Here is a 71476-nt window from a genome sequence, read left to right as displayed (position 1 = left end):
AAAATGATCATGAGAACGGTGAGCAAAAATCCCAGAACTACATGGAGGGACCTGATGAATGACCTGCAGAGAGCTGGGACCAAAGTAACAAAGGCTACCGTCAGTAACACACTACGCCGAGAGGGACTCAAATCCTGCAGTGCCAGGCGTGTCCCCCTGCTTAAGCCAGTACCTGTCCCGGCCCGTCTGAAGTTTGCCAGAGAGCATATGGATGATCCAGAAGAGGATTAGGAGAATATCATGTGGTCAGATGAAACCAAAATAGAACTCTTTGATAAAAACTCAACTCATCGTTTTTGAAGGGAAGAAGAATGCTGAGTTGCATCCCAAGAACACCAAACCTGCTGTGAAGCATGGGGGTGCAAACATCATGCTTTGGAGCTGTTTTTCTGCAAAGGGGACAGGACGACTGATCCGTGTTAAGGGAAGAATGAACGGGGCTGATTTTGGGTTTGCCAACTGATTTTGGATTTGCCCTTAATAAATCTCACTTATCTCTGCATGTGCATCCGCCTCCTCGCTCCTCGTTACATAGATAAATGTAATTAGGTGTTTTGGAGGAGGTAAATCATCAAACTGTGCTGGACACCAGCCCTTCAGGACCAGAGTTGTGCACCCCCAATTTAGTATGTCTACTTCAAAGTAAATAATAATAATAATAATAATAATAATAATACATCAGTGTTAATAAAGAAGTAATGAAAATAATGTCAGCAAAGTTAAAGGAAACACAGGGGAAGTTCCACAAAAGTGAAATATCAACGCAGTCCAAATTTTCAGTAAATGACAAGACAGGCTGCCATGCATTAGAGACCTTAAGACCATAATCAGGCATAGCGTAGCACGGTTTTTTCAGGGGTCACATGATGCTTTAGATCTCTCTTTCAGTGTTTAAAGGTAGGTAAGAATTCATCTGTCCATTGGTAATATGAGTCTCTCGGCTAAGAGGATAGCAAGCAGTAACCCTTTTATCTGTGCAAAGCTCCCGTGGAATTACTCCAAATGTTGCTACAGTAGATGACAGAATTGATCTCTTCAACATCTGAGAGAATGAGAGAAAAGCAAGTACTGATGACCAAAACATGGTTCATTTTGAGCATACATGTGTGAGAGAGTGGCGAGATCTGATATACTTCGATCATGCATATGGCCAACACTTGGAGTGAATTTAGCCAGTCTAACCTGGATATATGCATGATTTTTGTGGTATTTTAGTTAAAAATACAGTTACAGTTATAAAGTATTATAATTATGTACACTGCTCAAAAAAATAAAGGGAACACTTAAACAACACAATATAACTCCAAGTAAATCAAACTTCTGTGAAATCAAACTGTCCACTTAGGAAGCAACACTGATTGACAATCAATTTCACAGCTGTTGTGCAAATGGAATAGACAACAGGTGGAAATTATTGGCAATTAGCAAGACACACTCAATAAAGGAGTGGTTCTGCAGGTGGGGACCACAGACCACTTCTCAGTACTGATGCTTTCTGGCTGATGTTTTGGTCACTTTTGAATGTTGGTGGTGCTTTCACACTCGTGGTAGCATGAGACGGACTCTACAACCCACACAAGTGGCTCAGGTAGTGCAGCTCATCCAGGATGGCACATCAATGCAAGCTGTGGGAAGAAGGTTTGCTGTGTCTGTCAGCGTAGTGTCCAGAGGCTGGAGGCACTACCAGGAGACAGGCCAGTACACCAGGAGACGCGGAGGAGGCCGTAGGAGGGCAACAACCCAACAGCAGGACCGCTACCTCTGCCTTTGTGCAAGGAGGAACAGGAGGAGCACTGCCAGAGCCCTGCAAAATGACCTCCAGCAGGCCACAAATGCGCATGCGTCTGCACAAACTGTTAGAAACCGATTCCATGAGGATGGTATGAGGGCCCGACGTTCACAGATGGGGGTTGTGCTCACAGCCCAACACTGTGCAGGACGCTTGGCATTTGCCAGAGAACACCAGGATTGCCAACTTCGCCACTGGCGCCCTGTGCTCTTCACAGATGAAAGCAGGTTCACACTGAGCACATGTGACAGACGTGACAGAGTCTGGAGACACCGTGGAGAGCGATCTGCTGCCTGCAACATCCTTCAGCATGACCGGTTTGGCAGTGGGTCAGTAATGGTGTGGGGTGGCATTTCTTTGGACGGCCGCACAGCCCTCCATGTGCTCGCCAGAGGTAGCCTGACTGCCATTAGGTACCGAGATGAGATCCTCAGACCCCTTGTGAGACCATATGCTGCTGCTTTTGGCCCTGGGTTCCTCCTAATGCAGGACAATGCTAGACCTCATGTGGCTGGAGTGTGTCAGCAGTTCATGCAAGATGAAGGCATTGAAGCTATGGACTGGCCCACCCGTTCCCCAGACCTGAATCCGATTGAGCACATCTGGGACATCCTGTCTCGCTCCATCCACCAACGCCACGTTGCACCACAGACTGTCCAGGAGTTGGCGGATGCTTTAGTCCAGGTCTGGGAGGAGATCCCTCAGGAGACCATCCGCCACCTCATCAGGAGCATGCCCAGGCATTGTAGAGAGGTCATACAGGCACGTGGAGGCCACACACAATACTGAGCCTCATTTTGACTTGTTTTAAGGACATTACATCAAAGTTGGATCAGCCTGTCATTTGTTTTTCGACTTTAATTTTGTGTGTGACTCCAAATCCAGGCCTCCATTGGTTAATAAATTTGATTTCCATTGATGATTTTGTTGTCAGCACATTCAATTTTGTACAGAACAAAGTATTCAATGAGAATATTTCATTCATTCAGATCTAGGATGTGTTATTTGAGTGTTCCCTTTATTTTTTTGAGCAGTGTATTATAATATACAATTTTAAAGACCCTGGGCTACTCAAATATCCCATTATTTGACATATAAATGCTATCAGAATTTTGATATATGAATTTGGTAATTTGCTAATTTTTATCAAAAATGTACCAACCACCTGCAAAATTTTGAAAATTTTTGCATTCACTAATCTTGAAAGTAAATCACCATGGGTGCCTTTTCAGAAAGTGTTAATCTAGAGTGTCTGTGCGCTGAAAATTTTAAAGTTTTGATGGTGGTTCATGTTATTGCTTATAACATGATAAAAAAAAAAAAAAAACAATTATATATATTTTTTAATAGTTTTCTGTCCTCTTAGATTCACACTGAGTGCTAAAACTGATACACCACAAAATGTGCTTTATTTTTTATTTCAAATTGAGTTGCAGGGTTATAATTGACTGTTTTCAGTACTCAAAAACAGTATAAATTGAAAGACAGCCAAGTATTATTAATTTTATAATAGTATTTACTGTTCTTTATCAGTTAACATGCATTTTAGTGCCTGTTTGTTTCATTTTGAGGGAATGATTGAAGTGCACTCAGTCTAGTGAATTAGAACACAGCCCTGCGTCATGGTACCGCTTACACAGTGATGAAGATAATAAGAGTGGGAAAAAATTCTCCAGGGATACATGAAGTGCCCACTTAATGTTGGCTCTCATGACTAACAAAGTTCTTAATGCGTGTCACAGCTCTGCATTACTAAGAGGAGCATTACTCACTGCAGCACTGGGTGCATTTGCGACGGATAGTCATAGCAGCGATTTTCCGTTTCTATCATTGTTCATATGTGAACATGTTTTTTGCACGTTTTGTTGTGTTTTATATATTGAGTTATTGTAGGAAATAATATTATGATTTTTTTGATACATCTCTACAGATCATTGCATGTGCATATTTAACAGGTGGATCTGACTCAAGCCCTGCCCAGAAGGATCCCTCCTTGGAGCTTGTCTCACTTTGGAAAGCTGTAGGAAACTGGGATATGGAAAGTAAACTTCTTTGTGTGTTCAGCAAGACAGATGAGGAAGTGATGCCTGCGCAGGTCTGTCAGAGCCAATCCAATTGAATACAATTCGATTACAGATTAAGACTGAACTGTTTGTGCTCACTTATTCAACACTCTGATGAAAATCTTCGTTTACATTCTCACAACAAATAATTGGATCCAAAATGATACGCATGCATGGAGAACCACTTACAGCAGATGATACCATAACAGCGAACATCACGTGAGGTCCAGTCAGAGTGAGATGAGCAGCAGTGAGCAGTGCTTGTGTTTTTAATTGCTTTAAAATCTCAGACTTCAGAAAACATCCTTCAAATGTCCTTATTAAATGAGGCCAAGAGGAAGATGTCATGTTCTGAGACACATAAGATGGATGTCTGTCCCAATATCATCCTTTAAAGATCAGAACATAAACCTCGTCTCCTCTGCAGACCAGTTTCTGCTCTGCCATGTTGAACGTTATAAACTTTCATGATGCAGATTGGCAGCATTTCCGATAGGGAATGTAATCAGATACAGGCATTTCCACGGATATTATTCTTCTATTTAAAAGATTATTTACAGGATTACCCACCTCATGCAATGGGATAGAAATTTTATTCCAAATGGCCTAAATCACACTAGACAATTCCGATTGAAGTGTTTACATGGATGTATTCTATTCCGATTTAGCTATTAGTCGGATTATTAATGGAATATTAGGCTGCATGTAAATGTGGCTAATGTCATATTGAGTTATGAAAACATAGCCTTTGTGTGTGATTTCACTTGTCATGTAATATTTGTGTTTATTGATCACGGTTGATGAGTTGAAATGATAAATGTGTTTTGATGGTGGTGTGCAGGTGGACAGTGCAGTGTGGGCCAGTCTTCTTGCTCTGATCTGGCTTCACAGCTTCAGAACGGCTGAACAGGAAAAGTGGAATTTCATCGCCGTGAAGGCCGCATTCTGGATCCATTCTCAGAAAGGTCAGAAAACATCATCAAACATACTATAGAATATTTCAGTCATCGTTCCTGTTAGAATCAAAACTTGAGAAGCAACATTGACTTGTTTAGTCATATTTCATGCCATATGTCTTCATGATAGTTCTATAGAAACAAGTCATCCTCGTACCAGTTTCTTCAGACTAGGCCTCCAATTTCTGTACATAGGATGTCTATTGGCTGGATATTTTTGGTTAGCACACTATTCTCCACCCAGCCGTGATACTGAGTTCCTAGTATAGGTGATTGCCTAGAGCGGCAGCTTTAAATTTTAATTTTCTAAAATATTCTGCATAACCCAGTCGTTCAGATGTAAACCAAGTCATTCAGAGTGGTTTGCTATGAAATGGTTAATTGCAGAGAAACTTACCACCTCAGATTTCTTCACAGGGCTGGTGATAGGAACCAGGAGGTGAAATGTTATATGGGTTATATGTCAGTAATGACAAAATAGTTGTAAAACTACAAAATAAGTCACGCAGACCAGTGGATCCATGGCAAGAAAACACCCCACACCAATACGGAACCAACATCAGTCTGCACAGTGCCTTGTTGACAAGTGAGGGCCATGGCTTCATGGGGTCTATGCCTCACATGAACCCTACCATCAGCCCGAAATAATAGGTACCATGATTTATCGGACCACAGCACACGTTGCCAGTCTTTTAGGGTCTAGGTAGCAACCTCAGAAGCCCTAGTGAGGCATTGTGTCCGGTGGCATGGTATTAACAGAGGCACTCTGGTGGGTCTTCTGCTCCCTTATCACATGGAAGCTGAAGAACGCTGCACGGACCTATGAGATATGCATGTGTAGCTGCCTGCTTTGCATCTAAAAACATGTTTTGCATTATTACAGTGGAGGCACCCTTGCATTCAGCTGTAGAAAGCTGTAGGACACAATGAAGTTTTATTATTGTACAGTATTACAATTCATCTGAACCATCTTAAGATACATGGAACTTTCTCCACCACCCAAATAATGTCCAGTAAGTGGTGGTCATGTGATAGGTCTTTTTGCATTCATGCAAAATGAGTCCAGACTTTATACCTGACTTGTTTTAGTCTCTGCTATCGGTCTTGTCACATTTACTTTCTGACCTTGAGTCCAACTACCTTTTAAAAAAATGTTTTCTTGTGAATGTCATCTAACTTGCACTCAAGTAGCTCAGGGATTAAACTGGACTGGAGTAAATGAGTGCTTTAGCATTTTTGCTAAAGAGAGCTGAGCTCTGGTGCTCTGTTCTGATGGATGTGTAATTCATTACGTGTAAAATATTTGTGAAAACTATTTGATGCACTGAAAGGTGAGAAAGTCGCTAACAAGTTACTCGTTCTATATTCTTTGTAAATGGAATTATACTTAATTAACAGCCTTGCATAACTGTGATTAGTCCAATGTTTAGCTAACTGACTGTTCCTAAATGTACTCACATTTGCACTTTTCTAACTAACTAACTATTGTTTGCTCATTGGATTTAAACTGGTTTGTTTTGTTAGGTAGGAAGGCTGGTTTACAATAGTTTGACAACTAGGTTTCCAAAATCTGATTGGATGGCATTGAAGTTGACAGAAAAAGGGGAACCATTTCACAAGTTATATGGATTAACTATATCGTCTCTACCAGCAGTTTCTTAAAAACGAGGCAGATGAGCTGATCAAGGAAGAGGATTGGACAGGTTCTTGATGTCAGATAGGTGGCACTATTGATATGTTTTGCTAAATGAAATGCTTTATTCATGGTCTTGGATTGTCTTGAGCTCAACAGAGGTGGTCTTGACCACAGCCCTACATCTAGAAGGCGCATCTGAATGGTAGCTGCCCCTGATAAACTAAAACTCATAGTAATGGTTATGATTCGTGTTTCATGTGTTTCATTGGGGAACCTTTCTGAGTGTGTCCAGGCTGCAAATGCTCTGCTTGGGTGTCAGGTGACGGAGGAGAATCTTGGTCTTGGAGTCTCCTGCAGTCTGACCTACATCTGTCCACCACACTCACCTCTCCATTCAGACTCCAGATCACACTCGCGTCCATTCTTGCTGGAACTAGTGCCACACATTTTCCACCACAAGTTGTTTGAGTAAAAAGAGCTACAAGTATGTTTGATGTAAACACCACATTGCAGCATTTTGTTCTGCGTGTGAACCTGTGAAAGCCTGCCAAAGCAAATTTTACACAAAGCGCTCTTGTATTTTGTCTATTTGTCTAATGTGTCTCCATTTTTTTTGTCATTTTTCAGGTTTTGACATCAATCAAAAATATCCACTAAATGGAATGTCCACTAAAATATGTGATTTACTCAATTTGTGTTTTATTTTTTCACAATTACCTCAGAATAAAGCAGGTCACACCAGTGACATCAGCTAAAAGCTTCATCTGAAATCATGAGCTAAATGAAAAAAACTGAGATAACTGAAAGACACTTCATAGATGCTCAGAAATAAATAAAAGGGAGTCAAGTGATGGCATCAGTTTTATTTCAAAATAAGAGATTTTTTGGTACATGGTAACACCAGTGACATGACAGTTATACAGCTGATCACATGTGTTTTGGATGCTGGTATACCTTAGTGGCTGACCAGCTAAACCAGTATCAGACAATCATAAACCAGCATAAACCAGCTTAAGCCAGCTTAGACCACCTTAGTCCGATGTGATATGCATAATGGTCTGTGCTGTTTTCTTCTTATTATTTTCAGCAGAGTCGTTTTTTACAGTGCTTGGTACTTGTTTTGTATAGACCAGCAGCTGTTGCTAAGTCACGGGTGCATAAAGTGGAATGATACAAAAAAAGAACATGCAGTTAAAGACCTCCCAGCCAACCACACTGCAAAGTGTGAACTAACGATGGGATAATTTTGGTGTAATGAGAAACAGAGTTTCTGTTGTCACTGTGGTTTATATACACAATACAGCATGAGCTGTTCTTCACTGCACACGTTTCCTGTTGCTCCACTTGCACTCGACATGTGTTGTAATGCAGGTTTAAGTGCACAGTGAGTGTTGTAACTGTGTCCTCGACAGCATTTCAAACTGATAGCTTTCTACTTGAAAACATTCACGCAGCTTTAACTGTTTGAAGTTGGGGAAATGTGGATGCTCATAGTGCTCTTGTGGCTGCAGTGTTTGTATAAAGTGTCTTTACACATTTTCTGAGTGGATCAGACACAGCAGTGCTGCTGGAGTTTTTAAACACTGTGTCCACGCACTGTCCACTCTATTAGACACTCCTACCTTGTCAGTCCACCTTGTAGCTGTAAAGTCAGAGACGATAGCTCATCTGCTGCTGCACAGTTTGTGTTGGTCATCCTCTAGTCCTTCATCAGTGGTCACAGGATGCTGCCCACAGGACCCTGTTGGCTAGATTTTTGGTTGGTTCTCAGTCCAGCAGTGACATTGAGGTGTTTAAAACTCCAGCAACACTGCTGTGTATGATCCACTAAGACCAGCGCAACACACACTAAGACACTAAGTCAGTGTTACTGCAGTGCTGAGAATGATCCACCACCCAAATAGTACCTGCTCTGTGAGGGTCCATGGGGGTCCTGACCATTGAAGAACAGGGTAAAAGGGGGCTAACAAAGTCTCAGAGAAACAGATGGACTACAGTCTGTAACTGTAAATACATAAAGTGTAAATAAATAAACTGTAACTACAAAGTGCTCCTCTATAGTAAGTGGAGCTGATAAAATGGACAATGAGCGTAGAAACAAGGAGGTTATGTTAGACCTGATCAGTGTGTAATCCATAAGTGACACCTAGAAAATGCTGTGCTAATTATTCTTAAATTTTGCCGAGCCTACTGGGTATCTTTCTGACTCCCAAGTAAGAAAAATCCACTTGAACTTTCATACATGTCATAATTCCCAGTGGAAAATGTGGCTTCCCTGTTACATTTCTGTGACATCACCAATAAGGCAGCACCCACAGAACAATAATAGGGTAGCATCTTTTAAGCTTGTTACACAGAACTCTGAGCTTTGTGTATGATATGCTGTTTTTGTGATGTTGCTAAATACAGAGCTAAATGTGGGAAATTGCAAGCTTAAGTCCTTCTGTACAAGACAAGCTTGATTATTTGTCCTGCCCAATAAATGGTCCTACCACACATGGATCTGTCACTAGTATAATGTATTAACTTGGTAGGACAATTCAGAACATCAGTCCTGGACAGAGGTTTTAGACATAATTTGAAAATACCTGTTGCTCTTTACATTGTATGTAAAAGTCATGATGAATGGACCAAAGAAATGACCCAAAAATTTGGTTCCATTGACTTACATTAAAAGTAAAGTAGGTTTTTTCCTTCTCCGGTAAAGTTGTTGTTTTGGAGATATGAGATTTTCTTCCGACGACAGCGATATGTTGTATTTTGGATGGTGGTGTGTTGGTTAACCAGCATGACCATGGTGGGTGAGCAGCTAAACCAGCAACAAAGCAGCACTAGACTGGCATAAACCAGTTTAGATCACATGTGCTGGTCTGTGCGTCTTTTTTTTAACAGACAGTCAGACTGAAATCTGTTATGTAGCATAAAATATGCAAATCAGCTCATATTCAACTAAAACCATCATTTGTCACAACACTTCCACTAACAGCTCAACGGCTGTTAACATCGCCGTCATGAACCATGTGCGTACAAAAGCGCTGTATTGTGGCAAGACCTCCAAAGACCACCAGCAAAACCAGACAAACATGTATCTCCAAAATTGTAACTTTACAGATTGTTACAGAAAGAAGGAAAAATGCTCTTACCTTTTAATGTTAAAGGTTTTTTTTTCGAGCAATTTTGGAGCTTTTTTTTACGAAATATGTGACCACCGTTGTGCTCAAATGATATAGAGAAATTGTGAAAAAGTGACAAAAATGAAGATACATGGTTTTTTTTTGGATGTTTTTGTCTAGATAGCGACAAAGCATTGTGTTTTGTATGCTGGTATACTGGTCAACCAGCATGACCATGCTGTGTGGCCAGTTACACCAGCACTAGACCAGCATAAACCAGCTTAGTCCTGGTCTTTTGAGCTCTGAATGTCAGTCAGTGATACTGCGCGCTGCGGTGGAACTGTTGCATCATGATGATCACGTATTGAAAGTATATCAAGTATATGTGTGACTAATGTTTCTCAAGTCTAGACTTGTTGTGTCAAAGTGAGGTTACTTGTGACGCAATATGTGTGTGAATGTGTTTGGTTCTCACACTGATGTTCCACAGAATGCGTTCAGCTTCTTGTGCTTCACGTACAGCGTGTGTCAGGCTCCAGACCTTGTGGGCCAAAACAAGCCTCATTAAACACACCTGATTCAGCTCACCAGCTAATTAGCAAAGCCTTCATGAACTGAATTCAGAGCGTATGATGGCTAAACGTTGCTCTCCACAGCACTTTGGCTTGGAAGGTCCCCAGTTTGACATGTCTGGTGTGAAGGAATCACTTCCAAAACCAGGGGGCGTTGGATGCCTGCACTTTGTCAGAACTTCCCAGCTTTTCAGTGACTTTGAGACAAACAAAGCCAGACAAACCTGGCCCTACCGTCCACTCTGACTGGTCTGTCTACCAAAACAGGACAATTTGCATTTGTCAATTGTACACCCAACCCCCACCCCCACCCCATCGTATATATATATATATATATACACAGGTCAGACATAACATTATGAGTACCTCCTTGTTTCTACGCTCATTGTCCATTTTATCAGCTCCACTTACTGTATAGGGTCACTTTGTAGTTCTACAGTTACAGACTGTAGTCCATCTGTTTCTCTGCATACTTGGTTAGACCCCTTTTACCCTGTTCTTCAGTGGTCAGGGCCCCCATGGACCCTCACAGAGCAGATACCATTTGGGTGGTGGATCTTTCTCAGCACTGCAGTAACACTGTTAGTGTGTTAGTGTGTTAATGTGTGTTGTGCCGGTACAAGTGGATCATACACAGCAGGGCTGCTGGAGTTTTTAAACACCTCAGTGTCACTGCTGGACTGAGAACAGCCCATCAACCAAAACCATCCAGCCAACAGTGTCCTGTGGGCAGCATCCTGTGACCACTGATGAAGGACTAGAGGATGACCAACACAAACTGTGCAGCAGCAGATGAGTTATCGTCTCTGACTTTACATCTGCAAGGTGGACTGACAAGGTAGGAGTGTCTAATGGAGTGGACAGTGAGTGGACACAGTGTTTAAAAACTCCAGCTGATCTGTCATTTTCTTCTTTATTCATTTTTTTTATTTCCTTATTACAGATGATATCAGGCTAAACACATCCACCCTGATACTTTAACGTAGATGAAGTTTTAATTATAATTTGAAACTGTGGTTGGGATAGAATGGAAGCAGCACAATGGAAACATATGGAATGAACGAATGACTTCAGCTGCAAACTAAACCTCATCAGCATCAGCCCTGACACCAATGTAGAGGTCGTCTGACCTCAGACACAAAAAAGGGAAATTTACAGAATCTGTTGAATCGACAGAAACATCCAAAATGTTTTGAAGCTGTAAAGAAAAGTACAGCAAGTGTTTATTCCACTATATGTTATATACTATGTTTTACATCTGGCCTAATTAGGTAATTGACATTTTATAAAAAGTAATTTAGAGTGGTTTAATATTCTAGAGAGAGTGTGTAGAGATTGTTCACAGTGGTGGTAATGGGAACCAATTTTTCAATGTTTCAATACAATTAATTGATCAAGATATAATGACTTTAGAGTTCTTTACAGTGGTGGTGATAGGAACACAATGTCGGAAACATTTAAAGGGGAATTCCACCAATTTTTCAAAAGTTCTGTATAATTAAGTCATTAAGATGTTAAATAAGGAATTTAGAGTGTTTTAACGTAAAATAATTCATGGTGAAGAAACTTGCCAATTTAGAGGTTTTTATAGTGGTGGTGGTAGGAACCCAATGTCTGAAAGATGTAAATGGCAATTCAACCCTTTTTTTCCAAAGTTTCTGCATCATTATACAAAGATGTTATAAAAAGTAATAACATAAAGATGTAAAAAAAGTGTGTTTTAATGAGAAATAATTCATGGTAGACAACCTACAGCGGTTTAGCCCCATCGATTCTACCCACAGCGGTTTAGCCCCATCGATTCTACCCAGAGCGGTTTAGCCCCTTCGATTCTACCCACAGCGGTTTAGCCCCGTCTATTCTACCTACAGCGGTTTAGCCCCGTCTATTCTACCCACAGCGGTTTAGCCCCGTCTATTCTACCTACAGCGGCTTTGCCCCGTCTATTCTACCTACAGCGGTTTAGCCCCGTCTATTCTACCTACAGCGGTTTAGCCCCGTCTATTCTACCTACAGCGGTTTAGCCCCATCGATTCTACCCACAGCGGTTTAGCCCCGTCTATTCTACCTACAGCGGCTTTGCCCCGTCTATTCTAAGTACAGCGGTTTAGCCCCGTCTATTCAACCTACAGCGGTTTAGCCCCGTCTATTCTACCCACAGCGGTTTAGCCCCGTCTATTCTACCCACAGCGGTTTAGCCCCGTCTATTCTACCCACAGCGGTTTAGCCCCGTCTATTCTACCCACAGCGGTTTAGCCCCGTCTATTCTACCCACAGCGATTTAGCCCCGTCTATTCTACCCACAGCGGTTTAGCCCCGTCTATTCTACCTACAGCGGCTTTGCCCCGTCTATTCTAAGTACAGCGGTTTAGCCCCGTCTATTCAACCTACAGCGGTTTAGCCCCGTCTATTCTACCCACAGCGGTTTAGCCCCGTCTATTCTACCCACAGCGGTTTAGCCCCGTCTATTCTACCCACAGCGGTTTAGCCCCGTCTATTCTACCCACAGCGGTTTAGCCCCGTCTATTCTACCCACAGCGGTTTAGCCCCGTCGATTCTACCCACAACGGTTTAGCCCCGTCGATTCTACCCACAGCGGTTTAGCCCCGTCGATTCTACCCACAGCGGTTTAGCCCCGTCTATTCTACCTACAGCGGCTTAGCCCCGTCTATTCTACCTACAGCGGTTTAGCCCCGTCTATTCTACCTACAGCGGTTTAGCCCCGTCTTTTCTAACTACAGCGGCTTAGCCCCGTCTATTCTACCTACAGCGGTTTAGCCCCGTCTATTCTAACTACAGCGGCTTAGCCCCGTCTATTCTACCCACAGCGGTTTAGCCCCGTCTATTCTACCCACAGCGGTTTAGCCCCGTCTATTCTACCTACAGCGGTTTAGCCCCGTCTATTCTACCTACAGCGGTTTAGCCCCGTCTATTCTACCCACAGAAATTTAGCCCCGTCTATTCTACCCACAGCGGTTTAGCCCCGTCTATTCTACCCACAGCGGTTTAGCCCCGTCTATTCTACCCACAGCGGTTTAGCCCCGTCTATTCTACCCACAGCGGTTTAGCCCCGTCTATTCTACCCACAGCGGTTTAGCCCCGTCTATTCTACCTACAGCGGTTTAGCCCCGTCTATTCTACCCACAGCGGTTTAGCCCCGTCTATTCTACCCACAGCGGTTTAGCCCCGTCTATTCTACCCACAGCGGTTTAGCCCCGTCTATTCTACCCACAGCGATTTAGCCCCGTCTATTCTACCCACAGCGGTTTAGCCCCGTCTATTCTACCTACAGCGGCTTTGCCCCGTCTATTCTAACTACAGCGGTTTAGCCCCGTCTATTCAACCTACAGCGGTTTAGCCCCGTCTATTCTACCCACAGCGGTTTAGCCCCGTCTATTCTACCCACAGCGGTTTAGCCCCGTCTATTCTACCCACAGCGGTTTAGCCCCGTCGATTCTACCCACAGCGGTTTAGCCCCGTCTATTCTACCTACAGCGGTTTAGCCCCGTCTATTCTACCCACAGCGGTTTAGCCCCGTCTATTCTACCCACAGCGGTTTAGCCCCGTCGATTCTACCCACAGCGGTTTAGCCCCGTCGATTCTACCCACAGCGGTTTAGCCCCGTCGATTCTACCCACAGCGGTTTAGCCCCGTCTATTCTACCTACAGCGGCTTAGCCCCGTCTATTCTACCTACAGCGGTTTAGCCCCGTCTATTCTACCTACAGCGGTTTAGCCCCGTCTATTCTAACTACAGCGGCTTAGCCCCGTCTATTCTACCTGCAGCGGTTTAGCCCCGTCTATTCTAACTACAGCGGTTTAGCCCCGTCTATTCTAACTACAGCGGTTTAGCCTCGTCTATTCTACCCACAGCGATTTAGCCCCGTCTATTCTACCCACAGCGATTTAGCCCCGTCTATTCTACCCACAGCGATTTAGCCCTGCCCATTTACACTGAAGTTCTAAGGAGTGGTTCAGCTCTGAGTGCTTTTGGATTGAGGCGCAACACAGTGCAGCCAGTCATAACAGAGCTCATTTACCTTCCAACAGTCTTACAAGCACAGCAACCAAAACAGTTTAATTCTATGAGATAAAGGGAGGTTGGAAAACAGTCAGTTAAGGCCACTGTTTGTGCAAGAAACCCCACACATGTTAGAAGTTGATCTCAAGGGCATATGTGCATATATTTGAATATATTTGCATATATGTTCGTGTATTGGCGTATATTTAAATATTAAGTAGCACAGCAAAATACAATTTTTTTCTGGAAAGTGTGGGACATTTAACTGAGTGAAGTACAAAGAAAAAGCTTTTAATGTTTTGGCTGACCAACTTGATTGTATTTTGTAAATATTAACAAATGTTACATTTGACTATATTTATAAAGTACAACTGAATTTGTCAGTGAAAAAACAATGGAAATCTTTCCTTTGTCCCAGCTTTTCCAGATTTTGTTTTGTAGGTTTTGTAGCTTTAGCCTGGTTTTTTTAATATCACACATATTAGAAATATTACATATTATATTTTCATATTAGCAGGTGTGTATGATGCACGTGCTGAAACGTGTAAGAGCGCGAGCTGTGGACGTGGGCGTGGCCTCGCCGTTAAAAGCCTACTGATGAGTGGCGTGTACGGAATGCAGTATGGGTCAAATCCTCCGCGCTTGGTTTCAGTGCGCCGTCAGCGCGAGAGGAAGAGCGCGAGTCGGCGGCGGAGAGGAGCGGTCAGAGCGGACTCTGATGAAAACCAAACAGCAGTCCTCCAGACTCCGAGGGTTCCGGCGCGTGGCGGAGAAGAATGTGCTCGGGGGCTGCGGGGAGGTGAACGGTCGGAGAAAGCTGTTCGCGAGGCGGGAAGACACGGACGGTGTGCGCGGTGGCGCCGCCGAGGACGGCCGGGGCTCCGTGGAGGAGCTGCAGAGAGTGGGGAGAGCTCTGAGGCAGGAGGAGCTGGAGCTGCAGAGGGACCATGAGTGGGGCACCTGGGCCATGGAGGGACGTAACGTTAACGGCGCGAGGACGGTGGGCAGGAGCAGCGGCGAGCCGGGCTGCCTTTCAGAGGGAGGTGCGCGGCTGAAGAGCTCCTGGCTGGGGAACAGCCTGAGAGTCCCCGCCGCAGACATGACCAGAAACTCTTCAGAACGCAGACAGGGGAGCCAGGACAGCTGTCCTGAAGAGGAATACAGTTTGGTGGATTATCACAGTTTTCCAGGCACCATTCCTCAGCTCATCGTCACCCGGGACTCGAGCCCCAGCCCCAGCCCCACCCAGGCGCTGCAGGAGCCGCGGCCGGGGGACGAGTCGCCGTGCTCGGACAGCGGCTGCGGAGGCTCCCCGGTGCCTTACTTTTCCCTCCGCAAGCTGTCCAGCTCCTCGTCGGCTGGACTTTCGTCCGCCTCATCGTTCGAAGAGTCCGAAGACGACGTGACCGGAAGTGACGCGGAGTCCGCCGGCCTGTCCCCCTGGAGAAGCGGCCCGTTTGGGAGTCCAGATGAGTTGGCAGGGGTGAGTCAGTTGGGGGCCTTATAACCCAATACAGTACAGAGCAATGAGTATGGAAATTCAAAGACAAATCCACTGGGCCAGTCCACTGGGCCAGTCCACTGGGCCAGCAGTTACAGACTGAAGCTATGCACAATTTCTCAGCCACCCCTATTCATTACTGGTCAGTTTCTGACCAGAGCACTGCTGATTTTGGGCAGTCACACCAGTTTTCCAAACTGTCCTTATAGCTAAGATGTAAACAGTCATTCAGAGTGGGTTGATGAAATGTACCTTTCTAGAGAAACTGAGAATTGTTCACAGAACCTGACGTCCACAGCGTTTAATGTGTCTAAAAGCACTTCACAGAGAACTTTCACACCACAACTGGTATCCATATGCTGCCGGACACTTATAAAGCAGTTTTGCTGTAAGATTTTAGCCAGAAACGTGGTGGAAAATTAGACGCGGGCAAAATTTCACCAGATGAAACTTCTAGATTTACCACTAACTGCTGACAGATGCTGGAAGAATTAAGATGTTCCACTTGGAACTTGAGTAGGAGTTTTAAAAAGGTTCAGAAAAGTTGTTTTGGTTGCTGCTTTTACTTCCACTTGAGTCATTATTTTGCTGAGGAAATCTGACCTCCTGAGTTTGAGAAGCAGAAGTATGGTTAAGTTTTTCCAAATCAGTCAGACACCTTGAACAACGAGGCTTCTCTGTACACAGGCCTGAAACCTTAACACCCTAACAAGGCTTAATGCAATCGAGGCCTTTTTGGTTTTGCTCCTGTGTGAGTCATTTCTCCATCATTAGCCAGGAGTTTCAATGTGCTCCCTCCTGAGCTTCCTCCCCATCCTGCTCCCGTGCTTCTCAGCACATGCTTAATCTCCTGGAGAGTCCCTCGCAGGCTTAAGGAGTTGATGATTAGCTGGGGCAGTCTCCACTGAGAGGCTGATTCATTGCCTAACAATCAGTGATTGTGCATAATTGCTGGCCTTGAGTTTGCCATCCTGTGGGCTTACTGGAATGTTAATTCTTTGGCATTGCTTTCATATTTAGGGATATGGGAATTTTTCCACATGCCCATTGGGGATTGTGCAAGAGTCAGAAATTTAGAAATTGATTTCGTTTCCAGTAAAAATGGCTGTTATGAAAATTGTTTTCAGGGTCAAGAATATATGATTGACTGGAAAATGAGACAGAATCCTCAACAATTACAGCATTTTTTTTTTTTCTTTTCTCCAGGATGTTTTCTTGCAGGAATATTTTTCCACACCTCCAAAGTTTAGTCTTAGAAGTTGGTTGGAGTTTTGGCTTCGCATCTTGTATCCAGTCTCCTGTAAATATCTTTAAAAAAAGCTGAAATGTGGCCACTGTGACTAAGTAAAGGAAAGGTGGTCTCTGATTTTAGGCAGTACTATTTATTTCTGTGCACTCAGCAAAATCTGTTCAGACAGTTGGTAAACAAACAGTTTCTATGACTTGGCAGAACTTTTTGTTTTTCTTTTAATGAACCATATACGGTCAGGTTTCTCATCAAAGAACCATTCAGACAGTTATGGGTCTGTATATAATTTTTTTTTTGCCTTAAAAATCTTAAGCATAGTAGCCCTCAGTTGCTGAAATGTGCTGCTCTTCTACTTCAGTCACTCAGTAACCGTTTAAAATATTGGTCAAATCTAATTGTCGGTCCAGTGCAGTTATATGATGCTGATACCCATATGATTCCAACTGTGTGCCCAGACAGACTGCAAGGATGTGTTATGACGGTCTAATCGGGCTGGCCAAGGAGAAAAAAGTAACCTAATACTAGTTGGTAAACTGCATGTAGAGGAGTTTGCCCAAACACATGTGACAATAGCAGCTAATTGGCAGTTCGTCTCAAGATCTTGTCACGGTTTTGCAATTACAATATTGGTCAGGAAAAATTGCAGTTGGATATTTCCCCAAAACTTTTATCTTGTATAAAACCGTATTTCTTAGAGCTCGGTCACATTTAGCTCTCACAGTGGTTGCAGTTCTGATCATCTGATTTGTCTGATTTAGTTACATTGCTGACCAAACAGGTTTGCTAAAAAGGGAAAAAATGTTTCTAGGTTCTAGGGGCCCTGCGCAGTAGGCAGTGGTTGGTGTAGTGTAGTGAGTAACACCTCTGCCTTTTATGCTGTAGACTGGGGTTCAGTGCCCCGCCTGGGCGGTAGCCTACACTATACCAATAAGAGTCCTTGGGCACGACTTCACTTACCTTCACTTACCGGTGTTAAAATGATCAAATTGTCGCTCTGGATAAGCCAAATGCTCTTGAAAGTCTGAGTTCTTGAGCTCTGTAATCACACTACAAAGAGATTTGCTGTAGTGCTGGTAAATGCAAGGGTGTGTTATGACTGTCTAATCTTGCTGGCCATGAAGCTGCTTGGGGACAGGGCTCTTTTGTTTGCAGAAGTGTCCTTCAGTCGTATCTTCTAGGCGTTCTTTTCCTGGCAAGGCCTTGGTAAAGTACTCTGCACACAAACGGCAAACAGGTCCATTTAAATTAATTTACAAAGCACTTTTTACAACAGACATGGTCACAAAACAGCTTTCTACAAATCCAACTGTAGTGCAGGTTGTTTTTTGTCTCCTGATGATCTCCAAAGGCCTGGAACAGTGTGCATCGGATGAGTGTTACTCATAGCCTGAATGCCAAACCTCTGGGACATTCAGGTTCAGAACCTCTAGGCCCAGTGACAACTGGGAAAATGTCAGCTGACTCTTGAGAAATACGACATTTACGGGCAGGAATTCAGAAAGCATGATAAAGAAGGAACTCTCTGGGAATTACGAGCCACCTTTTGTGACCATGCGCTTCACACTGTGGGCTCAAAGATCAGTGATGATTCAATTCTAGTCTCTCCCAGGGAGATAATGCTGGAGGACGGAGGTGTTTATTCTGTGCTGTGTGATTTGTGGTCACTGCTCACACTTGTATTTTTGTTTGCTGCTTCTCATGGAGTTTGTTTCCCTTTCAATAAACCTTTTAACTGCTTGAGGAACATTTTATTCTGGCCTCAAAGGTTTGACGTTGCACATCTGGTTTGCTTGACACGTGTGGCGAATTAAAGTAAGTGGTTTTCAATAAGTATGTGTCAAAGATATTGTAGTATGGTGCGAGTCACATGTGGCGATTTTATAGGCTTGTATTGTTGATCGTAAAACAGAATTACCACATGACCGTAGAACTGCTCAACCAAAACAGCTGACTTAATTTCTTTATGGCACTTCTGAGTCACTGGGCATGTGATAGTTATTTGAAGGACATGTATAACAAACTTAAATGTCCCTCACTTTTTTCTCATTTTACATATAGAATATGTAGGCCTATATCTGTTGTCAGAAGAGAACCTTGTGTGTCCAAAATGGTAACTTTTAAAGGAGAAGTAAAAACATACTTTATTTCCATGCAAGTGAATGGAAACAGACTGTTTTCTTTTTTTATATATAAATAATACTGAGGGACCGATATCTATATCTCACACACAGGACAGAGGTTATTTGCATACATCTGTCTTACAGGCACAGTAATGAGCACAGCCTGTTCAACTCTAATGGATGAATTGAGGTTGGAAAACGGTCATGTTAAAATGATTTATGGTGGTTTTTGGTAAATAAAACTACATACGTACATTATTGCCATTTATGTTTATCTGGATGCTATTGGTGAACTATAATCATTTTGCCAGTGACTCTTGAACAAAGGTTGACTGACATTAAAATCAGCACTGGTCGTTCGTGCCACGAAGCTAATAAATCTTATTGCCACAATAATAAACGCATGTGACATGACCATGTACCAATGTGGTCGGACCTGTTTTGGGGGAGTAACCTAATAACATAGTTTGTGAACTGCATGTAGAGGAGCTCGACCAATCAGAGGCTAAACAAACTCACATGCTGTATACGTGGCAATTGCAGCTTACTGGTGATTTCTGATTTGGACAATGCCATTTATTTCTCGACACTCTTAGCAAAAAGGGTTTAAAGGAACCATATACTGTCAAGTTTCCCATCAAAGAACCATTCAAACAGTTAGTCATGGGTCGAAATCGGTGTTTTCCTAACAAAAAAAAACAATTTTTACCGTAGTAGCCCTCAGTTGCCAAAACATGCTGCTCTTCTACTGTCCAGCACACCTATTCAGTGCTTCAGTCTCAACATTCAATAAAGTTGAGGTTTTTTGTTTGTAGGGAAAAAACCCAGACCAATATTTGTGCCATTATTGGTCAAAAAATTGCAATTAGATATTTCCTCAATCTTTTATTTTTTATATATATATAAACCATATTTCTTACAGTGATTAGTTCTGGTAATCTGATTTAGTCCTGTGTCTGACCAGACAGGTTTGCTAGAAGGGGAAAAATGTTTCTGGGCCAAAGGCTCTGCGTGTTTAGTGGCCCAGAGTTTCTAGGGTAACTGGGCCATAGGCAATGGCAGCCCCTCCTCTTGAAAGTCTGAGTTCATGAGCTCTGTAATCTCGCTAAAAAGAGATTTGCTGTAGTGTTGGTGAACGTTTGCATGCGACAAGACAAGCGCTTGATATTTTCCTTTGTGGTTGTAGCACAGGAGACGATGGCACGTGGTTTAAACACAGGAAGACGTCTTCGGAAAACGCACACACGCACAGCCGCACACACTCCGTCTACTTTCCTAAGTTTGGTAACGATGCTGTGAAGATGTGGCCGTAATTGGATGCTGTTTATGTAGCTGTGGGTCTCAGTGAATCAGAGTGAATCAGCACAGAGACGATGAACCTCAGGAAGTGTGTCAAACTCAACAATAACATTGTCTCGTGTTTTTGAAGCTCTCTTCACAGCTTCTTCACAGCTTGAGCCATGTAGTCGTGACTGGCATGAGCTGGTTTGGTTACTGCTCTTCAGTCCTACCAGGGTCATTTCACAATACTGATACTGCAAATGTGTGAAATGCAAATGAGTTCTGATTACTAAGAGGCAGCCCAGTGTTCTGTGAGCCTGCTTTGATGTTAAAGAGTACGTTTCGCAACTTACTGTGTACAGTATCTCACAAAAGTAAGTGTGCCCCTCATATTTCTGCAAATATTATCTTTTCATGGGACAACACTATAAATGAAATTTGGATATAACTTAAAGCAGTCGGTGTACACCTTGTATAGCAGTATAGATCTACGGTTATCTGAAAATAGCTGGCAAAACAAGTTCACAGTGAGGCATACTCACATGTCCAAATGGTGTCGTTGACCCTCCCTGGTGTCATGTGACTTGTTAGAGTTAAGGTTCCAGATGTGAATAAGGAGCAGGGCTGTTAAATTTGGTATTTTGTGTACAATTTACTCATACTAGCCATTGGATATTCAACATGGCACCTCATGGCAAAGAACTCTCTGAGGATGTGAGAAATAGAATTGTTGCTCTCCATAAAGATGGTCTAGGCTATAAGAAGATTGCTAACACCCTGAAACTGAGCTATAGCACGGTGGCCAGGGCCATACAGCGTTTTTTCCAGGACAGATTCCACTCAGAACAGGCCTTGCCAGGGTCAACCAAAGAAGTTGAGTCCACATTTTCAGTGTCGTATCCAGAGGTTGGCTTCAAAAAAATTGATGCATGAGTGCGGCCAGCATTGCTGCAGAGGTTGAAGAAGTAGGAGGTCAGCCTGTCAGTGTTCAGACCATATGCCTCACAATACATCAACTCGGTCTGCATGGCCGTCGTCCCAGAAGGCAGCCTCTTCTGAAGCTGATGCACAAAAAAGCCCTGAAACAGTTTGCTGAAGACGAGCAGTCCAAGAACATGGATTGGAATCATGTCCTGTGGTCTGCCGAGACCAATATAAACTTTTGCCTCAGATGGCATGGTGGTGGTAGAATCCTGGTCTGGAGCTGCATGTTCATTGAGGGAAACATGAATTCCAACATGTATTGTGCCATTCTGAAGCAGAGCATGATCCCCTCCCTTCGGAAACTGCGCCTCATGGCAGTTTTCCAACTCTAACGACCCCAAACACACCTCCAAGATGACCATTGTCTTGCTCGAAGTAAAGGTGATGGAATGTCTCCAGGCCTTAAGCCAATTGAGCTCCCCTGGGGCTTTCTCAAAGTGGGGGGTGGTGTTTGGAGGGGTGTTGGGTGGTTTTCTCTCTCTCTCTGTCTGTCTCTGTCTCTCCCAGGCCAACATTCCTTTTGAGGTGTGGGTTTTTTTTTTTTTTTTTTTTTTTTTTTTTTTTCCTTTTTCCACTTGTTATATTACATCGATATCAGTTATGTTAAGTTGCATAAAAGTTTTTAGAAGATTCTGTTAAACTGGCTGCTCCTACCAACACACTGTCTGTAGACCAGTAATGGTGCTGCCTTTTAGTGTATCGGAGTACATTGTATAAGATTAAAAAAAAGATTTTCCCATGTTTGCGGCTTGAACAGTGAGTTGATTTTGCATGTATTTAAGAACTCTGCTTAAAAATTAAAAAATACTGCAGGCCAGTAGTTGACGTGTCTGCTAGTTTAAGGCATGTCTTTTAAGATGTTCTTGCAGTCTCAATATATAGCTGTGGCATTTTCCTTAATTAGGATGTGAAGGACTGACCCAACATGTCCTTCTTACCTCAGCTGTGACGTCTTCAGGCTTGTGTACACGCACGCAAAGATGCCAGATCAGCTGAGGCTGAGAGACTGTGTGTCATGGAAAATTGAGTTGTAGGTGGTTCCTTTTGTCACCAAGCTACACTAAAGCTTTATATGGTGCTACCGCCCCTCCCCCCCATGTCGCTTTCACCCTCTCCCCCTTTCTTTCTTTCTTTCTTTCTTTCTTTCTTTCTTTCTTTCTTTCTTTCTTTCTTTCTTTCTTTCTTTCTTTCTTTCTTTCTTTCTTTCTTTCTGTCTTTCTGTCTTTCTGTCTTTCTGTCTTTCTGTCTTTCTGTCTTTCTGTCTTTCTGTCTTTCTGTCTTTCTGTCTTTCTGTCTTTCTTTCTTTCTTTCTTTCTTTCTTTCTTTCTTTCTTTCTTTCTTTCTTTCTTTCTTTCTTTCTTTCTTTCTTTCTTTCCAGAAATCCCCTCAGCCCTGATTGGGCTGTTGTGTTTCATGTCTGTTAGTGTTGTTCCATGTCTTAGACTTTTTTCTGATATTAAAGAATATTGAGGGGAAAGTTTTGCTCTTCACTCCACTCACACACTCTCGCTCCACATGCACACATGCCTGTGGACGCAGAGTGAGGGCGGCAGGGTGGTTTTGGATATATGTGAATTTGTAGAGCATGATATTTGAGTTGTAATCAATCTACATCACTCTCCCATACAATACTATGCAGTAGTATTTTACATGTTGAGCCATACTGTATATGACAAAATGACTAAATACATCATGCAGCCTGAAATTTAATGCATGTTTGTTTATAAATTCTAAACATAATGTACAGTTGAATATGAATACTCTATATGGCCTGAAATAAAAATTGATTGCATTTCTGCTTCTCCACATTATTATTATTATTATTATTATTATTATTATTATTATTACTACTACTACTACTACTACTACATAATCACTCCCCCCCCTTTCTTTCCTTATGTGTATTTATCTAATCTCCAGATCATGACTTGCACTAATGTATGAAGGGTTGACATGACTTTATATACATACACACACACACACACACACACACACACACACACACACACACACACACACACTGTAAAGACTGAAATCTGTCTCTTGGTCTCTCGCTCGCCTACTCATTCTAGAAGTGCACTAGTTGGACAGGTTGGTCTCCTGTGTATTCAAAGTCAAAAGGTGTCTCAGGCTGGGGGAAGGAGGTAATCAGAAAATTACACATTATTCCATTTCTTTTTATTCAGTGTTTACCTCATCTGACCCATTCGCTTTCGTGTGTGTGTGTGTGTGTGTGTGTGTGTGTCTGATTCTGTGTGAGAACTGGTTCTGATTAGAGGATTAGGCTCAGAGGATGTTGGGAGAGGAGGAAGAGAATGAGGGGAAAGAACAGGGTGAGCACACAGTGAGTGTTTGAGGGCTGCAGACTGCTGAGATGGGTAGAAGGGAATTTGGGAAGTCGCTGTTTATATAGATCACTCCGTTTGCAGTGTACACTCAGATGCTGGTTGAGTGCCAGTCCAGTCATGAATTCCAGAGCATCTGGATGCAAACTGAGTGTTTTGGGTGTATTTGTGTTTGTTTATTATCCCTCCTGCAGCCTTTGAGTCTGCATTACTTCCTTAATGTAATTGTAACAATTTTATCTGATTGTCATACAAATCATTGAGCTTAACAACGTATTTGGCTCACGTAAGCCAACATTATTCAAAACTGCCCTCAAAATGTGTCATAGCACCATTTGGAGCTGTTTTCTCAAATGTGTTTTCATGCAGGAAAAATGCATAAAACCTGTTTCCACGATCTGTGTTACAAATCCATGCATGTAGGTTCACTGGTTGGTTCAGGTAGTAAAAAGCCTGGCTGTATTCAAGTTCCAGGCATCACAACCCCTGGTTCCTGTCACAAGCATTGTAAAGTAATTCTGACTAGGTATGTTTCTTTAGTATAGGGAATTTCACGTCCGACCACCGAATGACCCCAGACTGACCTGTTTACATCTCTGATTATGTAGAATTTCTGAAGGAATAACAGATTGTTGTGAAGGCGAACAGCTGTTTACAATAGTTGTGGTCAGTTTCCAGATCACAGTAAGATTTGAATAATTGCGACCGTCATGCTATGACGTTATAACTGTGGAAGGCCTAGATGTTCAGGACATTTTCACTATTCATATCACAATATAACCTATAAGGATAGGTTTTCAAAAGTATGCTAATAGTTTGTGTACAGGCAAAATAGTAAAATATTGGCAAGTACAATACTTTTTGTTGGATCAGCTCCTTGTTACTATGGGGTTTAATATGACTGACATTAGTAGAAACTCTCAATTTAATCTAAATCGCTCTTTTCAATCGTTTTTCAACGACGCAAGTAGTGATACTCATGGTGTACTATAGAAAAGAGTGTGCAGTGACATACTGTGCAAAAGACCACTCATTATTATTCTTCTACTCAAATTTGCCATCCAATACAAATTATTTTATTTAGATGTACTTGATGGTGTTAATCATCTGCTAAAGGCAGGGGATCGCCAAGAGAAAATAAATGCTTGGATCATGAGAAGCAGAAAATGCAACCAACTTCTACAACTGAACTTTGCAGGTGTGGAAAAATGTCCCTTTGGAAAACCGAAACAAAGGCCCAATACCATTTCACCCCTTTACCCTACCACTTGGCCCTACGCCTCCATTTTACACGTTCACGTGTCGGGGTAGTGTCCCAATTCTTGTTGAGAGGGGTAGGGTGAAGTGTACAGAGAATTTTCTCCGTTTAAAAAAAATACTGTAACCATTGTGTTCTTTTAGTTTAATGTAATTCCTTCAGAGCAAGAATAAATAAATCACACATAGCATGCTAATGTCTCAGGAACTAGTTGGCTAAATTTCTTGTTCCACCTTAAATGATGTAGCAGTTACATTCTGGCTCTTCAGGCTTCAGAACTGTTGCTCCCTTTTAAGGTGGAATGGAAAATTCAATCAATAACCTGGTGAATATCTGAGCTTTGTATCACTGAAGAATTAGAAGTTGGTGATAAATGATTGCCCCCCTCTTTGAAGGCATGTGATGCCCTACATGTAACTAAAGCCCAGCAATGAGGAGCTGAACTTTACCCTCTTGTACCATCACTGAAGACAGACAGGGTCTCCTACAGAGCAGCACTAATGACTGTTAATGAAGTAATGCTCTTTTTATTTGAGCGTTTTTTTTTTTTGTTTGTTTTTTTTGTTTTTTTTTAAGGGAAGATTTCAACCTCTACCCCTTATAACTTATTTATTATCGCCCAACCCTAGTTCTTCAGTGATATGAGGATTGTGGTTGGTATGGTGGTGTGGGTCACACTTCTGCCTTCTGTAGTGTAGACTGAGGTTCAATGTCCTGCCTGGGGTAATAACCCTACACTATACCAATAAGAGTCCTTGGGCAAGACTCCTAACACTACCTTTGCCTACCTGTGTAGCAATTTGAAAATTGTAAGTCGCTCTGGACACGGAGCGTCTGCCAAATTCCATAAATGTTGGCATAAAGCTAAGAAGTGGGATTGAGCCAAACTCTCCTGCAAACAGTGGAAGCTGTAATAAAGGTTAAGTGACAACGCTACATGCTGAGAAATGTGCTGTCAAGTTGTTTAGGCTTTCCTATTAATGTTTTCTGCTTTATTCCGATCCTGAAGAATGAATGAATGAATAACTCCCATTTAATAGGCATTTTTATTCTTGGCTGATTATTCTGAATCTGACTCAGACCCACAGTTTGCGTGCACTGTATGTATAGCATTATTGGCTCAGTGATTTTGAAGAGAATGCTTTTATTCTAAGCTGCACAGGAACTGAGGTGGAGTATCAGTAAATCAGGCTGATCTTCCATTATGAGATTAAATGCACTGTCTGTGTTGTCTTTGTCTCTAAATGTCCATGATTTCATTCAAACCCCTCAGACAGAGCCCTTCTTGTATGTTTGTGGGTGGCTTTCATACATACTGCAACCTTTGAACTCCGGAATGGAATCTCTGGCGCCTCATATGGCTGGGCTGTCGTCAGCATGACGGCCAGACACATTCCATTCAGTTACAATATTGGGGAGAGAGCAGATGTTTGTGTTGCAGGGTTTAAAAAAAAGAGATGTACCGTTCTTTTTACTGGTCTGTCTTGTGACCACAATTTGGCTGATGAACGTTCTATTGACTGAAGAATCTGTTCCAGCATGACCAGGACCAGCCACAGCTCAGTCTGGACCCGCCTAAATGAATGCGTGTTGTTCATTGACCTAAAGGCTTAGGATTTAAAGCCTAAAGTTAGTTTGTAAGACAAGTGTACATGAAATGGTTGATACTTATGTATGACTTTATTTCTCAAACAAAAAGTTCCTGCACATGAAGCTGTTTGTAGCAGCCAACATTAAGTGCATTTACATGCACTTAGCAATCCGATAACTGCAGAAAATCAGATTTTGTCAGTAAACAAGTTGATCGGATCACATGCGCTTGAGTAATCAGATAATGGGGAAACTCCAGGTCTACATGAATCGGACAGTAATCAGATTTATGCTTTGCATCCAGCCGATAAACTCATAGAAGACCATGTGACAAACATGACGTAAAACGTAATGCTGCTGCTTTTTACCTGAAAATATGAACATGCATCATCTAGAAGATGAAGAATGTTTAATTCCGTCATTTAGTCTAGAATATAGTTCAGCGTCGCTCCGAAAGTGTTTTAATGCGTCTTGCAGCGATGCTGCTCGCTCATTACCTGTACTGTCTGTTCTGCACATGCTCAGACTGAGAAACCCGAAAGAAATCAGAATAAGAGTTTACAGCACTGAGATGTTTTTACTGGGCTAAAAAACCAGATCTCTATCAGATTTCTAGATTGGAGTATGCTGTCTACATGACAATTTGACTAATCAGATACCTGCAGAAATTTGATCTGATTGACTGCATGCAAACACACTTCGTGTCCGCATATGTCTCTGCACACACTGCTCTTTCAGAGCGATTTCAGAGATCATCCAGTGTTGTTGGGAGTGGCACATAAACAGAATTCTTAACGTACCCCCACAAAAAGTCACACTGCATGAGATCTGGTGGTTTCTTGGAGCTGTTGATACCAACAACAAACACTTTTAGCTTTTGGAGGTTCATAGAGTTTGACTGTCAATCTCTCAATGACCCCCCTCTTTCAATTGGATTGTGATTGGTTCCTAGAAGCCTCACGGTTGTAAAAAATGACTCTTTGAAATCGGGTGAATCTTTTTGAATCCCCCTGTGTTTTTGGACTTTTGTTTTGCACAGGAATGTAAATTGTTAGAGAGCGTGTGTGTGTGTGTGTGTGTGTGTGTGTGTGTGTGTGTGTGTGTGTGTTATGAATGGCCCAAATGAAATGCTCCAGAATTGCTTGGAATTAATTCTCTTTACATTAGAAATAAATAATTTCTAACTATTGCCCTCCTGTAAAGGCACCATTTTGGAGATGCTTGTTATTCTTTGGGCAGCAATGATGTCTGGACGCTGATGAAAAAGCATGCCAGGTTCTCTCTGAGAGAAAACCTAGCTTTCTTTTAGCAGTCAAGATAAGTACTAGTTAAAGTGACTAGAACTGATGGGAAGTAGTAATTAGTAGCCAATGCTAGGACAGGAGAAATGTTCGAGTAGTGGTGCTGTGATTTACAGGTAGCTGTTATTCTGTGCATCCTTGTGCCAGAATTGGTTAAAACTGCAGTTATTTATGGAGACCCACAGTTGTGCAGAATTTGCTATAATGATGAAAGTTTTGTCACTTTTTTTTTTTTTTATTTACCTAAGGAGAAAAAAATGAGGAGCTGAGTTTTTAGCTTCATTCTGAAGTATAATAGCACAAGATGAAGTACAGTTCATAACCTCTTTTATTGGCATTTTTCTTTTGAGCAGTCTTGGCTTCTAAGTGAGCCCCCCCCCCCAGTAGTTACGAGAGAGAGAGAATCAATTACAACTGGGCGCGGAAAATGAGCCGCTAGTGTTTAGCGAGGAGTGAAAGATGAGGAGGTGTGGGGGAACAGGGCTGAGCTGGATGGGATTAGACGCGCTGTAAAGGGTGAAGGACTAGAGGACAGGGGATGAACGCAGGAGACGGATGACTGATTAGATTAAGATGCGGTAGATTGGAAGTGGAAGATTAGAGAAGGCAGCGGGGGAGAAAAAGAGAAGTCGGATACATTTCTTTGTGCGGAGCAACTGATCTGGAGAGACGAGGTAAACATCCTATAATGAACCGTCATGCTGGCTTCTGCTTTTGTTTTTGTTGTGATTGTCAGTTGCATTCAGTACATTAATACAGAAGGATCACTGACAGTGAGAAACTCTACAAGCCCCTCTTTCAGTTGGACTGATTGGTTCCTAAAAATAAATATAGTTGTATAGTTGATTGGTTGTAAAAATATAGTGCTTTGAAATTGGATGAATCTTTTTGATCGCCCTGTATTTTGGGCTTGGCTTGTTTGTTTTGCACACAAGTGTATCATTTTTGTGTGTGTGTGTGTGTGTGTGTGTGTGTGTGTGTGTGTGTGTGTGTGTGTGTGTGTGTGTGTGTGTGTGTGTGTGTGTGTGTGTGTGTGTGTGTGTGTGTGTAATTTTTTAAAAAGTGTCGTTTGCTGTGATTTTAAAGCATTTGTTTAGAATTGATGCCATTTAGGTCTCCTTTTTGGTGCAAAGGTGATTCATCATGTAAACAGCTAATCATTTTTAGTAGTACTCAATGATCGTTGAAGTTGTAACAGGCCATAATTACCACTTTTATTCAGAAATAATCTGTTTTCCTTTTTCCTGTAAATGTGGCTTGGTAATGGCTAACAGTCATAGCTAATGGCTATTAACCATCTTATATAAGCGTTTGTTGAGATTACTACAGTAGACCGACCACACGTGGCTTTTGTAACAAGGAAAAGCCAGAGTGTGGAAAAGTTCAGTGCATGTAGGTGTGTGTGAGCGGAGGTTTGCGTTTGTGCTAAGCTTTACGCACTATAGTCACGTGTAGGTGTACATTTATGTGCGTGTGGTTTTACCGAGTGTAGATACAGTATGTGGGAGACACTGCATGTGTGTGTGTGTGTGTGTGTGTATTTTTGTTTGTTTTTGCCATTTTTCGCCGCTCGTCACAAGTTAACAGGGACTTTCACAGATTTGATCAGATTGCATTGTTCAGTAATTGAGATGTAAGCAAGTTCATTCGGAGTGGTTTGGTTCAAATTTGAGTAGCAAAATGGAAAATAGTAAAATTAGTGGTAAAAATATGACTATTTTGCCATTCAGTGCCCTTATCTATAACTTCCCACCATGTATTACTTTTGTCTAAAAAAAAAAAAAAAAAAAAAAATATTGTTTCACATTAGTAAAACAGTGCCTCAGACATCAGGGGGCTTTTAGGTGTTGAGCACTTTAGATGTCTGGTTCCTAAAACAGCTACTGTGAACAAATTCTGATGCAGTATTTCACATCCAGCCTCTCTGAATGACTTTGTTTATACTTGAACAAGGGCTGATCAGCGTGTGGCCCGCTAGCCGAAGTTGGGCCATGATGTTTGATTTGGACCTGTCAGGTTAGCCCAACCTTACCCCTACTAATGCACTATATTTATATAATATATGTAAACAAGTCATGAAAATTTAAATTTACATATATACATCACATTGAATTGAATCATTTTTGTTTTCAGTTTTTGACATTTGAGGGACAAAAAACCATCTGTCCTTCACATTGTGTAAATTCCAAGATGATTTGGATTAAAAGAATTACTTGTAAATAAAAGTTTGGTTCCATTGACTTGCGTTTAAAAGTAAGGTGGTCCCCCCCCCCCCCCCCTCCTGTAAAGTTACCATTTCATAGATACAAGGTTTTGAGCTGGCAGCAGATCACTGTTAAATATGTGGGGGCGGGGGGGAAATTGCCTAGATCATAAAAGGACTAATTGTGATCTATTTTAGCAACAGCATGAGAAAATGTCCCTTGCCAATTTCACTTGCTGCTGTTAAGTCGTTTTGAACGGTCACTGTTCGCGTGTTTCGGTGAACACGAACCACATGAAAGGTGCCTGTCAGTGAAACGACGGGGAGGCCTGTAATCTGGTTAAGAGCTTGGATTACAGCAAAAAAAAGACAACAAGGGTCAAATACAAGTGACCTACATGGCCCAATAAAGCCGACTTGAATTCGATCAGCACTCTTGTAGCGGGGCAGTGCCACTTAAAACCTGAACGGGGACAGAGCGTTCAGTTATTTCTTTAAGCCTTACGTCTCACAAACACTCACACACAAGCCTTGCTTGTCATTTCCCACACATGATCCCTGCCCCAATTAATCATTTGCCTGTAATCAATACCTCAGAGGTCTAACTGCGTCATGCCTTTTTCTCTGTGACCTCGCCTCACAGATAAAGTCTTCCTCCGCTGAGCATGAGCACAGGTCCTTTTGTGGCCAGTCCTGGGAAAAGAGCCCTCGGGGGCTGAGCTGTGTACAGAATCCCAGGCTGGCTAGTCAATGTTTGATCAGACTGACAGTAGTTACAGTGTGTGTTACAGTAAGGGCTGCATACAGTGGAGGGGTCAAGCAGTCAGAGAGTGCTTAAAGTGACGATTCAACAGAAAATCAAATATTCCCCAAATGTAGTCCATCAGCCAAGATGTGTTTGGGGGTGTTTATCTCACTACAGCCTCATAATGTTACATTAGCTTTGGTTACCCAGTTTTTCAGTGGTCAGGACCACCAAAGAGCAGGTGCTGTTTGGATGGTGGATCATTCTCAGCACTACAGGAACACTGACGTGGTGGTGGTGTGTTGCGCTGGTACGAGGGGATCAGACACAGCAGTGCTGCTGGAGTTTTTTTGGAGTTTTGCTGGAGTGTTCTCCCCCCTTTATACTCTGGAAGTGGACAAATTGTTTTCAGATGGCGTAATTTGAAAACATGTAGTTGTGGGTGTTTTGTAGGTTGTTTTTATTTTTGTTTTGATGGCCAGTTTTTAACTTGCAACACAGTTGTTTTTATACTAATACTAGCCACTTGCTTTTTTTTTTTATTCTCAAATAATTTTCAAATATTACAAGAAAATAAACCCTCTGTCCTCCTAAAAGGGCACAAAATGATGTTCTGTTCAAAGATGCTATTAATTATAAATAGCATAGACATATTAAAAATGAGCCAAACAACGCTCTGGTCTTAGGATGGGAGTGTCCAGCTCTCCAGGTCTTAGTCCAGCACAGTTTGGTGACTGTCCTGCTCCAGCACTTCTACTATATCTAGTAACTAACTGCAGTGTTGGATCAGGAACTGGACACCCTTGACTGAGGCCAGACAATCGTTTGGACAGCAAAGGCCAGAAAGACCTGCCTGTAGAATAACACTCTCCCAGTAGGGTAAATGACTCGCCCTGTTCTCACTCACTGCGGGACAGAGAGGTTTTCCACATTGTCTGCCACTCCGTATCCGGACTGATGGTAAAGCTGATCTCGAACGTAACTGTTTCTCTGTGTCTGCAGGTGAGATCGTGGAGGAAGTTGAAAAGCATGGTTCATTTCTCTCCCTTCGTCGTGTCCTTCAAGAAGCGCTACCCCTGGGTGCAGCTCGCCGGCCACGCAGGTACGGACAGGGCCTCTGCGTCCACTTGGTCTGTGTGTCTTCTCTGTCTCTGTGGCTTCCACATCAGATCCTTTCTCCTTCTTTGTGTCTTTTTTTTTTTTTTTGTATTCTTTCTTTCCTTATAGTTTTCCTTCATTTCTGCCTCTTTCTTCCTATTTTTGTTTTTCTTACCCATTTTTTTTTATTATTATTTCTTTCTTTTACATTTAAAATTATTTTTTAGAATTTTGCATTTTCCGTCTTTCCCTTTTTTTTTTTTTTTGGTCGGGTTTTTCTTTTCCTTTTTGAATCTCTCCGTCTCTCTCGCTCTGTCTCTCCCTTCCCGCTCCTTGACAGGTTATGCGTGTGCGTGTGCGTGATCTGAACTTCCCGAACTTCTCATCTCTTAGCCAGAAGTTTGGTGTGATTTGTATGTATTAGTCACTGTGACTCTACTTCCTGTTCTCTGAGTGACTGATGATGAATGATCTGAGAGCTTCTCTGTCTTTGTGAGCATTAAAGGGCTTTTTGGGAATCTGTTTATCATTATCTGAGTTCAGGACGAGCTTCTCTCTATATTGCTGCTAAATGTTGTGAAATGTAAACGCGGAGTTCTGTGTACGTACCTGTGCAGGTAGTTTCCAGGCAGGGGAGGACGGTAAGCTGTTGAAGCGCTTCTGCGAGTGTGAGCAGCAGTGTCTGCTAAAGCTGATGGGCGACTCGCTGAAGCCGTTCGTCCCAGGTTACTATGGCGTTGTGCAGCGAGATGAACAGGATTACAACCTGATGGATGACCTGCTGGCAGACTTTGACTCTCCATCCATCATGGACTGCAAGATGGGCAGCAGGTGAGAATAGAAACTCTGACAGCAGAAGCTGAGTAAAGAGAGAGATCATAGATTTGATTTAAGGGCCTACGTTCTCCGTTTAGTACTACTTTATTTTGTGCATTTTTCAAGCTGAAATGTCTAGAATAAAGTTTACTACGAAAGTGTTTTAGGGCCACTGTTAATAAAAAAATAATAATAAATAAATAAAAAAATAGTAGACTTTTGAGAATGAAGTCATAATATTTGGAGGCTAACTGTAGGGAGGCTGCTGTAACGCGTTGGGGTCTCGGTTGCTGTACTGGCGCCGGAGCTCCACTCACTCCTGTCTCTTTGTGGATCATTTTGATCATCATTCACAGACACAGTTTCCCCCGAGTCCATCTGGCTCTTTGTTCTAGATAAACAGTTTCCTGCTCAGCCGTTTCTTATACTAATAACAGGCTGGTGCTGATGTGCAGGAGAGACCGGGAGTGTTTCTTTATGGGTGAATCGATATGAAAGTATAACTAAACCATCTCAACACCCCTCATTTAACACAAGGATGTGCTGCATTCACGTTGCAAATCCTTTGGCCATAATATTGAAATCTTTCCTCATATTAATGCCACTTTAATGTCATAATTCTACAACTTTATTCTTGAAATATTACAACTTTAGTCTGGAATTTTCACACATTTTTTCACTAAGTATTTTTTTAAAATGTATTATTTGTATTATAAGTAATATTTTTACTTTTTTTCTCAAAATACATTTTTTTTTCTAAATATTGATTCTCAATGTACTGTTTTTATTTTTATTAACAGTGGGCAGAAAACACAATCATAATGTACTGAAATCCTCCCTGGAAGAAATGCGCTTCAGACACTCTTTTTAACGTGTCTGAATTCTTTGGAAACCTGCAGCAGTGCATTGTCTTTAGCCAGGAGCTCCAGTGTATAATCACATTTCTCACATCTTTTTAATAACTTTCACTGGAACATGAATAGGCAGGCTAAACTGTTATAGACTATGTGGATGAGTGTATGTGTGCTCATGACTGACATCATAGTGCAGAAAACCCAGTCCGACCACTGTAGCGTACAGGCTTTAAACTCTGTATTTCTCCTGTTTGAGTCTGCTATGGCTTAAGTGGAGACAATAGATTTCTGCTGTAAGCGCATAAAAGCGGGTTGTGCTATTACTAAGCAAATTACACACCGATCAGAGTCAAGAAACACATACAATCAATAGTTGAGGCAGATATCTGTAGTTTAAAAATGAACCACAATATAAAAGTCCCAGTTACTACATTTTATAAATGCAGTGGCAGATACACCAATCGGGCAAAACATAATGCCCATATCCTTGTTTCTTCACTCATTGTCCATTTTATCACAGGACGCTGCCCACAGGACGCTGTTGGGTGGATATTTTTTGGTTGGTGGACTATTCTCAGTCCAGCGGTGACACTGAGGTGTTTTAAAAACTCCAGGGGCACTGCTGTCTGATCCACTCAGACCAGCGCAACACACACTAACACACAATCACAACGTCAGTGTTACTGCAGTGCTGAGAATGATCCACCACCCAAATAGTACCTGCTCTGTGAGGGTCCATGGGGGTCCTGACCACTGAAGAACAGAGAAAAAGGGGGCAACAAAGTATCAGAGAAACAGATGGACTACAGTCTGTAACTGTAGAACTACAAAGTGCACCTATACAGTAAGTGGAGCTGATAAAATGGACAATGAGCGTAGAAACAAGGAGGTGGCCATAATGTTATACCTGATTGGTGTAAATACAAGCAAAATATAACATTCAAAATTCCCAAATCAGTGCATCTCTATTTTCCATGCAGGAGTCATGTGGACAGGGGAATGAATGGTGAATCAAGTGTTTACATAGTATCTGAAACTGTAGCTTCAAAAGGAGATGATATGAGCCCTTTTATTGTTAGGAATCTAATTTAGGGTAGTCATGTCAGACTCTCTAATCTCTCTCAAATCAATCTCTTCCAATATCCAGAACGTATTTAGAAGAGGAGCTGGTGAAGGCTCGAGAGCGGCCCAAGCTGAGGAAGGATATGTATGAGAAGATGGTGGCAGTGGACCCTGATGCTCCGAGTCCAGAGGAACGAGCCCAGCAGGCCGTGCTGAAGCCACGCTACATGCAGTGGAGAGAGACGCTCAGCTCCACAGCCACGCTGGGCTTCCGCATTGAGGGCATCAAGGTGGGTTACACTCTCACCATTACCATTTGAACATTTTTACCTTACTTTGTGCATAAACAGAAAATGGATACTTTTAAGATCACATTTAACCTACAGTGGGCTAATGGTCACACTCTGAAGATGAGACTACACTAAATTCCCAAACTGTGATTACCACTGAGTAGCTTTTCAGTCGGCAGCTGTGACAGAAGAACTAAACAATCTGGAATCGGCCAGAAATTAACCAAATACCATTCGCCAAATGTCGTCTGACCAAATCGGACAGAGTCATAAAACTGCCGCAATAAAAAAACAAAAAAGCTGCTCAGTGCTGATGACAGTTTGGGAATTTAGTGTAAGGAGCTGGAGAACGAACTGCCGGCTGTGCAGGAAGTAGGTGGAGCTCGTTACTCTGATGTAGCAACAGGCTGCTTGTTAAGGAACTATAATTTGGAAGGAACTGAACATTAAAACATATTAAACGCCACGTTCATGGCCCAGTTTATTAATTTCTTACTTTATTTAACTGTTGTATAAAAGCGATAGAACACGCGAGGAGTGTTATCGCTATGACATCACGACTGTGATGACTTATAGTGACAATCACAGCCATGATGTTATTTTGCAATAACACACTCTCTCTGTGTTCTATTGCTTAATTATCTTTGCATACAGTAACAGTCATGTAGAAACTAGTCGCTCTATTAGACACTATTACCTTGTCAGTCCACCTCGTAGATGTAAAATCAGTGTCTGTAGCTCATCTGCTGCTGCACAGTTTGTGTTGGTCATCCTCTAGTCCTTCATCAGTTGTCACAGGGTGCTACTCGCAGGACACTGTTGGCTGGATATTTCTGGTTGGTGGACTATTCTCAGTCCAGCAGCGACACCGAGGTGTTTAAAACTCCAGCAGCACTACTGTGTCTGATCCACTCATACCAACACAATACACACTAACACACCACCACCTTGTCAGTGTTATTGCAGTGCTGAGAATGAAAGGGGGCTAACAAAGTATGAGAGAAACAGATGGACTACAGTCTGTAACACTAGAACTACAAAGTGCACCTATAGAGTAAGTGGAGCTGATAAAATGGATGATGAGTGTAGAAATAAGGAGGAGGTCATGATGTTATGTCTGATTGGTGTATATTTAAAGCGAGTTTCCTCTGTATGCAAGTACCATAAACACATTTAAGGTACACAGCTGGACTTTAAGGACCACAGTTAAAGGTTCATTTACCTTGTTTTGACTGGACATGACCTTTTTTTCTGACCATGCACAGTTAGCATAATACTGATTTTCATCGTTTAATGGGCCAGTTTGCCGTTGGGCCTGTGTCATGCAAGTATTTATGTAGATCTCTCTGTCAAGAGAGATGCAAATACTATCTCAGTACAAGTCAATGGAGGATGATGAATTTGCAAATGTGCGCGACAGAGATATAAATAGCCATAACCACTGCTGACCGTCAAACTGCACCTGTGGTCTGTGGTCATTTTTTCCGAAAGACGCTGTATGTATTACTCGTCTAACCTGATTGTTATCTCTTTTTTTTTCCTATCTTGTGTAGAAAGCAGACGGCACTTGCAACACCAACTTTAAAAAGACGAAGCACAGAGAACAGGTTATGAAGGCCTTGGAGGACTTTGTGGACGGGAACACACACATACTGGTAGGTTTGCTGTGCTCAGACAGTGAAACATTTCACAATATGTTTCCCATAAAAATCATGAAGCGAATAACTCTCTATGGACTGTTAGTCCAGAGTTAAACCTAAATGACTTATGGGGATTTGTCGTAAAAATCCAGCATGATTTCAGGTTTAATCATTGTGTAGAATTGCAGCACTTGAAGTTTAACTGGAGTAATGGGTGCAGTTAAGCTAACACGCCCTGTTCTCCTATGGCAGAGGAGCTATTTACAGAGGCTGGAGGAGCTGCGCAGTGCGCTGGAGACCTCAGAGTTCTTCCGGACACATGAGGTAAGATGGAGTAACATTAACCATAATCTTTCTCAGTTGCATCAAGACCGATGCATAGAGCTAGAGGGTAAAGTATTTTGAATCTGGTGCTAAAATCTTATGGGAGGGAAGTTAAAGGATGATTTTTCACAGATATAGATTAAGACAAGTATAGGCCTTTCTTTGTGGGCTTTTTTTTGTGTAGATTATAATATTTTGGTCTACACTGAATAGCCACTTTTCGAAGTACACCTCCTTGTTTCTACACTCATTGTCCATTTTATCAGCTCCACTTACTTGTGTGTAGGTGAAGTTTTCATTTTCACCTTGTACTTCATGTATAATAACTATCGTTGTTGTTGATGTTGATTACAATAATAACAATATATTTAGGTAGATTGTGAGCTTTTCTGAATACAGTGTGTTACAAAAGTAAGAATCATCAATATTTGCAGCTGTCAGTTTATAAGAGACCAGTGCTGCTTTTTGCAGGTGGTGGGCAGTTCGCTGCTCTTCGTGCATGATTCATCAGGACAAGCCCGGGTGTGGATGATTGACTTCGGGAAGACTGTTCCACTGCCTCTGCACCAAACCCTGGACCACCGCACCCCCTGGAAAGAGGGCAACCGCGAGGATGGCTACCTGTGGGGCCTGGATAACCTGATTGACATCCTGGCTGCCATGCTGCCCAACGCTGCCTCGCAGCAATTCTAGGGGCCCAAGCGCTGCTCCTGCTGTTCTGAAGCCTGGGGTTAAGGAAGGAATGAGTGAAATGAGAGAGGGAAGGAGTGATCAGACTCTCAACGGAGCAAGGAAATAAAACGGTGAGGGCAGGCTAAGCCATGCTCATGGCTCAGAGCTGTGGAGCGACAGAGAGAACCTAAATAAAACAGAGGCGAGGACATGCTAGTCGTCACAAATCGCCGGCCTTGGCAGACGGGTGGTTAGTCATTCGACTAGAGACCTGCCTCTCTTTCTGACCTGCCTGCAGTCTGAGACACATAAAGATACTGAGCAGTAATGCAGGATGCATATGCAAACAACTAAACACTGCTTTTGGACCAAAACAAAGACAGGAGTTCTTAAGTTGTCCCTCTGAAAGTGACCTTAGCAGACAAATGGGGGAAAGAATTTTGAAGCTTTTTATATGTATTCCTTTTTTTTTAACTTAAGAAATATAATAACACTAGAACACTGGAAAGCTTTTTGCATTTGTGAATCATCTATTGATATTTTTATAGTAATGTAAATAGACTAATTTAATTTTATCCCTAAGGGCCCTCTACTTTTCTTTTCTATATTTCATATCATTTTTACACTTTTCCTTTACAAGAGTTTGGATACATTATTTTTACCCCTAAATTAGTTCCATTATTATACTGTTGAATACTGAATACCATGAAGGGAAATTCCACTGGTTTTTCAAAATTTCAGTGAGGTGCTTTTACATGCACCCAATAATCCGATCATAATCGGATTTCTGCAGTTATCAGATTATTCCAAAGGTTATGTAACCAACATGCTTCGATCTAGAAATTCGATTAAGAAATCTGATAGAGGCTGGATTTTAGCTCAGTAATCAGATTTCTCAGTGCATGTGAACTCTTACTCTAATTTCTTTCAGAATTCTTAGTCTGTGCATTTGCAGAACAGACTCCTGTACTGAAAATTAGAAAGCAGCGTTTTGACGAGATGCAACAAAACACTTTTGGAGTGACGCTGAAACCAAGTACTTGAATATTTAAATCAAACATATTTTCAGGTAAAGTGTCGTTTTTAGGGAGGTAAAAAAAAAAAAAACAAAAACACAACATGAAGTTCAAATTTTTCAAGTTTTTGGCTGGTTGCAAAGCAGAAATCTGATTACTGCCTGACTCATGTAGACCTGGCATTTCCCCATTATCTGATTAAGTGCATGTAAACGTGATCAGATTGCTGACAAAATCTGATTTTCTGCAGTTATCAGATTGAGTGCATGTAAACGTACTGTGTAATTCAGTAGTTGAGGTGTAAACAAAGGCATTCAGAGTGATTTGATGAGAAACTTAACAACACAGATTTGCTGAGGAGAACCAGAGGATGGGATGTTTGAATGCAAGCATTTTACTCTGTATCCAACAACATTCAGTGAACCTACAGGTGTCCTTTGAGCTAAATCTGATATTTTAAGTATCATAAAACAACGATTCAGGAAAAGGCATCACATTTGTAACTACATCTTAATATAAATATTCGTAATAATAATAAATATTCGTAATCGTTTTCTTTGTGGTGTCTTTTAAGAGCCGATCCAGACTCTGCAAGCTTCTTTAGAATTTTGCATCAAATCACTCTGAATGACTTATGCAGTCGTTTGTGGAAGGAAAAATCAGTGGAATTCCCCTTTAAATGGTTTAATTCAGTGTTTACAAGACTCACCTTTTTAGGGAAGGGATTTACGATGCACATCTTTTGGTTTTTAGGTCTTGGTCAGTAGATGCGTGGCTTGCTTCCTGAACAGTTAGTCATTCTGTGAATCTTATTTTCTCTGGAACTTGGGCATGACAAGGTGTTTTTTTTTCCATCTAATGTTTGAAATTTTTCACCAGTGTTAATTTTCACCTACCCTTGAGAGCAGGTGAGGGGTTATGAGTGTTTTGTATGGTAACACCATTGGAAGTCTTGGAATGCAGTTAGACAGCTGCTGTTCTGGGTTCCCCTAATAATCTTTCAAACTTGTTGCTACTTGGTAAAACTTGTTCACAGGGTTCGTTTTCTCATTTTTCGAGCGGCTTCCCAACACTGCTTGCTGCTTGTCGACGAGACCAGAGTTGTAGAGGATTCTATGTATTTTGAGGTGCACCAGCGATTCGCATACAAAGGTGGAGGGGCTTTTTAGGATTGTTAGCTTATCATTGCCATTTTGCATTAAAGCATGTATGATGCACTGAATGCCTTTCAGTTAAATTGAAACTGGAACCTTGCCTAAGAAATTATTGTGGAGCTCAGGAACAATGGACTTTTATGTCTTACTAATCCTTATGGGAATGTATATTAAATGACTGGAGCCAAGAACACCAATACACTAGCCACTTTAAGGCAGTGCATGTGAGCAATATTACATGTAAACATTGTAGTTGAGTATTTATTGGTTTTTTTTTTTTCTTTTGTTTTGTTTTTTTTATTCTGTATCTTGACTGCACATTAGCTTCCCCCCCCATATGTCAGGTTGTTTTGTTTTATGGAAGGCTAATATGCACCGTGGCCTTCATTTCCTGGAATTGGTCAAGTTTCATCTGATAATAAGTGGAAAATTTCTAATCTTTTGATCTTCTAATTTGTAGCTCCGTGACCCTGACCCTGATTAACTATTTTGAGTTCTCGGTTCTCTTCAAGAAACAATCGGAAATTAAATCTGGTTGGTGAAACTAACCCTGTCTTATATGAACGAACACTGGGTTTTCTGCAAGCTTCCTTCACGAGGCTGATTGTGTTTCAAGAACGCCCAAGGCCAGAATTTACCTACAGGACATGCTGACAAACCTGTTTCTGCCTTTCATATCAAATAAATTCATCTCGTTGTGTAGAAGTGTCGGTAGCGTGACATTTGATCTAGGTGGAGAGAAAGTTGCAGAAGGCCTTTTTGTTCATGGATTGTGTAGACGCTTGTCGATTCCGATCAGGATGAGCGTGACTTCCCGGCATACTGCAGTTGAGTGAACTGAAGTGTTAAATCTAATAAGCACAGATAAATCTGAAGATGTCTGAAGCTTGGTTTAATTTTCTTGATGAGATTGTTGCCCAAAGTCAGATGAAGTTTTAATCTCAGCTCTTCTCGGTTCGTGCAAGTGCAGTTTGATGCCTGTAGCTTCATGTTTGGCATAACTTGAGTTGCGTAGTTCTTCTCAAGAGGAAGGAAATGGATCCTGTAACACGAAATGGAGAAATGTGTGAATGGTGTTTTTGCTCTCCCTTTACACTCTAACCTTGTAAGAGAAGCCTCTAAAATCTAATGTAAATTAATTCTAGGTATTTTTGGAACAAATCCGTTTGTCCATTTATCATGAAATGTTCACGCAGTAGGGCGAAAAGCACTTGAGTGTGATGAGGCAAAACAGGCTTTAGTTGGCCTCTTGGAATAGTTTTTCCCTTTGAAAGACCCATTTTTTTTCCCAGCTCTGATGTCCATTTATGACATTTGTTTGGGTTAAGGCTCTAACTGGCATCTAGCAAATGTCTTTCCTTGAATAGACCACCACCCCCCTGGTGTACATTTGACATTTGTTTGGGGTTATTTACCAAAATTTTACCTTTTTTTTTTTTTTTTTTTTTCCCCCAGTCTCTCTTTATGCCTTAAGGTTAAACAGGCTGTACCTCATCTCTATTATGCTTGATTACCCTCTATTGTGCCTTGCTCAAAGATAAAATGTATAACATTTGTAAAACTGAAGTTAAATAGGCAGAGATGTAAATCTGCTGCTCTGTGACATCACAAACTCAAAATAGGCTATTTTTGCAGTCAAATTTCTATACATGGTTTTTGTACTACATTTAAGTAAAGTAAATTAGTTTTCTGTGATATTGGCCCTTTTAAGTGTTCTAACTAACACTTTGTTTCAATCGAATGTATTTAATTCACTTTTGTGCAGATCCTCTGGAGTAAATCTTCTCGGTGCTGTAGCAAGGAGCTAAAAGTGGGCTACTCACCTTAGTTATCCAAATTTTAGCTGACAATTCTCATAAAAATTGTGGTTAACAATTTAATTGTTTTTGTATGCAGTAAAGAAATAAGAAGCATAACTGCTGATCAGCCAGTTTAGCTGCTCTGCAAGTCTTCAGAATTTAGACTCTAGGCTGCATAAAACTTTTCTCCACATGTAAAATGTCCAGTTTTGTCAAGTAACAGCTTCTTGTCTTTGTTAGGAAGACACAAGTGTAACTGATTGGTTTTAAGATTCTGAAGAACAGAAAAGTTAAATTGGCAGTAGTGTGCAGAAAAAGTAGAATTTACAACTTTTAATGCTCATAAATTTGATGATTTATACTACAGTACAATTATATAATACGGGACGCTTTTCAGTTAAAACACAGTCCAAAAGTCTTGAGACTACATTGGAAATCTGGTATTTTTTCATTCAAACCTGGAACTAAACTTGGAGATGAACAATGAAGTCTAAAAGTTTTAGATTTTTGGAAAATGTAAAGCAGAAAAGGTATGACATCATTATGAAATGAAGAAATGTGCAACATTCTGTGCTATTCTTGGGTCTCTATTCAATTTCAAACATTTGTGAAATTGAGCATGTTAAGGCCTTTTGCACAAAAAGGTCATTCATTTTTCAGTCCGGTTCCTTCCCTTAAAACGTGTTCAGATGACTCAAGTTATGGAGTCTGTATGAATTCTGAAATCCATGTAAAGATGGGAAGATCCTACTTTTCACTTGAATTGTTAAGCTTATATAGTTTTGTCGTGAAAAACTTGCGTTCAGCAGCTAAACTGGCTGATTAGCGATCGTGCTTCCTAGCAGCTAATGACACGATAGAAACAAGTATCTACAGGTACAGAGTCAAAGCTTACATTGGTCAGCGTACATGCTAAAGTTAGTATTAGCTGCCTACATGTTAGCAAACGGCTGCATTCCAGAAAACGACTGATTTCTGTAGTTTGCATTTAGTTGGCACAGGAAATATACCAATATGATTGTGAACGGAAAATGATTACTATGGAAAATCATTTGAGATCAGATCCTGCAGTAATTGTAACCAGCTTACTTATCAAAGACACCTTTTATAACACTGTAGAGGGAGTTTTGGGGTCTATTTTACAGTTTTGAGGGGGTTAAGATGGTCTGGGGAACTGCTTTTGCTCTATATGTTGGCTAAGTACACTGTTGGACTGGATTTACATATTCATGAAGCTTTTCCGAGTAGGAACGCTCATCTTTGATCTGTTCCTGTCAGTAAAATAATCATAAACAAAAGTGAAATCTGATCAAAGATCAGCGCTGCTGTTCTGAGAAGCTTTAGGAATGTGGGAAGGCCGGTCACAATTATTTTCCATAGGCGTTGGCTTTCACAATCGTATGCTTGCATCACAACAAGCGGGATGTGAAATGAGTGCATTTTCTTCACTGTGTTTAAGGCGGATAGTCAAACCATGGGTCTTGCACAACTGATTTAAACACCTTTAGAGGGCAGAGATGAGTAAGTGTTGGAGTTTAGACTTTGTCAATTGAGAGCTACTAAGTATGAACAGCTATTCAGCTAATTTGGCTACTTTACAGTGAACAGACAAATTGTTAATCGCAATTATTTCTAGGGTAATTTAATCAGATAAAATGTAATGACCGGACTAAGCATGGGCCTGGAAGTCAATCGACAAAAGCAGCTGGATTGGTCTTTAAACTGCATGCAAGGACATATTTTAAGGATGCACCGAAATGGAAAGTGTGTACTAATGCCGGTTATTTTTTATTTATTTTTTTTTATTTTTTATTTTTTTCCCCCCAATGTATGTCTGGCAATGTAGATACATAAACATTCTGTAAAATTTGGACCAAAAAAATCTGCTGGATTAGTATTATGGAATAAAATTTACATTTAGAAATAAAGATGTATTGTATTTAGTTGCATATCGCTGTTGTCGGACGAAAACCTCATCTCTCCAAAATGGTAACTTGCAGGAGAAGGGGGGAAAAAACCTACTCCACTTCTAGTATAAATCAATGGGACCAGACTTTTTTTTTTTTTTTTCCCTGAAAGTCTTTTTGGGTCATTTGTTTTAGTCCAATCATCATGGAATTGACCTAGAATATAAAGGGCAACAGGTACTTTTAAATTATGTCAAACTGAAAAATGTCAAAAATGAAGACGCAGGGATTTCTTCAGACAGCAGCAACATGAAATACATAAAATGCACACACTTTAGCACAGTAGTCTAGCATTGTCTAAATATTCTGTGCTTCCAGAATACAATAAATGTGATATTGAATATTTGAAATCTCAGCCAAGTCTAAACACCTCTCGATTTATTTATTTAATTTTATATAAGGTAGAATCATCTAACTTTGGGTAATGAGAAACTGTTTGATGGGATCGAGTCTCATTGGCTGCTCTATCTAACTTCAGATCTTGTAGTATGAAGGTGCTCTTCACTGGAACTGTCCTGCATGATGTGCCTTGGTTTGTCAGTCAGCATTCCAGCGTTCCCATCAAGTGTAATCACCCATGTATTCTCGAAATTCCCAAAGTGACAAAGTGTTAATAAACTGTGTGAAGTATTATTCAGAAAGAACTGGATAGCTTAAGGTCCACCCCCCCCCCTTATTTATTTTTTATTATTTTTATTTTACATATTGGGGAAGGAAATCTTAGCCGGGATGGAGAACGTGTGTGTGTGTGTGTGTGTGTGTGTGTGTGTGAGATGTATTGAGTCAGACTTTGTTCAGATATGTCCTTTATCTTGAATGCCAATACAAATAAACTGGAGCATTACGAAAGCTTTGTTGCATCATTAGTTGTTACAATATTACATTTTAGCATGTTTGTCTCTTTTTTTTTTTCTTTTTTTTTGCAACCTTTTTATTTGTAATACAAAGTGCTGTGTAAATGTTAGATCACAATTTAGTGTAACCAGCCGTCAAGTACATGTTGTACATTTATGCATCATTAAGAAAACAGAAGGTTTTTTATTTATTTATTTATTTTTCTTCTCCAGCATTTACGGTGTCCACTTTTTGCCTTAATTACAGCTTATTGCTTTTTTTCCCCACAGAAATCTGCTCTGATATTTTTTTTTTTTTTTTTTTCCACACCTCCAAATTTCAGTCTTAAAAGTTGCAGAGGTTGCATTTTTAAGAATTCAAGAATAACATTTCTCAACATAAAACAGCAAAGAACTTTTGCTCATCATCTACATACAGTAGTACATAATATCATTAAAAGATTCCAAGAATCTGGAAAAATCTCTGTATGCAAGGGACAAGACCAAAACACAATATTTGCTGGCCGTGATCTTTGGGCCCTCAGGTGGCACTGCATTAAAAACCGACATGATTCCATAGTGGAAATCACTGCATGGGTTCAAACACTGTCTGTGAACACCGTTCATCACCACAACCACAAATGCTAATTAAAACTCTGAAACCCAAAGACGAAACCAGATATAAACAGGATCCAGAAACGCTGCCACCTTCTCTGGGCCTGAGCTCATTTAAAATGGACTGAGGGGAAGTGGAAAAGTGTCCTGTGGCCCGACGAATCAGCATTTGAAATGGTTTTTGGAAATCCTGGACGCCGTGTCCTGTGGCCTGAAGACCGCTCAGCTTATCAGTGCACAGTTGAATTGGGTTGAATATAGGGGTGCATTAGTGGACATGGCATTGGTGACATGCATATCTGTGAAGGCACCATTAATGATGTATACATGTTTTGGCAACATATGCTGCCATCCGAATTGTTGAGCAGCTGAAATCCTGCGTTAAGCAAGAACAGAAAAACATCACTTTCAAAACTTCAGCAGTGTCTCCTCAGTTCCCAAACTCTTACAGAATGTTGTTAAGAGAAGAGTTCATGAAACACAGTGGTAAACATTACCCCATCTCAGTTTTTGGATCGTATTGTTGGCATCTAATTCAAAATAGGCATATATTTTTCAAAAAAACATTCAAATTTTATGTTGTCTTTGTAGTATTTTCCTTTTAAAAAATAGTTTATGACTTTATCATTTGCATTCTATTTTTGTTGACATTCTGCACAGCATCCCAATTTTTTTTGGGAATGGGGTGTAGAAAGGAGTGCAAAATAGAAGCATTTGCATCAGTAGTCTCAGACTTTTGGACCCCACTGTATGGTTTTCAGGGGAATTCCCAATGATCAACATAAACACTACTACAGCTATGACATAGTTCTGCTGCTTTAATAAAGTTTAGGTCCTTTAAGATCCGCATCACATGACTAACCGTTTGTACACACACACACACACACACTTACAGACCATGATGATATTTGTTCCATTACACAGCAGCTGACCTCATGTTTTTGCTTTCATAACTTCCTTGATTAGAAGAAACACTTGCTCAACAGTGAGCACAGGAAGACCTCCAGTGCACCCAAGGCTCAACAAAAACAGCTTAAAACAAAAATGAAGTAATTGGGCCTGAGCAGGAGTGATTTACTGCCCATGGCAACGTGGCTGTGAGGGGACAACTAGATTAAAACATCTAACTGAACATAACCGTCATATTGCATGACCTCGTGTTTAGTTGGTTGTACACAAAAGCTTTTCAGCTGTTAGTTTCATCTGCCGAAAAGCAGTTCCACCACATTGCTAAAGCAGTGCGTCAACTTAACCCAGCTATGCCAGCTCCCAACCCCCCTACACCACGCCAAATACTTTTGTATGCAAAAATTATAGCACCCCTTGCTTAAGGACAAATTATACATCCTGTACAGGGAACACACGGTGCATATTAATGCAGAATTACTGCTTATTTGCTGAATTTAACATATTACAATAGTAATAGGAGTTTAATAGCTGGAGTAAGTTCAGCAAATTGTGGTTGGAACCACTGCTTTACAAAGTACGATCCAAAATAGACTAACGGCTGTGACTGTAATGTTTTCCCTGCCACGACGACTTCCAGCAGCTATATTCCTGTAACGTCTCGTCACTCGTCAGCTCACACAATGCACGGTTTACCGCAGAGCAGTGTTATGAATTAATTCCATTTTGATTATACTAAACAATCTCCAGTTATACTAAACTAATTCAATTATATAATACAGGTCAATTAAAGTGTTGGACAATTAAGACATTTAGCAGTAAAAAGAAAGATTTTCATTCAATAGTAACATAATATCATTAGGTGTTGTGTTCACATGAAAGTAATTCATCCTTCTTAAAGATATCATTTGTGGTATTCATTCACCCTGTGATGAATTTAACATTTTACAATATTTTGTAAGACAGGGTGCAAAATCTTCTTATATTTTTCCCCCCAGTACACTGACAGTAATGCAATGGAATGTTATTTAGACAGCCAATCAGCTGTCTAGATTTGGAAAAAATGGACTGAAATTTGGTTATATATGATGGAATTAGGTGGCACGGTGGAGTGGTGGGTAGTGCTGTCGCCTCATAGCGAGGAGGGCCTGGGTTCGATTCCCCGGCCGGGTGACTGGGGTCCTCTCTGTGTGGAGTTTGCATGTTCTCCGTGTCTGTGTGGGTTTCCTCCGGGTTCTCTGGTTTCTTCCCACAGTCCAAAGACATGCAGTCAGGCCAATTGGACATGCTAAATTGCCCCTAGGTGTGAGTGACTGTCTGTGTCTGTCTGTCTGCCCTGTGATGGACTGGCGACCTGTCCAGGGTGTATCCTGCCTTCCGCCCGATGACTGCTGGGATAGGCTCCAGCATCCCCCCGCGGCCCTGACGGAGAAGCGGCTTAGAAAATGGATGGATGATGGAATTATTTGTGGTACTGAAGTAATTCAGTCTGTAGCGTTAGAGCCGAAGTGCTGCAGAGATCAGTGTTTACCCTCATCTAACGCTCTGAATTCAGCTCATGAAGGCCTTGCTAATTAGCTGACGAGCCAAATCAGTTGTGTTCTGCACTAGACCCTGGATGAGCCGTGTTCTGACACGTGTGCATTGGAGTATTACATTTCGATACCCAGCCCTAGGCCCGAGGACTGGATTATGAAACTTTGGCTTAGAGTGAGGCAATGCTGTTACCTAGCAACTGGCTAGTGAACTGATACAGGTGTGTTAGATTTAGCAACTTGGGTAGAACCTGTTTCTACCAGCCAGGCTGTCATGCTGAATAATCAACACCAGTGCCACTTTTGCGACTGACCACTTTATAGTGATACAGACACATTGTAATGAAATCTGGCAGGCTTCAGAGAGGACTAATCATTTCCGCAAAACTTTCTCAGTCTGAAAAGGACCTTCCACTGATCTTCTTAAATATCGACCTGACTGCATGTCTTTGGACTGTGGGAGGAAACAGGAGAACCTGGAGAAAACCCACGCAGACACGGGGAGAACATGCAAACTCCACACAGAGCGGACCCGGTCACCCGGTCAGGGAATCGAACCCAGGCCCTCTTTGCTGTGAGGCGACAGCGCTACCCACCACGCCACCATGCCGCCCTGGCCTAAAATATTTTTAGTAAAATCATTCATGCTGGAGAAGCACATGGAGGTCGTTGTGCGGCAAAACAGTTCTCACAGAAAACGTTATTTTACCATTTTCAACAAGAAAAATCATACGCTGGTGATTCTGACTAGTAAATAAAATGGCTTTACTTGGGTTGCAGACATTGTGAGCCCTGGCTCCTATCACCACCACTGTCAAGAAATCTGAGTCACAAACTATTTCTCATCAAACGGCTGAATGACTTTATTCACGTCTCAACAATTTGTCAAAATTCAGAAAAATCTGTGTAATTTACTGTTAAGCTCTGCTGACAGCAGATGTCAAATCCTATTTATTTATATTTATTTATGGCTGTGACTCAGAGGAAGCAGAAGTGAGGTTTTCTCCTCCTACTGTTTCCTGGCAGCCGCATTGATGTCAACTCTGCAGTAATTACCAAATGATCATTAAACTCGGAACTTCCTGACACAGTCAGAGACAAACTATGCAGTAAGCAGTGACTTTCCCTTTTACTCAGGTATTCAGACCATGCTTGCTGTCTTTAACCTCTTCATTTCTTGGCGTGTTCTGATACGCTACGGCCAATATGTCAAAACTATGTTATCTGATGGCAAAAATCTGACACACCGTTGAAACTAAAAAGGCTGAGTCAAAATTTTCAAAATTTTGAGATATATTCGTTTCAACAAAATAACAATAATAATATAATGTTTTAGCAGCAGTTAATTCGCCTTATCTGATTTACCTCACAACATAAAAGAAAAGATCTGCCACGTAGTGAACAGCAGTGGTCACAAACCCTCATCCTAAAGCTCAGGTTTCCTGCACAAGTTGGCTCCAACCTGCAGTGGACATGACGCCCTTCTCTCCAGTTGAGCACAGCAGAAGGTTATCTGATCCAGTCACAACATCTGAAGGAGTTAATTAGCTGGCAGACTGTGGTTGGAACCATTGGTTTAAAAAGTACGATCAAAAGAAGATTGACTGTGGCAATATAATGGAATATACCGCACATTACAGGCTAAGATACACTCACCGGCCACTTTATTAGGTGCACCTTGCTAGTAAAAGGTTGGACCCCCTTTTACCTTCAGAACTGCCTTAATTCTTCATGACAGACTTTCAACAAGGTGTTGGAAACATTCCTCAGAGATTCTGGTTGCTTATTTGAGTTACTGTTGCCTTTCTATCATCTGGAACCAGTCTGCCCATTCTCCTCTGACCTCTCACATCAACAAGGCATTTTCATCCACACACCTGCCACTCACTGGATATTTTCTCTTTTTCAGACTGTTCTCTGTGAACCCTAGAGATGGTTATGTGTGAAAATCCCAGTAGATCAGCAGTTTCTGAAATATTCAGACCAGCCTGTCTGGCACCAACAACCATGCCACGTTCAAAGTCACTTAAATCCCCTTTCTTCCCCGTTCTGATGCTCGGTCTGCACTTCAGCAAGTTGTCTTGACCACCTCTACATGCCTAAATGCATTGAGTTGCAGCCCTGTGATTGGCTGATTAGCTATTTGTGTTAACAAGCAATTGAACAGGTGTACCTAATAAAGTGGCCCGGTGAGTGTATATACCAATTTCTTTCTATCAAAAGCCTGGTTGGATGTTTGAACAAGTTCATATCTAGATGTTTATATGAACATTTTGTCTAATTTTGTGATGGATAATTAGCCCATTTGGCCATTTAGTAGTAAAAAGAAAGATTTTCACTCCACAGTAACATAAAAAGTTGACACCACTCAACAGAAATGTTTTTAGGTTTAATTTTTTGCGTTGTGTCCTTCTGAAAGTAATTCTTCTTTCTTACAGAAAGGTATCATTTGTGGTATTTATACAGCCTCTCCGGTCTTGTACTAGTACAGGGGGTTATAGTTATTTCCTGTTGTGGTATAAATATGCATGTAAAGTTCAAACAGTCAAAATGAACCCTATCGCAATTCCAGTAGTTATAGAATTACAGCCTTTCTGGCATAAAACTATGATGTTGAATAACTGCGGTAAAAATCTACGGCTCAGCCCCTCAGAACGTCCAGGCATCCAGACTGAAGAAAGATTTCCCAGAAAACATCTGCACTTAGAGCAGGAGGTAATCATGTACAGACATAAGGACACCTAGTGGATAAAAGGCATATTACAGACTGGCTTTGAGGAAGCAGCCATTCAATTGAAATGTCTGTATCTGAAAGGAGTGAAATGGTGAGAACACAGCTGGAAGCTTATTGCACACATACCCCTGTATTCCCACCATATAAAATCCAGTCATCAGAGGCACTTTGGGCCGCACAGCTCTTGTATGATCAGTTTGTCTGTGAGTACAGTAGCACCACCTGACCAGCCAGTCCCTCTTCCACTCCACCTGGGGGCAGCACATATTGGGTTCCATCACTGGCCCTCTGAGGATCCATCTCTTTCAGCTGGGCATTACTCTGCGCCACTGTTTCTAACTTCCATAGCTGGTAGCGGAGGCTCTTTCCCTGTTTGGCTAAGATATAGACCTCCTCAGCTGCGTCCAGTGGGAGCTCAGCAGGAGCGCTGCCTTCAGAAAGATGTAGCCAGGGTAAAGTGGGGTCCGTGGGGAACACTTTTCTGGTAACACTTCCTTGCGCCAGGCCAAGTAGTACACCTGAAAAGAGGGAATGGCTTAAATGCTTTTGGAGTCCAACAACAGTTATATGAAAAAATATTAAACTGATTATGTAACAAATCTAGACTGAAATAATACATCTACAACTATTTGTAATGCAATATAACATAAAGGAAGCAGTCGATTACTGACAACAGTAGCCACGTTTTAATTTCCGTAGATTCAGAGCTTTGAGAGATTTGATTTGGCTCTAACAAAAAAAGCCCAGTTGTTTGAGCATGAATGTTTTTGTACATAGGATAAGACATGCCCTTCTCCCTACTTTACTCTGACTGGATGCATCCAGGTGCCTGGTTTTGTAAGTGATATCCTTGAAAGACGGCAAAAGGCAGATTAGGGCTGGGCGATATGACAAAAACACAACACGACGACACAATGATATCTCATAGTCTTCATAGTATGCGGCAATGTTTTATGCTTCACCAACTGCACCGCTCTAAATACGAACAGGCCTAATAAAAACATTCATGGTAATGAAACATGCACATGTTCAGTGCTCTAGAAGTAATGACGATATTAACAATATAATAATAATAATAATAATAATAATAATAAGTGACCCTTATTAGTCCCACAACGGGGAAATTTCACCTCCGCATTTAACCCATCCGTGAAGTGAAACACCACATACACTCTAGTGAGCACACACACAGTAGGGGGCAGTGAGCACACTTGCCCGGAGCGGTGGGCAGCCCAATCTGCAGCGCCCGGGGAGCAGTTGGGGGTTAGGTGCTCAAGGACACCTCAGTCATGTGCTGTCGGCTCTGGGGATCGAACCGGCGACCTTCCGGTCACGAGGCTGGATCCCTAACCTCCAGTCCACGACTGCCCCTTTTTTTTTTTAATAATAATTTTTTTTCAATGCTCAGGAAAGCATATGGTGATGTAGTTTATCACCATGTTGATATATATTGTCATGCTGCCCAGTGGGAAGGGAGTATGGGGGTCCTTTCTGTGTGGAGTTTGCATGTTTTCCCCGTGGAGATTTAGCATCTCCAATTAGCCTGACTGCGTCTTTGGACTGTGAGAGGAAACCCACGCAGGCTAATTGGAGATGCTAAATGACCCCTAGGTGTGAATGTGTGGGTGAATCTGCCTGTCTGCCCTGTGATGGACTGGCGACCTGTCCAGGGTGTTTCCTGCCTTCTGCCCAATGATCGCCGAGATAGGCTTCAGCATCCCCAGCAGCCCAGAAGGATAAGCGGATTAGAAAATGTGTGTGTGTGTGTGTGTGTGTGTGTGTGTGTATATATATATATATATATATATATATATATATATATACACTGCTCAAAAAAATAAAGGGAACACTTATACAACACAATATAACTCCAAGTAAATCAAACTGTCCACTTAGGAAGCAACACTGATTGACAATGCTGTTGTGCAAATGGAATAGACCAGTGTTTTTCAACCTTTTTTGAGCCACAGCATATTGTTTACATTAAAAACATCCTGCAGCACACCACCACTCAAAGTTACTACATGACACATTGTAACTTAATGCAGCACATATAATGACAATATTCCTGAATTACTCACTTAGTGTGAAACCTGTGCCTGTTTAGATGAACACAAAGCTGATATCCTGGCAGGGATTGAAGACAGGCACACACGAAGCTCTTCCTCAACTGCTCTCAGTCTCTCTCTGCTTTTAGTTTTTATAGCAGTCATGCTTGAAAAGCCCAGCTCACATAGATGTGTTGTGGAAAACGGGAGCAATGTTGAAATAGCTCTGTTTGCCAGAATGGGAAACTCTTTAGCAGCAGTCAACCAAAAACCGTCCAATAACAGATCAGCAAAGCTTAACTTTAAACTGCGGTCTTGTCTCAGTTCAGTTAGTTCCTCCTGCTCCTACAAGGTCATGTCCTTTCCAAAGACTCCAGCTGAGCTGTATGGGTCCCTAACCCAGTCAAGGGATTCAGTGAAGGTTGACGGGAAATAAAATAAAAAAATAAAAACTTCTCAAGAATTTTCAAATGTTTGCCTATTACCTCACACAGTGCAGCAGTGTTGATGACATCGTGCCATTTTTGGGTGAGGGGGAACATGCCAAGGTTGGCACTTTCAAGATGTTGTTGCCAGAGGTGCACCTTTGAATGGAATCCATTTCTTTTGCCTGTGCTTGTGAGCAGGTTTTCATTCTGGCCTTGTATCCGTGTGTTACGTTCATTCAAATGCTGAACTATATCTGCCAGGTATGCCAGCTTTGCACACCACTCATCACTTGCAAGCAGTTTTGCATTATCCCACCTCTCATCAGTCAGAAACATTTTCAGCTCATACACATGGGCCAGCACTTTGCCACGCGACAGCCATCGGGCTTCAGTGTGGAGCAATAAGGTTGTATGCTCTGCTCCCATCTCCTCACATAAAGATGCAAATATCATTCAGTGATATCAATATCAATATCAATATATATATATATATATATAATCTCCCAATCTTACCTGAAGCTACAGCCCAGTGCGCCTTATGGCCCTGACGCAGACACGGCTCATGGTTAAAATCCTCATCATATCTGTGCCAAAGCAGTCAAGGTATAAACAGTAACACAGATACCGAGACATTTAGCGTCATGCCGGAAAGAGCAAGGGTGGATTTAAAGGTGCATCAGTCAGTTTATTTATTTCATTACTTGTACAAATAACCTGATGATATATAGAACATGATTAAAAATAATTGTTTTAGCATTGACATCAGCACAAGTGTGTTTGGCCTGAGAGACCCCATCTGGAAAACTGAAGGGAGGAGTGAGGGATTATCTATGTTTATACTGTCCTCCTGTCAGCCAACACCACATAACTCTGCCCCCATCTTATTGTCACATGGCCGCCGTATTTCAAGATGATGGTCGAAACATCTGATTGGGGAACGGAAGTATCTTAGTTAAGTCAAAGAATGTGTGCTTATACGTTTTACGTCCAGTCAAATGTCTCTAGGGGTTTTTGGGACAACGCGCAGTTTTGCAGCTTTCACTACAGCCCACTGCAGAAGAGGAATGTTACAGGCTTAACCCTTATAAGAAAGCGAAGGGCTTGTTGCTTCTTAGTCACTTCTTGAACAAGTTCAGTTATTGCTGAAATCCATGTGCAAAATCAAACCAGAATTGGCTGTTTGTTTACACATTATATCACTGCTGTCAATATAACCTCATATCTCCAAAATGGTAACTACATGAGAAGGAAAATAGTCAGTGGAACCACACAATATAAAGGCATGCATTTTTTAACTTATGTCAAAAAACTGAAAATCAATAGATATATTCAGTCTTAACTAGGCTTTGAGTTCAAGCCTTTGGACAAGGAGTTACTTAAACACTGAAATATATAAATAATGTCACTTGCAGGCTTAAAAAGTTTAACATGACTGTATCTAAACAGGAGCAGACCATCAAAATCCAGTATAGCGCTGAGCTCAATCCTGCATTCACCATGGTGAAAATAAGCACTGTAGTAGCATTAGTTTAATAAAACATAACATTTCCATTAAACTATTGCTGTATAATGCCATTGCTTTAGAGTTCTCTGCTTCTACCTGACAGCGTAAGCAAAATGGAGAAAGCTGAGATGAAACGATTTTATTAGATTAAACATCTGGTGTAGGCCACCATGCAGGTTCTTCACGTGCCTGTTGACAGATCGTTCACAAATATTCACATCATCCTAACAATAAAGAATATTTACATTTTTATTTATTCCCACATGTTTATTAGCTTTTAACACATTGCCAGTTTACGCTCCACCAAAAGTTCTGTCCATAAGTCACTCAAAGCATCATGGAGCTCAGGAATAAGGTGGATAAAAACTCAGAATACACACTTAAGCTATGTTTGCATTACAAGCCGCGTTCGTCAAATCCAATCTCTCTGACTTCATGGTTCACTCTCTTAGGTAAGTGACTCAAATCTGTCATTAATGTGAACAAACCGGCGTCCTGAAATTACCTTCATGCGCACATCCTATTCAGTGACGTCACGTAAATAAATCACGTGTGTCATCAGCACAAAGTAACGAGCAGAACGAGCTTCGCTGAGAAGATCATTAACTCTGATCAGCTCTCAGCTTCATTATTAGAGGGAGATGAAGGAGAAAAAGGTGAGACGAGTTGCTTTTCCATCGTTTACAGGGTTTAACTTCGGCGCTGCTGCCATGGTAACATGGAATGATGACAAACACGCAGTTGAGAAAAGGCATATGAATTCCGATCTGAGCGTCACGTGGTCATTTACATTAACGGCATTTGGCTGACGCTCTTATCCAGAGCGACTTACAACTTGATCATTTTTACACAGGTGGGCCAAGGTGGTGTTAGGAGTCTTGCCCAAGGACCCTTATTGGTATAGTGTAGGGTGTTTACCCAGGTGGGGATTGAACCCCAGTCTACAGTGTAGAAGGCAGAGGTGTTAACCACTACGTTGGCCAGATACGTATCAGATCTAGGACCACATGTGAAAGTGGCTCAGGTCAGATTTGAAAACATGAGATTTCTTTGTCCACATAGCTCTGAAAAAAATCAGATCCGAGTCACATTAGGGCAAAAAATCTGATTTGTTCCACTTCAGCCTGGTAATGTGAATGTAGCCATATGTTCACTGGTGGTAACTAAAATTAGTTATAATCATGGTGTCTATTTATGAGTAGAGACCCATCCTTCAATAAAATGAGCCAATCAGCTTGCCGTTTAAACCACAAGCAGGAACAGTTCTCTCTTCGTGTGGAGACATGTGCAGGCGGAGTAGCCAGAACAAACCAAAATATTATTATAAATAATGTTATTTTGAGCCAAAAAACAGAAAATTAATTCTGTTTGTTAGATTTGTGCAATGATTTCAAACCTGTTTTCAAAATGTTCATTTTTAGGCTCAAGCCCAATTCACCCCTTGCCCCTGCTACTAAGCCCTTACCTTTCCATTTTGCATATTCATGCCTAGTGGGGGTAGGGCAGGGGTGTCCAAGCTTTTCCCAAATAGGGCTAGGTCATACTGTGTCAAAATATCTGAGGGCTTACATATTATTCACAAAGGTTTTCAATATATCAGTGTTTAGAATCAGAGCTTCCTGTGTGCTAATGTGTTTCCTATCACTGCATAGAAGATGCACGTTTCTTCTTTTATCACTGGATTAGTCAGAGCAATCAGGACCAGTGAGCACTCATGACAGATAAATTGTTTTAAAGGAGGAATAAAATTGGTCTGAGGTGTTAGGTATATTTCAAAGTGTTCACTAAAATAAATATAATGAATTAATAAATAATAATATAAACACAAGAATATAATTTGTTAGCAAACCTAAACAAAAACATGCACATTTTTTAGTTTTGTTAGTTAATGTTTTTGAAGGAGTCTGAGGTGTTGAAAAGGGACTTTAATGATCTTTTTTCCACACTGTTGAAATTAAACATCCAGGCATTCATCAGTGGCCCTCTGCCTGCAGGGGGCTGCAATATGTTCTCAAGGCTACTGGCATTAAATGTTTGGCTGCAGAAAACCTGCAGGTCAAATGGTCTGAACTTCATTGACAACTTCAATCTGTTTTTCGGGAAGAGAGAATTCTTCAAACGAGATGGACTACAAACTAACAAGAGGGGTGTCAAACTCCTGTCAGAAAACTTCATTTTCTCTCTGTATAACTTCTCTGTTTCCACTGGTGAAGACACGTCAGCGATAACACCCAATGACACTGTCACCACTACAGAGACACAACATCCTCCCCCCAAAGAGGATGAGGAGTTATCAGATGGGAGCCATGTTGTGCTGTATCAGCTGCCTGAAACACCACAACTGAATAAACAATCCACACCATCCTCCATCTCTACCCCATCCCCCACCTCCACCTCTTCATCACCTCACCTGAACTTCCCAGAAACCATGGAGAAGCTTGTATCTGTAGGGACAAGACTGACGCTTTCACTGTCAGCGAGTCCTCAGGTACAGCGGAAAATCACCTCAACTTCTCCAGTCACCTACTGCCTCAAGGACCCAGCAACCCCTCTCCTCATCACCACCACACACCCCAATCAAGGAGTTAGTGAAAGGGGCCAAAATTAAGCTCAGCCAAATTGATGATTTATTAAACAAATCTCCCCCACAACCTCAAAGGAAAAAACAAGCTCATAAACCATCAGATAGACAGCTCTCTTATTTAATTTATATATGATTCCTCTAGGTGAAATCATGCATACTTATGGGATATCTTACCACAGCTATGCAGATGACACTCAGATCTACATGGCTCTCTGCCCAAATGACTACGGTCCCCTAGACTCACTGTGCAAATGCCTTGAGCACATAAACAAATGGATGAAACACAACTTTCTGCAGTTGAATAAAGATAAAACAGAGATTATTTTATTTGGGAATAGCAATGAAAGACACAGACTAGCTGCCTATCTAGATTCGAGAGGCCTAAAATCTAAAGAACTAGTACGTAACCCATCCATCCATCCATCCATTGTCTAAGCCGCTTCTCCGTCAGGGTCGCGGGGGGATGCTGGAGCCTATCCCAGCAGTCTTCGGGCGGAAGGCAGGACACACCCTGGACAGGTCGCCAGTCCATCGCAGGGCAGACAGACAGACACAGACAGTCACTCACACACACATCTAGCGGCAATTTAGCACGTCCAATTGGCCTGACTGCAGCAGTTACATTTTGACGCTTCAGGCTTCAACACTGCTGGACTACTTAAGGTGGAACAGGAAAGTCAGCTTGCTAGCCACTGAGACATTAGAAGGCCATTAGTAATATTTTCTGCTTGTTATGAAGAAAACGACCATAATACACTGAAACAACATTAAACTAAGAAGAAACAGTGGTTACCATCATTTTTAATGGAGAAAATTCTCACATTTGTGGGTTCCTTTGGTCTCGTAGCCAATTTGCTATTTTTTTCTTTTTTTTCTCATAACACTCCGTTTGGAGTCTCAGAAAAATCTCCGTTTGGAGGGCCATGTATCCCCAACACTTCGCTCTACCCCTCTATCTCAACAAACATTGGGACACCCTGCCCCTAGACGTGAACACGCAAAACAGAGGGCTAAGGGCTGAGTGGTAGGGGAGAGGGGTGAAATGGGATTGGGCCTTAAAGAGATGGGAAATAACTGCCTTAGTTGCCAAAGTGGCCTTTTCTATAAGGACTCTGCTAAAATGGCTGTATTTGTGTTGTAGACGGTCAGTTTTTTCACAAGTTCACATCAAAACACTTTGTTTACGTCTCAGCCACCGAATTATGAAGAAACTCATTTAATGAGTCCCTGTGAAAGAACACATGATTGCAAGTTACAGCAGGATACGGTATTAATATCGGCCGTCCCTCCGTGAGATGTTTCAGAACCAGTGCAGCATTGCCTCCAATCATGCCACCTGATAACGTCTGAACTCTGCAGCCACACACTTCCTCTGCAAGCAGGGCCATATCACCAGCTAAGAAACAAACCAAAATGTTAGTTAAAACTTCACCTTGCAAAGTGAAAATTACAAATTTTTCGATTTAACATTCTGTGATATTTACTATGAAAAGTCACAACTTTCTTTTCCTGCAACACTAAACCTGGGTTTGATCAGACTGAACTGATTACCTCATTTCACTTGCATTCAGTGGTGATTGGTGCAAAAATGTATTCACACCATGGGGTATCTACAACTTTTAGAATGGGGTGGCCAGGGTAGCCCCAGATTGTATTGTCCTGGCACTCTGCTAGGAATAAGAACTAATAAAATAGCACTCATCAATTCAACCTGCTATGATTACATCATCATCGTCGTCATCGTCGTTAACCGCTTAGTCCAGATGTTGCGGTAGCAGTTGGGAGAGCAGAGAATCCCAGACGACCCTGTCCCTCGCAACTTCCTCCAGCTCATTCCTGGGGACCCCAAACCGCACCCAGGCCAACTTGGAGATATAATCCTAGGATGACCCTGGGCTCTTGTCCCGGTAGGCATGCCTGGTACACCCCCATGCAGACCAGATGCCTGAACCACCTCAACTGGCTCCTCTCAATGCGGAGGAGTAGCGGCTCTACTCTGAGCTCCTCCTGGATGGCCGAGCTCCTCACCCTATCAAGTAGAATGTAGCCCACCACCCTGCAAAGAAAGCTCATTTCTGCTGCTTGTATTCGCGATCTCATACTTTCGTCATTACTCACAGCTCATGACCATAGGTGAGGGTCGGGATGTAGACCGACCAGTAAACAGAGAGCTTTGCCTTATGGCTCAGCTCCCTCTTCACCACTACAGTCTGGTACAGTGACCGCATTACTGCTGCTGCCTGCACCAGCCTGCAGCCAATCTCACGAACTCTTCCCATCACTTGTGGACAAGACCCCAAGATACTTAAACTCCCCTGCCTGGGGCAAGTCCTTTCCCCTTTCCCAGAGTGGGCATGCCATCCTTTATTAACCTGAATGCATTAATTTACTAAGGCCACTAGTTCTGAATTTAGCCTCATACGTACCCGAAAACATCTCTCCCTGGGCAGTATAGCCTTTTTCCATTGCTGTCTGTAGGACTTTCTCTACAGACGTGGTCTTGACAGGCTTCAGTAGATGGGCTGCCATCCATAAGGCCACTAGGCCACATCTTAAACCACAAAAATGACCAGTAAAATGTTAATTAATAAAAGATATTTAACAGAATTTCATCACACAATTCAGTTAGAAAGATGAGTGTTTCACGATTTTTGTGATGTCATACATCAGCTTACAGCACTTCAGCTCCTCCCACTTATGTTCTAAGGAGTATTACAGCAAGGCACAACACAGCCAATAAGCTCTGATGTATCTACATATGCACCGACCATGCATAACATTATAAGCACCTCCTTGTTTTTACACTCATTGTCCATTTTATCAGCACCACTTACTATATAGGTGCCCTTTGTAGTTCTACAGTTACAGACTGTAGTCCATCTGTTTCTCTGATACTTTGTTAGCGCCTTTTACCCTGTTCTTCAGTGGTCAGGACCCCCATGGACCCTCACAGAGCAGGTACTATGTGGGTGGTGGATCATTCTCAGCACTGCAGTTACATCGACGTGGTGGAGGTGTGTTAATGTGTGTTGCACTGGTCTGAGTGGATCAAACACAGCAGTGCTCCTGGAGTTTTTAAAACACCGTGTCCACTCAACGTCCGCTCTATTAGACACTCCTACCGTGTCAGTCCACCTTGCAGATGTAAAGTCAGAGATGATAGTTCATCTGCTGCTGCACAGTTTGTGCTGGTCATCCTCTTGTCCTTCATCAGTGGTCACAGGGCGCTGTTGGCTGGATATTTTTGGTTGGTGGACTATTCTCAGTCCAGCAGTTACACTTAAGTGTTTAAAAACTCCAGTAGCACTGCTGTGTCTGACCCACTCAGACCAGTGCAACACACACAAACATACCACCACCATGGGGGGGTCCTGATCACTGAAGAACATGGTTAAAGGGGGGCTAACAAAGTGTATCGGTCTTAGACGCACAGACAGAAATACAGGCTGTTTAATTCTAAGGGATGAAGAGTGGATAGAAAATGTTCATCTTAAAATGAATTATGACAAGAACACATGATATCTGACTGAATGAAGTGTCGGAAAAATGGAAAACATTAGTGCGATTTGAAAAGGAAAAATATGACTCACTTGGGGCCGTCCTGAATCAGCGAAGGCACATATTTGTTGCACAGCACCCACTGTAGGTCCTTCCTGAAACTTCATGAAGAAAAATGCTAATTATTTCTTAAAACTACAAAACAGTCTGCACTGAGATAACAAGCGCTATTCATCTCCCCCCAAAAAAACCCTTTGGTCCAATTAAACGGGAAATTCTACATTTCTCATCATTTCTGCATCATTGAGTTGGAAACAAAAGTCATTTAGAGTGGTTTGATTTGAAATGGTTGACTGCAGAGAAACTACCAGCTTCAGGTTTCTTTACAGTGGTGCTGATAGGAACCAGGGGTCACAATGTCTACAATGCAAATGTAACCACTTTATTTACTATCCATTATTAACAGTTAACCAACACACATCTTCCCAGTTTGTATATCACTGCTGTCGGAAGAAAACCTCATACACTATATTGACAAAAGTATTTTCTTGTCTGCTTTCACACGCAAATGAACTTGAGTGACGTCCCATTCTTAATCCATAGGGTTTAATATGGTGTCGGCCCACCCTTTGCAGCTATAACAGCTTCAACTCTTCTGGGAAGGCTTTCCACAAGGTTTAGGAGTGTGTTAATGGGAATTTTTGACCATTCCAAGTCTGGCTCACAGTCTCCGCTCTAATTCATCCCAAAGGTGTTCTATCGGGTTGAGGACAGGACTCTGTGCAGGCCAGTCAAGTTCTCCAACTCAAACTCGCTCATCCATGTCTTTATGGGCCTTGCTTTGTGCACTGGTGCACATTCATGTTGGAACGGGAAGGGGTCGCCCCCAAACTGTTCCCACAAAGTTGGGAGCATGAAATTGTCCAAAATCTCTTGGTCTGCTGAAGCATTAAGAGTTCCTTCCACTGAAAATAAGGGGCCGAGCCCAAATCAACCCCACACCATGATCCCCCCTCCACCAAACTTTACACTTGACACAATGCAGTCAGACAAGTACCGTTCTCCTCGCAAATGCCAATCCCAAACTCGTCCTTCAGATTGCCAGACAGAGAAGCGTGATTCTTCACTCCAGAGAACATGTCTCCAGTGTTCTAGAGTCCAGTGCTGGCGCTTTACACCACTGCATTCAATGCTTTGCATTGCAGTTGGTGATGGAAGGCTTGGATACACCTGCTCGGCCATGGAAACCCATTCCATGAAGCTCTCTATGCTGTTCTTGAGCTAATCTGAAGGCCACATGAAGTTTGAAGGTCTGTAGTGATTGACTTTGCAGAAAGTTGCCGTCCTCTGCGCACCATGCGCCTTAACATCCGCTGACCCAGCGCTGTCACTTTACGTGGCCTACCACTTCATGGCTGAGTTGCTGTCATTCCCAATCACTTCCACTTTGTTATAATACCACTGACACAGGTGGCATCCTATCACGGTACCATGCTGGAATTCACTGAGCTCCTGAGAGCGACCATTTCTTTCTCTAATGTTTGTAGAAGCAGTCTTCTGGCCTAGGTGCTTGCTTTTATACACCTGTGGCCATGGAAGTGAATGGAACACCTGAATTCAATGATTTCCATGGGTGAGTGAATACTTTTGCTAATATAGTGTATCTGTAAAAGTGTAACTTTACAGGAGAAGGAAAAAACCTAGTTTACTTTTAATGTAAGTCAATGGAACCAGACTTTTTTCCAAGTTTTGGGCCATCTCCTTTGGCCCATTCACCATAAAATTTACAAGAAATGTGAAAGAGCAACAGATATTTTCGAATTATGCCGAAACCTGAAAAACGACAAAAATGGAGATACAAGGTTTGGTTCCGACAGCAACAATATATAATGTTGTTAATGGTTAAAACAACTGCCTTATGTCCCTGAATGTGCCTCTTTGGCTTGCCTACATTTTTATCACATTTTAGGCCAAACCCCTCCTGTAAAACAGTATCTCAGGCATCAGTCAGTGTATTTGTAACTATTTCCTAGGTAGCTATTAAGATGTAGCTCAGAGGCAGTTTGAGGCCTCAAATGTCTAGTTCCCATCATGACCACTTCTATAAGATTCTCTAGAATTGTGCATTTCCCATGAAACCACTGTGAATGACTTTACACCATAAAGATCTCATCATGCAGAAATTTTGAAAAATCTGTGGAATTCCCTTTTAAGGATTTTTCAGTACCTGCTCTCTCTCTTGGTGAGCAGCAGACGGGCCTCCTCAAAGTCGCCCTCCACAGGTACTTTCCCCTCGGCTATAGCCTGGTATAGCTTCTTCTTGCTGGACACTGAAGGAGCCAGTGCCACAGCAGGGGCAGGAGGTGGTGGAGGTGGAGGTAGAGGTAGAGGGGGGACCACTGACATGGTCCCTGTTCAGCCTGTCAGACTCTGAGTGAGAACAGTGCAGAGCAATGAACAGATGTTCATATGCATGAACTACAGTTCACTTGAGGACAAGACAGGAAAAAAAGTAATACAGTAGACATTAAAGGGCCTATTTGTTGCCCACAGTCCATATGTGAAAACTAACCATCAAATAATTGCTGGTTTATTCACTGTTTTTGTGAGGTCACAAAATCCATATACTTAACTATTTAGCCTGCTTCAGTTTAGCCCCACCCACTCACAGTGAGGTTATAAAGAGTGTTATGGCTTTCTTAATGAGGCACAATACAGGGTAGCCAATCAGAACAGCATTTTTTTAATACACTGACCAGTCACAATATTAAACCATCTGTTTTTTTCACTTTGTTGTTCTTACAGACTGTAGTCCATCTGTTTCTCTGACACTTTGTTAGCCCCCTTTTACCCTGTTCTTCAGTGGTCAGGACTCCCATGGACCCTCACAGAGCAGGTACTATTTGAGTGTTGAGTCATTCTCAGCACTGCAGTAACACTGATGTGGTGGTGGTGTGTTAGTGTGTGTTGTGCTGGTCTGAGTGGATCAGACACAGCAGTGCTTCTGGAGTTTTTAAACACCTTTGTGTCACTGCTGGACTGAGAATAGTCCACCAACCAAAACTATTCAGCAAACAGCGTCATGTGGGCAGCATGCTGTGACCACTGATGAAGGACTAGAGGATGACCAACACAAACTGTGCAGCAGCAGATGAGGTATCATCTCTGACTTTACATCTACAAGGTGGACCAACAAGTTAGGAGTGTCTAATAGCAGCACTGCTGTGTCTGATCCACTTAGACCAGCACAGCACAAACTAACACACCACCACCACATCAGTGTTACTGCGGTGCTGAGAATGATCCACCACCCAAATAGTACCTTCTCTGGGAGAGTCCATGGGGGTCATGACCACTGAAGAACAGGGTAAAGGGGGGCAACAAAGTATCAGAGAAACAGATGGACTACAGTCTGTAACTGTAGAACTACAAAGTGCTCCTATACAGTAAGTGGAGCTGATAAAATGGACAATGAGTGTAGAAACAAGGCTGATTAGTGTATATATCTGTTTTACAGCACAGACAACAAACCGCCTGGTTAATTCTAAGGGATAACTGGATGTTTTTGGAACATGAACCCAAGTAAATGCTAGACAAATACAGGATCTGGCCCGGTTAACACAGACTGGCATTGCTGCTCAACATTACAAGGAATACAGGTCGAATACAACAATCTTTCTCAAAAACAAAGCAAAACATCTCCACTGACCTCCATCAGAACCCATTCAACTCCAGCACTGACCACAGAGACAGAGCATGAAAGGCTGCGGACTACCGCTATAAACCTCTTCCAAATAAGGAAATGAACCGGTAGTCGCCACATACATACACTCTCACATTAAAACTCGGTCTATTCTCTCTAAAAAATCTAATTTATCCTAAGAAAATTCCACAGTTACACACCAGTTCTCTTTAAACCGTGTCAAAATTAAGACAATTCAAAATACTCGAGCTGTAAAACACCACGGCGCACAGCAGTAGACCAATCGGATGAAATAAGCGCCAAACGGCGCCTTCAACATCCAATCAAAATCAATCTCGGCCACTTAACTGGCCAATCAGCGAGTTAGGCTGGGGACGCACGCCCTATCGAAAGGCTACATTTTGGGGGGCGGGACTTCCAGGTAGGGTCTTTTCTTTCCAGCGACTTGCTGGTTGGTGTGGAAACCGCCTGACTTTAAACGCTTTTTGTTTTTTATCCGGCGTAAGTGTCTATTCTTGATATTCTTTACATTTATGCTCATAAACTGTAGTACGCTGTGCTGTTATGTTGGCATGGTTGTACGAAGCTGTTGTAAAGTTACCATTACGGCGCGTTTGTGTGCTGAGAGGCGTGCTGGCGTCTGTTCCTGTTGGCTAAGCTAACCTGACTACGATTGGGCTGCGTCTCAAACGGCTCCTAAAGCCCTTGTGCTGCACTCCGTAGGCGACGACAGTGTAGACTTTACGTTCGAAGTGTGCCTCGCGTTAGTGAACTATGTAGCCATTTGGGATTGAGCCTTAGCGAGGGGGCTAGCTAGTTTAGTAGTGAAAGGGGGCTCCTGGCTGGTTATTGGCGCCGGCTAACTACTCCAGCTACGGGTAATGTTGCTGAGACTTTTGTCGTTGTAAACTAAAAAGTTCCGTATGTAGAAAAGTTGCCTTTAGGCCACGTAACGTTGAGGGACCTCACACAGCTAACTGGCTAGCCACGGTGTGACCCTCGGTCGCCTGATGGCAGGCGGGCAGCTAATGGCTGTCTCATTCATTAGCAGCTAGCGCTAACTGTTAAACTAATCTGTTGTTTTTCTGTCCGCAGGAATATGGCCGCCCCGGAGCTCCGTCTGAACCACACCATTTACATCAACAACCTGAATGAGAAAATCAAAAAAGATGGTATGGCGGTTTGTGTACAAGTCTAATTTTTACTCGATTAGCATTGGTGCTTTGAGTCTGTTGGGCTTGGGAATGTGACGTCGTAACGCAGTGCTTTATGGGTGAACCGCCATTGTGGCAGGCAGGTTCAGAGTAGTTGAAATGTGCTAAGCTTTGGCAGGTTTGGTGGTGAAGCATGCAGCGGTGCTGTAAGTATCGATCAACAAATTGAATGTCTTGCTTCTCAAGATGGCAAGTTTTCCCAGCTAAAATGTATGAGGTGAAGTAAATTAAGCTGCGACTGGGCTAGTAATGTCAACTGAGCTAGAGGATGATTTCATGATTCTGCTTCTCTTTAAGAAGTCATGGTAGACTTGATTTGGGTGATCTTAAATGGGTGGGATATTATTTGGGGGGAGGGGGGTGTCAATAGTGTACAGCAATAATGTGACTAGATTGAGTTAAATGTTCAGAGTTCAGTTTGAGATCATAATCTTCTTTAAATATGCCATAACTGAGCTAATGTTGAATCTGCTAGTTGTTGAGTGAATACACCAGTGATGCAGTTAAAACTGCAGTGGCTGATTGAAAGATGTCAGTAAGTTGGCTGAGGAAAATGAATAGTTTACATACTTATGGGCTTCAGGTGCTTAAAACAGTTTGACCTTCTTAAAGGAAGAGGCAATTAAGTGACACCAGATCATTACTTCACTACTGGATCCAGGCTGTCAGCAAGTTGTTTTATGATGTTCGTTTGGAGTTGGTTAACATGCACTTCTTTCATTTGATTCAATCTGAAGCAAGACAAGGCTGAAAAAACAAACGGATTGAACCCTGCCAACGTGGCAGAACAGTCTCATAATGTGGCGTAAAGTGACGTATGTTCCCAAGCCCTCTTGCATTAATGGGTTTTTTTGAGTCTAAAAGTTGTTCCTTATTATTAATTCTTGTCTGTTTTTTACTTGACGCAGAACTGAAGAAGTCGCTCTATGCCATTTTCTCCCAGTTTGGGCAAATCCTGGATATCCTTGTGTCCCGCACCCTCAAGATGAGGGGTCAGGCCTTTGTGATCTTCAAAGAGGTCAACAGTGCCTCCAACGCTCTGAGATCTATGCAGGGTTTCCCATTTTATGATAAACCTATGGTATGTCCCTGTTGATAATCACATATATCCAGTCACTTGGGTTTGACTTGATGCTGTTGTGAAAGTATTTCTTTATTTTCTCTGAAACAGCGCATTCAGTATGCCAAGACAGACTCTGACATTATTGCAAAGATGAAGGGTACGTATGTGGAGCGGGACCGTAAGAAGGAGAAGAAGAAAGTTAAAGGTCCTGATGCTGCTGCCTCAAAGAAGGCTGTGCCTGCTGCTGCTCCTGGCATGCCTGGAGTTCCTGCTGCTATACCTGTGAGTTCATATTAGCAACTGAGCTTTTCAGCAAGACATTTTCAAAATATAATATCAACTAATTTTGGGTGTTTTTCAAAGGGAATGCCTCCAATGAGTCAAGCTCCTCGTATGATGCCAATGCCAGGCCAGCCTCCTTACATGCCTCCTCCTGGTATGATGCCACCACCTGGTATGGCCCCTGGACAGATGCCCCCGGGTGCTATGCCTCCTGGCCAGATGATGCCGGGGCAAATGCCAGGACAGATGCCTCAGCAGGTGTGACACAACACTTACGTTAGAGCAGGGGTTCTCAACCTTTTCCACCCCAAGACCACCTGTTTGTAACTGTAAAGCATAGTAGCCCATGACAAAAACTAAAATCAACTTTTTTAAAATTTATATATATTTTTTTTTTCTTAATTCCTCACACTGAAAACCTCAGAATTAGCACCTGGAAAGACCAGATTGTCGATTTTACTTAAATCGCAGAAGCTAAAATCTGTAGTTATGTTAAAAAAAAAAAGTAATGTCAAAAGAAGAAGAGGTAGATGTGGACTGTAATTTGGAGCTGTAGCCCAGCATTTTCCCTAAACACTCGTGTTTGGGAAGGAGCCCCTGTTTGATTGCTTTAGTTTAGGGTTTTAGAACCTCATTTGAAATAAATCCACTCCACTCAGTGGGCTTTTGGATCAGTGTCCTCACAATCCACAGTAACAATAATGATCCTTACATGATGTCTGCTTCTTTGTCATTAGTTTATCAGTTTGAGTATAGCTCTGGTCGCTGATGCTTGTTCAAAAATCAAACGCAGATCTTCACTATTATCTTAAGGCTTGTCTGTTGTTTTTAACAGCAGCTCGAGCTGCAGGAAAGATATGAGAGCAATGAGGGTCTGTAAAGAGTCGGAGGTTAAAACAGGCGGATTGTACTGATGGTACAGCGAATTTCCCTCATTTAGTAATAAAATGTCCCTCTGGCAGTGAACTCAACAGGGTTCGGTTGAAAGCAAACTGAGACCCATGGGTTTTGCCGAACCAACGTCTGATGCAGACCTGAAAAGCTTTAAAAGTCTGCAAACAAAGACTGCGCGCTGGCGGCTGTGCAATCCCAAATTGATGATGTATAATTGGCCTGCGACTGCAATATTTCATTTATGCATCTTTACCGGCCCACTACAGACGACTGTCTCCCCCCTGAGTAGTCCTAAGGACCACTAGGATGTACTTCACAGCCCACTGCAGCATTCATGTAAATTAGGTGTATTTCAGCTGCATTGGATGTTAACCTTTATTTTCTCTTTTGTTGCCCGAAGGTCTCGGAGAACCCACCAAACCATATCCTGTTCCTCACCAACCTTCCAGAGGAGACAAACGAGCTCATGCTGTCTATGCTCTTCAATCAGTATGTTACTCGGTTTTGTTCATTCTCACCTCAGTGTTGCTGTTACATTTCCTGGATCTGTACAGTCTTGGGCAAACATTTTAAACCTCCCTGGCTGTATTACATTTATTTCTAATTTTTGAAAATGTTAGTACATCCTCTACAGGGATCACAATTATTCAATACATATGGCACTTTTCTGCTAATTTAAGTGCACTGATTTGTTTTAGTGTAATATATTGGGGCCCAGTAAAATGTGCCTTTTTGCACGGATCCCTTTTTCCCCCTTATATGCTAAATTCAGCATATATACACTACTTGATTGTAACTGTTACACAATTATTGGCAACAAGAAGCCAGTTTGTATGAAATGCATATTTTAGTCTCACGAGTCTGTTTTACTATAAGACACATGGCCTGATGGACTCATTTAAATGCATTTTTGTCTCAAATAATTTATTCTTGTTTATCTGAACTTGTGACCTTTTTAGCAGTAAGCCAATTTTTTTTTGTTTATCTACTTTATATAATTCTTTGAAAGGGTCAGCATGGTTCATCATTTAGTGCTTGATTTTGTTTGGTCTCTGATTATTAAATCAATTAAACAGAATAATTAGTAGTCTGCTTAATGACTAGTACAGTGAATAGTGATGGGCCTGGTTAAAATAAAGCAGTTGTGGTTGGTTTCTTTAGCACCGATGTCTCTCCTCTCTCTCTCTTTCTAAGGTTCCCAGGGTTCAAAGAGGTGCGTCTCGTTCCTGGTCGTCATGATATCGCATTTGTGGAGTTTGACAATGAAGTGCAAGCAGGTGCAGCTCGGGAAGCACTGCAGGGCTTCAAGATCACTCAGACCAACGCCATGAAGATCTCCTTTGCCAAGAAATAATCTGCTGGAAATTATCACTTGCTAGGGCAGTTCACCTTCTACTGTGTAGTTGCATTCAGGGTCAAGAGGTAAATCTGGTCATTAGCGATGGTCATGTCAGTGTTGAGTGTCCCTATGAGCAAACTTTCTGATAACCTGAGAGAGGTAAGGACTATTTCATACAGACGACACATTCAGCTTGTTTGTTTTCAAACCCTTGTCAAGAGGATGAGCCTGGGAATCTGTAAGTAGTTTTTTGTTTGGTTTTTTATTATATTTTTTGTTTTAAATCTCTGTTCAAAAGCATTGCACCCAGAGTCTGCATTCCCAGACACTGTACCTGGAGCTTTTTTTTTTATTTTAATTTTTTTATATATATATTAAAAATGTTCTTTTTGAACACGCATGGATGGTTGTCAGTGACTACATGATGCGAAGGATTGAGAGGCACCTACTGCAGTGAAAGGCTGAAGGACCTTACGCCATGCCAAATGCCACCCCTTAAAATCTCTTAATCTTAATAAAAAATTCTTAAAAATAAAAGGGGGCAGTCGTGGGCTGGAGGTTAGGGAAATGGCCCTGTGACCGGAAGGTTGCCTGTTCGATCCCCAGTGTCGACAGTTCATGACTGAGGTGTCCTTGAGCAAGACATCTAACCCCCAGTTGCTCCCCAGGCGCCGTGGATAGGGCTGCCCACCGCTCTGGGCAAGTGTGCTCACTGCCCCCGTGTGTGTGTGTGTGTGTGTGTGTGTGTGTGTGTGTGTGTTTTCACTAATGTGTATGTGGTGTTTCACTTCATGGATGGGTTAAATGCAGAGGTGGGATTTAAAGTATCACTTAACTCACTTTAATGCGTTGCTCATCATGACTTGCAAATATGAATGTGGTTATATTTAATTTGGTGTTAAATGCTGCAAAAAACACTTTGTACACCAAGTGAGATTTAACATAATTTAACAGTAGGATGTGTTAACAAGCAGGTGTTTCTATCCTCACTGTCCATTTTATCAGCTCCACTTACTATATAGCTGCACTCTGTAGTTCTACAGTTACAGACTGTAGACCATCTGTTTCTCTGATACTTTGTTAGCCCCCTTTCCCCTGTTCTTCAGTGATCAGGACCCCCATGGACCCTCACAGAGCAGGTACTGTTTGAGTGGTGGATCATTCTCAGCACCGCAGTAACACTGATGTGGTGGTGATGTGTTAGTGTGTGCTGTGCTGGTCTAAGTGGATCAGACACAGCAGTGCTTCTGGAGTTTTTAGACACCTCTGTGTCACTGCTGGACTGAGAATAGTCCACCAACCAAAAAAAGGACAAACTGCAGTAGCAGATGCGCTATTGTCTCTGACTTTACATCAAAAAGGTAGGAGTGTCTAATAGAGTGGACAGTAGTGGACACGGTGTTTAAGAACTCCAACTGCACTGCTGTGTCTGATCCACTCGTACCAGCACAACACACACTGAAGCGCCACCACTACGCTGAGAGTGATTATGCCAAGGATGATTCTGTTGATCTGTGTGGTAGAATGTTTTGTATATCAAGCAAATTTAATAGGCTTTCAACAGATTTCAGAACTGAAACCGTCTGTTCTACATGCCGTTCAACTCGACTCTGCTTGGGGTACCGTTTTAATAGGGAGGGTATGATCGTGAGTTTCGTAGAACAAGCAAAGTTTTGTGTTGCTCTGAAAGGAAAACACATTTGTCGTCTTTCAGCTTCGAGCACAACAGCCATTCGCAGCAACTCGGTTCTGTTCGATTTTGCTGAAACCAGAACAGATTTGATAAAGGTGGTGGTTGGAGAGACACGAGGGCTCAAAAGAGCCAATTTGCTGTTCTGTGTAGCTTAAGGCCTTTTCCTTTTTGTGGCTTTTAAAACAAAACCCTAATCTGATTTTGGTCGATCTCCGTGTCCTGACGTGGCCTTTCGGACCAAAGCGATATTCCTCTGCCGTTCGCTGTCTAGACGATCTCGCTCTTCCTTCACTCCCTAACCTTTTCGCTTATTGGGTTTTTGGCTCCGTTTCTAAAACATATTTTTCCCATTTATTAACAAACTGACCTGACTCATGGTCGCGTTACATGAGGCAGTGCTCCGATTCCCTGGAAACTCCAGCGTGGCCAGTTCACAGAGGAGTCAGCTGCGTCCACGCCGCTTTGTGGTCATCATAGCAAGTGCCAGTCCTTGTTACTTGTGGGCGTCCTTGTCCATTGCATCTTTTTGAAGTGGTGGCCAAAGAGCTCGGGGAGTGTTTTCTGTTCCACTTCTCTCCGGCTGTTTACAGCGAAGCAGGGTCAAGCGACCGCCGCTGTACCGCTAGCCGTTTAAAACAGCCTTGAAGTGGGACCTGGCTTCCCCCACGTCTGGACCTGCACTCAGCTTTGGCCTTTGAGGGGTCTTGTTGTGAATAACTGGAATTTCAGTGCTTCTAAATATACACCATCAACTTTGCTGGGAGCGTGAATGAAGGCAAAAGCTGCATAAACTGTATGCTTCGAGTTCAACGGGGTTGTGACGTCACAACCACAAACGGCGAGGTGTTGAGTGTGCAGACAGTCTGCAGCAGAGTTACTGGGGCAGAAGGTTTGAGGAAAACTGTCAAGCTTTTCAACTCCTTGAGACAACCGGTGGGTCCAAAACGCACTACGTCATATTCTTCACAACATCCATAAGCTACGTTCAAAAGGTGGCCGTCGTATGAGGCTGTGACTGTCTTTTTGCCAGTCAAATATAGACGGTGATGTCATTTTAAACCGTTATAATAAAAGATGCTGAACTCGCATTTGTTTCTACTCAAAGTGTTTTGACAAATTTGGGCTATAAACTATAAACAGATGTAGATCTGCTCTGTAAAAATTAAGAGCGTCATAGATTTTTGG

General features: G+C 42.0%; 3 protein-coding genes across 7 annotated transcripts; 2 read left to right on the top strand and 1 right to left on the bottom strand.

The window, feature by feature from the left end:
- Positions 1–14771: 14771 nt before the first annotated feature.
- Positions 14772–38567, top strand: itpkcb (inositol-trisphosphate 3-kinase Cb). The gene is made up of 7 exons (XM_017701935.2): positions 14772–15632; positions 31729–31828; positions 32442–32655; positions 34642–34846; positions 36400–36501; positions 36739–36810; positions 37282–38567. The coding sequence occupies exons 1-7, from the start codon at positions 14772–14774 to the stop codon at positions 37501–37503; spliced, it is 1776 nt and encodes a 591-aa protein (XP_017557424.1). The 3' UTR covers positions 37504–38567.
- An 11116-nt stretch (positions 38568–49683) lies between these two features.
- Positions 49684–64066, bottom strand: c7h19orf54 (chromosome 7 C19orf54 homolog). 2 transcript variants are annotated; one of them, XM_017701976.2, is made up of 7 exons: positions 63813–64066; positions 62331–62533; positions 60196–60264; positions 59032–59156; positions 57872–58001; positions 53031–53101; positions 49684–50559 (listed from the first exon to the last, which is right to left on the bottom strand). In XM_017701976.2, the coding sequence occupies exons 2-7, from the start codon at positions 62507–62509 to the stop codon at positions 50234–50236; spliced, it is 900 nt and encodes a 299-aa protein (XP_017557465.1). In that variant the 5' UTR covers positions 62510–62533; positions 63813–64066; the 3' UTR covers positions 49684–50233. The 2 variants fall into 2 exon arrangements, with proteins under 2 accessions (XP_017557465.1, XP_037395711.1); XM_037539814.1 differs by having other exon boundaries at positions 60196–60258.
- A 176-nt stretch (positions 64067–64242) lies between these two features.
- Positions 64243–68998, top strand: snrpa (small nuclear ribonucleoprotein polypeptide A). Of its 4 annotated transcripts, none has more exons than XM_017701977.2 (7): positions 64243–64307; positions 64902–64978; positions 65929–66101; positions 66192–66365; positions 66447–66623; positions 67660–67748; positions 68454–68613. In XM_017701977.2, the coding sequence occupies exons 2-7, from the start codon at positions 64906–64908 to the stop codon at positions 68611–68613; spliced, it is 846 nt and encodes a 281-aa protein (XP_017557466.1). In that variant the 5' UTR covers positions 64243–64307; positions 64902–64905. The 4 variants fall into 4 exon arrangements, with proteins under 4 accessions (XP_017557466.1, XP_017557467.1, XP_037395757.1 ...); XM_017701978.2 differs by lacking the exon at positions 64243–64307 and adding an exon at positions 64583–64684; XM_037539860.1 differs by lacking the exon at positions 64243–64307 and having other exon boundaries at positions 64906–64978; positions 68454–68998.
- Positions 68999–71476: the final 2478 nt, after the last annotated feature.

Source organism: Pygocentrus nattereri, chromosome 7, assembly GCF_015220715.1.
Source record: "Pygocentrus nattereri isolate fPygNat1 chromosome 7, fPygNat1.pri, whole genome shotgun sequence".
Taxonomy (NCBI): domain Eukaryota; kingdom Metazoa; phylum Chordata; class Actinopteri; order Characiformes; family Serrasalmidae; genus Pygocentrus; species Pygocentrus nattereri.
This window is presented reverse-complemented; position numbering and strand designations above follow the sequence as displayed.

Bases quoted from the DNA above. Each gene is read 5' to 3' on its own strand.
- itpkcb (XM_017701935.2), top strand. From the start codon at position 14,772: ATGGGTCAAATCCTCCGCGCTTGGTTTCAGTGCGCCGTCAGCGCGAGA. The intron at 34,847-36,399 runs GTGGGTTACACT...TATCTTGTGTAG, and splicing joins TCCGCATTGAGGGCATCAAG to AAAGCAGACGGCACTTGCAA. The intron at 36,811-37,281 runs GTAAGATGGAGT...TGCTTTTTGCAG, and splicing joins AGTTCTTCCGGACACATGAG to GTGGTGGGCAGTTCGCTGCT.
- c7h19orf54 (XM_017701976.2), bottom strand. From the start codon at position 62,509: ATGTCAGTGGTCCCCCCTCTACCTCTACCTCCACCTCCACCACCTCCT. The intron at 60,265-62,330 runs GTACTGAAAAAT...TTCTTCATGAAG, and splicing joins CTCACCAAGAGAGAGAGCAG to TTTCAGGAAGGACCTACAGT. The intron at 58,002-59,031 runs GTACGTATGAGG...TTTGTTTCTTAG, and splicing joins CCAGGGAGAGATGTTTTCGG to CTGGTGATATGGCCCTGCTT.
- snrpa (XM_037539860.1), top strand. From the start codon at position 64,906: ATGGCCGCCCCGGAGCTCCGTCTGAACCACACCATTTACATCAACAAC. The intron at 66,624-67,659 runs GTGTGACACAAC...TGTTGCCCGAAG, and splicing joins CAGGACAGATGCCTCAGCAG to GTCTCGGAGAACCCACCAAA. The intron at 67,749-68,453 runs GTATGTTACTCG...TCTCTTTCTAAG, and splicing joins CTGTCTATGCTCTTCAATCA to GTTCCCAGGGTTCAAAGAGG.